Source organism: Mytilus trossulus, chromosome 5 (assembly GCF_036588685.1).
Source record: "Mytilus trossulus isolate FHL-02 chromosome 5, PNRI_Mtr1.1.1.hap1, whole genome shotgun sequence".
NCBI lineage: Eukaryota > Metazoa > Mollusca > Bivalvia > Mytilida > Mytilidae > Mytilus > Mytilus trossulus.
In genome coordinates, this window is record NC_086377.1 from 48149282 (window position 1) to 48221370 (window position 72089).

At 32.6% G+C, this 72089-nt stretch overlaps 2 protein-coding genes and 1 long non-coding RNA gene across 3 annotated transcripts; 1 reads left to right on the forward strand and 2 right to left on the reverse strand.

Annotated features, from left to right (window-relative positions):
- Positions 1 to 782: 782 nt before the first annotated feature.
- LOC134718900 (zinc finger BED domain-containing protein 4-like) lies at positions 783 to 3312 on the reverse strand. The gene is made up of 2 exons (XM_063581750.1): positions 3066 to 3312; positions 783 to 2571 (listed from the first exon to the last, which is right to left on the reverse strand). The coding sequence occupies exons 1-2, from the start codon at positions 3198 to 3200 to the stop codon at positions 874 to 876; spliced, it is 1833 nt and encodes a 610-aa protein (XP_063437820.1). The 5' UTR covers positions 3201 to 3312; the 3' UTR covers positions 783 to 873.
- Positions 3313 to 6269: 2957 nt separating this feature from the next.
- On the reverse strand, positions 6270 to 8408 carry LOC134718026 (uncharacterized). The gene has a single exon (XM_063580526.1). The coding sequence runs from the start codon at positions 8406 to 8408 to the stop codon at positions 6270 to 6272; it is 2139 nt and encodes a 712-aa protein (XP_063436596.1).
- An 8879-nt stretch (positions 8409 to 17287) lies between these two features.
- Positions 17288 to 18369, forward strand: LOC134719696 (uncharacterized). Its single transcript, XR_010107667.1, has 2 exons — positions 17288 to 17502; positions 18059 to 18369. It is a non-coding gene; the product is annotated as an uncharacterized LOC134719696 (long non-coding RNA).
- Positions 18370 to 72089: the final 53720 nt, after the last annotated feature.

Here is a 72089-nt window from a genome sequence, read left to right on the forward strand (position 1 = left end):
CAGCCAGGATCTAAATTTAGACGCTTTCTAGTGTTTGTTATATCCAGCAATCTTTCGAGGTAATCTCCTCAAGCAGTATGCTTGCTGTATGGTCTTAATGATTGTGTCAACCTCATCGACTCTCTTCCCAATGTAATATGGTTCTTTGCTGTTCTTTAAATGAAACCACAAACTCATAAGTTTCTTTAAGATGCCCAAAAGGATACAATGCATGTAATATTACACAGTTTACCATAATTACTTGAACATAGAATGCCCAGATCTACTTGTCATTGAAACAACAATTTCGTGGACTTTCAGGGGGAAAACGACTTAAACGTCTTGTCTTTTATTGGTTATACTTGCAAACAGCCATATAATTTCTTGAGAAACTTAATTGAAAAGGGAATATATAAAGTTCGTGTTATCCTAATACTGTTCATCATTAGAAAAATCACATTTGAGCAGGTTAATGTTATTCTTACACAAAATTCATAATAATAATGTTTTAAAATAATTTAGACACATGCATGATCACGGTTAATTCCTCGGTCTATCGACAATCTACCTGTAAAATAGTGTTGGTGTTAAAGCGTGTACTTGGTAATCAGGGATGGGGTCGATTACTTTGAAATGTAATCGATTACATTACAATTACTTTGCTTATTTTATGTAATCGATTACATTATGATTACACCCAATTTCAAATGTAATTGATTACATTAGATTACTTTTCTCCATTGTAATCATGATTACTTGTGATTACTTATGATAACATTGTATATTTTACTTAACATCAACAAACTAAATCTATAGAATTTTTTTAATATCATAAATATATACAAGTTAAGTAAAGTGATACTTGTACTGTTTGATAATGCAGCCATAAGTCCTTTATGCAATTGCAAATTTTTCATTGCATTTTATCATCATCAGCATTTGAAAGGTTGAATCACTAAGTCTGCATCTATCTGGCCTAAAGAATTTTCCAGCAACACTAAAAAGTCGTTCAACTGGAGCAGAAGTAGCAGGAATTGTGAGATAAGTCTTTGCAAGTTTTGTCAGTATTGGGTATATCTCAGTATGGTCATTCCAGTACTTTAATGGATCACATGCATCATCACATGGCTCAAGAAGGTATTGCGAAATTTCCATTTTAACAATATCACCTGAGATATGCTTTTTCCTCCCCTTTGTTGGTGTCATGAAACTGAACAATCCTGCGTCATCAGATTTGGACATCTTCCTTGGGGGAGAACTTTCATCACTGTAATTTTCACAATCAACTTTTTGCTTCCTTGCATATGTTAGAAGCTTCTCCTCCATTGCAACTGGATCTTTTGACCATCTTAGTTTGAACCTAGGATCCAATATTGCTGAAATCAGATATACATCTTCAGATTTAAAGCATGATAGTCGTTTTGTCATTGAGGACATCAGTGTTGAAACCATTTTGTTGTTGTATGTGGTAGACAGTTCTGCAAGTTTGTGTTCAAGTCCTAGTGTAACTGGAACAGCTAAACTTCCTGACACATTAATTTCCTTTTGTACCATTATTGTGGCATCCTCAAAAGGCTTAAGCACTAAGCATAGTTCTTGTAATAGTTTACGCTCATATCCAGTGAGTTTAATTGTATCTAGTTTATTGAACTTTTCTTCAGACACTTCAAGAACAGAGCGAATCATAGTTATTTGTGAATTCCACCGTGTTGCGTTGTCAGCTTGTAGCCTTTTCTCCCCTTCTAGGATGTCAGATGCATTTATGGACTTTCGCACATATCTTACAATATTTGATGCTTTACTGATAACTGTTTTTAAATGTGGACTAGCATCCTTTAATCCATCTCTTACCACCAGTTGTAGGGTATGAGCATAACATCTTCCATGTTTTGGTAAATCATCTTCAGGAAAGTCAATATTAATAGATTCCAATTCAGATTCGTCATTTTCATCTTCACTGTCTGATTTAGAATTTTTTTCCTCATTATTACATGTATATCCCGGGAGACTGAAGTCAAATGCTTTGGTCATGTTTGAAGCATTGTCAGTTATAATGTTTGTAATTTTGTCTGCAATATTGTAACAAGCAACTGCCTCTTCATATTCCTGGCGTATATTCTCAGCACAGTGTTTCCCCTTAAAACGTTTACAAGATACCATGATAGACTTCATGCACCAATCAAGTATGAAATGACCTGTGATTCCTAAGAATCCCTTCATCTGACGATTAGACCATAAATCGATAGTCAGACACACACTTTCTGCTGAGCGTAATTTTTCCTTTATATTTGATTGAATATTGCTTGCTTTCTGATGTAATAGTTTGGTAGAAAGATGTTTCCTGCTAGGAAGTTGATATTTTGGATTCAATGATTCGACAAAGGTCTTGAATTCAGGACTCTCTACAACTGAGAGTGGTGTTAAATTTCCAGCTACAAATGAAACCAAAGCATCTGTAATCTGCATTTGAGAAGCATCATTGGCAGAGTATTTTGAAACTGATGTAGATTTTGTAAAGTTGCTTATATTTGTTTGCGATATTTGTGTACCATCCTCAGATTTACTTTGAATGAAAATGTCTCTGTGCTTTCTCTGTAAAAGAAAACAAAAACATGGTTATTTATTTATTATTTATAGAAAGAATTAAACAGACAGTGACTAATTAATGATCAAGTACATTGTAGTCTTATTGTGTTTGACCTGAGGACATAATTGACATGTATACATGTTTTTACAGGTGTTAATCCCCATTTAAAATTTTATGACAATCAATAGGTGTAAGAAAAATGTGTTGTGTTAATTGCATTATTAAATAATGTTATGAATTGCTAATATTAATTGCATGCACAATTATATAACATATTTTAATATTGAACATTTAAAAAAAACATTTTGTGTAAACTAAAAATTGGAAGTATTTTCAAAGTTTATATAGATGTTTAAAGCAATGAAAACATAAAATATTGTAATATTTATAAAGTACAAATTGTAGACCTGATACCCTTGCTCTAAATTTTGGTCTCTCAAGAAATGATAATAATCATGATAATATTTCAACATTTCAATAATTATTTAAACTAACTTACCTTTAAATGTGTCACAAAGTTTGATGTTGTTTTGGCATTGCCAGAGATGTATGTTGGACAATATTTGCACTTTGCCTTCACAGTCCCAGAATTTGGTGCATGATCGGGAAACACAAAGTGTTTCAAAGCAGACATTTTATATAAATTTCAACATAACATCCAATTCAAAAATTAAAGATAAAAGCTTAGTTATAGACTTATAATATAAATAAAATCTTTCAACAAAGAAAATTTAAATATCCAATAAAAAGAGTAAAAATAACTAGTGAGTAGATTTCAATGCAAGAGTTAATACTAAGAAAATTCTAGTTTAAACCAGTGTGATCACTGAAGTATAGAAAATAAACATGTTTCACTTTTTTCTAATTAAATAGTTTAAATCTTAAATCAATCTCAAATCTTAACCATAGTTATACAAAACTTTTTCAAACAGTAATAAAGATCAATGACAATTGGACAATGTAAAACATTGTAAACCTAAGTTTAATGTGCAAGCATGATTTATTTTAAAAATAAATTATGTCTCTAAAATTTGTAATCATCAAGTAATCATATACATGTAATCTAAAAGTAATCATGATTACACCTGTTTTTTGCAATGTAATCGATTACATTCCGATTACTTGTAATCAGAAAATGAATGATTACTGATTACATGTGATTACATGACAAAATGTAATCGATTACAGCTGATTACGATTACTGATTACGATTACCCCATGTCTGACTTGGTTATTATAACAAAAAGTGCATGCTAATAAAACAGATAGGTAAATAAACTCATCCCAGATACCAGGACTTAATTTAGTATATATCTTTCGTTTGGCTGTATGAATATTTTGATATGAGCGTCACTGATGAGTCTTATGTAGACGAAACGCGCGTCTGGCGTACTAAATTATAATCCTGGTACCTTTGATAACTATTAACACCACTGGGTCGATGCCACTGCTGGTGGACGTTTCGTCCCCGAGGGTATCACCAGCCCAGTAGTCAGCACTTCGGTGTTGACATGAATATCAATAATGTGGTCATTTTTATAAATTTCCTGTATACAAAACTTTGAATTTTTCGAAACCTAAGGACTTTCTTATACCAGGCATAGATTACCTTAGCCGTATTTGGCACAACTTTTTGGAATTTTTGATCCCTAATGCTCTTCAACTTTGCACTTGTTTGGCTGTAAGAATATTTTGATATGAGCGTCACTGATGAGTCTTATGTAGACGAAACGCGCGTCTGGCGTACTAAATTATAATCCTGGTACCTTTGATAACTATTAACACCACTGGGTCGATGCCACTGCTGGTGGACGTTTCGTCCCCGAGGGTATCACTAGCCCAGTAGTCAGCACTTCGGTGTTGACATGAATATCAATAATGTGGTCATTTTTATAAATTTCCTGTATACAAAACTTTGAATTTTTCGAAACCTAAGGACTTTCTTATACCAGGCATAGATTACCTTAGCCGTATTTGGCACAACTTTTTGGAATTTTTGATCCCTAATGCTCTTCAACTTTGCACTTGTTTGGCTGTATGAATATTTTGATATGAGCGTCACTGATGAGTCTTATGTAGACGAAACGCGCGTCTGGCGTACTAAATTATAATCCTGGTACCTTTGATAACTATTAACACCACTGGGTCGATGCCACTGCTGGTGGACGTTTCGTCCCCGAGGGTATCACCAGCCCAGTAGTCAGCACTTCGGTGTTGACATGAATATCAATAATGTGGTCATTTTTATAAATTTCCTGTATACAAAACTTTGAATTTTTCGAAACCTAAGGACTTTCTTATACCAGGCATAGATTACCTTAGCCGTATTTGGCACAACTTTTTGGAATTTTTGATCCCTAATGCTCTTCAACTTTGTACTTGTTTGGCTGTATGAATATTTTGATATGAGCGTCACTGATGAGTCTTATGTAGACGAAACGCGCGTCTGGCGTACTAAATTATAATCCTGGTACCTTTGATAACTATTTCGTCCCTCTTTTACAATGGATAATTAACAATAGGAATCGAATATCATCCCATTTATCATAAATTTTGGTATTAAACTTCCCGTTTATAATATATTGATCAAGATAGAGGAAAGAGCAGTGGTCATTGTTAGTTATAGCTTTATTTAAAGTTAGTCCATCAGTTAAATTTCTTAACTATCCATACTGAAGTCGTCAATGGTGAGCGCCAATTTATCATCTATATATTTTAAAGTATCGTTATCTTTTATGTATAAGCTGTTGAAACATGGTTTGCATTCAGAGCCCCTCATTGTGTAACGTGTAACCAGGCGTTTATATCTTAAACGAACGTTCCAGTAAATACTTGGATCCAAGTTGTCCACAAACAATACGCAATACCAAAAACAATAACTATCTATGATATACACAATGAACCAAAATATATACACTAGCTCCTTGCCGATACAAAGTAACAACGGACAATTATATATATACAACTATAATACAATAAACCAGCCTGTCCTCAAGATGGGACGATGTGTCACTTAGAGACAGTATAGCTGGTACAGCTTGTCCTCCGAATGGGACAGTCTGTCAATACAAGACAGAGTGGTCTGGTACAACTTGTCCTCCGAGTGGGACAACCTGTCACTACCAGACAGTGCGGGCTGGAACAACTTGTCCTCCGAGTGGGACAACCTGTCACTACTAGACAGTGCGGGCTGGTACAGCCCGTCCTCCGAGTGGGACAGTCTGCCTTGTCACTCCGTTCAACTTGTACGTTTACTTTGTACCCGGTACAAGGTGTCCTTTTAATATTAAGGCTCTTACTAGCGCTTAATATACCAACGTACGCTTGTTGACCCGAGACGGCTCATCGACAGCCAACCGACAGCCTCGAGTGCCGTTTCTCACTCTCTTATATACCACAGCGCGACCATACTATTTCTGTGATAGGGGTGTTCTCTAAATGTTACCCTTACGGAGCATAGAGAGTCCTTTACGATCACCCCTATAACTTTCGACCCTGCCACTAATTTCCCCGCCAAACGTCTAAATCTGCGTAACTCTTTCTCGAGCGTAAACCATACATTGTTACACTAAGATTCTACTTGATTTATAACCATAACGACCAATAAACATTACATAACCCACGCCTCAATCTACATGCGTCCCGCATGATACATTCAAAATTACAAAATATAATTCAACAAAATTTATACACAATATGAATTTCACTTATTTACATTATCAGCCATACATGCTGGTCTCTTACTCTCGTGACGACCATAACCCTCCTCTAATCTTATTGAGACACGCTTCCTTTTCATTGGGCGTTTTCTCTTATAACACTTAGCACAACTAGCGACATATGCCCTAACGTCGGACTGTATACCAGGCCAATAGTAAGACTGACATATCTTCTCTCGAGTCGTACGCGTACCTAAGTGACCAGCATAGTCTGTGTCATGACAGTATTCTAATACTTGCTTGCGCTCCGACATTGGAATTACCGCTTGTAATTTCACAATGTTCCGTTCCCGATCGTCGTGACGTCTAACTACTACATCACGAAGGACTTCTAAACAACCAAACTGACTCCATAATGACCTTAGAGAATATCCCTTACTTGATACCTCATTGTACTGTGGCCTTTGACCTTCTGTCAGCCACCGCTTAACAAGTGTAAGGTCCGAGTCATTTGATTGCAACTCTATTAAAGTCAAGTCTTTACTTTTGTCTGGCATCTGACTTTTAACTGTATTCACCTGACTTTGTTCTCTCTTAGAACAATCAGAAACCGTTATTGACTGTCTGTCTGATGTTAACCGACATTGTTTTCTCTGAACATCAGCATTTCTATTTTGGGTACCTTGAACACCTAGGGGAACCTTAACGTTATCGATGTATAATATGTTAGCAGACACGTCAATCAGACACTTATTTTTCTTCATAAAGTCTAAACCTAGAATACCATCGACTTGTAGGTCAGTTACAACGGCATCTGTAGTAAACTTTTCTTTACCAAAATCCATTTTAAAACTACATTTACCTCGAAGGCTTAAATACTTATCACTGACGGACTTTATCTGTGACCTAGTTTTACTCAAATGTGGCCTACACAAGTCAGGAATTGAATCGTATACTTTTGTAGAAACTAACATTACTGTAGATCCAGTATCCACCACAAATTTGACTGGTACACCTTGAAGGTTTAACTCAACAAACATTCCTACATTCCCTGATGTTGAAACAACAACATCGCCTTCGTCATTGTTTGAAGACTTAATTTCAGACTTCAGTGTCTTGACTGTACCGTCCGTATATGTTCCGTTGTTATCTGTTTCCCGAGTACTTTGCTTCTGATTATTAGTGGGACAATTTCTTGCAAAGTGCCCTATTTCTCCACAACTAAAACAGGGACCACACCTTTTCCCTTTACTTTGTGTGTTATTTATCTTCCCCCTTTGTTGGAACTTTCTTTGGGACTTTAAATCTTGAATCTCTTTTGTTATGGCCAGTAAATTATTCTCAATCATCTGCATCCATATCGTCATTTGTCCCATAGAAACAGCCGTGTCAGGACTGGCAGGTGTGTCTGTCCGTTCGTCTCTAGTAGTCTGTCGTAAATGACCTATACTGTTCAGTCTTTTGCTCTCAGCCGTGTTATAGGCTTCAAGCTCAACTGCCAACCGTATAGCATCGTTAAGACCTTGTGGACGAGACTGTTTAATTCTCAATCTCATTTCAGAGTCTACTAATGCATCTATAAATTGTTCTTTGGCGAGCGTGTCCCTTAATTCTAACGGAGCAGTCGGGTATGCCAGATTAGAAAGTCTTCGAACTGACTGACCTAACCCCGGCAAAGTGTCACTTGCTTTTTGACGACATTCCTTAAATTGAACCCGGTGTAGTTCAGTTTGATTTGAAGGAGCGAAGCGTTCCTCAAGTGCATTTACTAGGTCTGAAAATATTTGTCTCTTTTCCTTTGGTAAATCAGCAAGGACTGCTTGAGCCTGGCCAATCAGTGACACGGCCAAGTACAAACCTTTCTGGTATTCAGACCACATATTTACTAGGGTACACATCTCAAAGTGTGCTAAGTAGTCGATCCAAGAAGTATTGCCATCATATTTTGATGGTTTGATTTTAACATCATTCGAATCAGAGCAAACAGTATGAGCAGTACTTTGATTTATTGTTAATTCCGGCTTAGGATGAACATACCGATCTTTATTTTCAACAACCATCAGACGTACACCCTGATCTTTAGGTGTAGATGATATAAAACCTTGTCCATGTTGTATTGTGCTTTCACTAAGCGACTGTATTTGCCTACTAATTTCAGCAATCTGATCGTCAATATTCAACATATTTATTGCTATACAGTGTAATCAAAATAAAACAATTTTTATTAAATAAATACACTCGTTTCAACTCAGCCGTGACTTACGACTTAACCTCACGGTTGATTCACTTAAATCTTTTAAGTAAACATTGATGTTAACTGACAATAAATTAAATAACGATCAATCAATCAAATAGTATTTGATAGACAACTTGAATCCCAACCGCTAGCCACCAAATATGTAACGTGTAACCAGGCGTTTATATCTTAAACGAACGTTCCAGTAAATACTTGGATCCAAGTTGTCCACAAACAATACGCAATACCAAAAACAATAACTATCTATGATATACACAATGAACCAAAATATATACACTAGCTCCTTGCCGATACAAAGTAACAACGGACAATTATATATATACAACTATAATACAATAAACCAGCCTGTCCTCAAGATGGGACGATGTGTCACTTAGAGACAGTATAGCTGGTACAGCTTGTCCTCCGAATGGGACAGTCTGTCAATACAAGACAGAGTGGTCTGGTACAACTTGTCCTCCGAGTGGGACAACCTGTCACTACCAGACAGTGCGGGCTGGAACAACTTGTCCTCCGAGTGGGACAACCTGTCACTACTAGACAGTGCGGGCTGGTACAGCCTGTCCTCCGAGTGGGACAGTCTGCCTTGTCACTCCGTTCAACTTGTACGTTTACTTTGTACCCGGTACAAGGTGTCCTTTTAATATTAAGGCTCTTACTAGCGCTTAATATACCAACGTACGCTTGTTGACCCGAGACGGCTCATCGACAGCCTCGAGTGCCGTTTCTCACTCTCTTATATACCACAGCGCGACCATACTATTTCTGTGATAGGGGTATTCTCTAAATGTTACCCTTACGGAGCATAGAGAGTCCTTTACGATCACCCCTATAACTTTCGACCCTGCCACTAATTTCCCCGCCAAACGTCTAAATCTGCGTAACTCTTTCTCGAGCGTAAACCATACATTGTTACACTAAGATTCTACTTGATTTATAACCATAACGACCAATAAACATTACAATTGTTGGTTTTTGTATATCCTAAGCTGTGGTATAATTGCTTCCGAAGAAACATGCATTTTCAATTTGAATCTCATTGGCACTTTTTAAATTACAACAATAAATGCTTATCATATTGGATACTTGCGTAGTTAAATAAAAAAACAGCTTTCAAACACAAAAACTAAACACGAAACAGGGAATTTGTATTATATGCATTACGTTCACGTAACTCACCTTTAACGTGATATCTCGGATTCGATCTGGACAGGTATTCCAACCGCAACTTCAACATCGATTTTCTTCAATTAATGATGAATTTATGGCCATTTTGAGTCTTAAACGAAAATAACAAATAAGAAAATAGATGTTTTAAATTTAAATTAACTCAAATATATTAAGACAAAATAGTAACAAGTTCAGAAAAACGCCAAATATCTCGATGAATTTAGGGGTAAATTTAGTTAAATTTATAAATGTACAGATAATCTACAGCATTTACTTTTTGTGAATTACGTTACCACAAATTCATAAAATAATCACATCGAATGTTTGTTTTAAAGTAGACTTTCTATTTTGTTTTCATCCTCGGGTAGTATTTTATACATTCTGACAGGTTTTCTGCCTACTGGAACTGGGTTTTTTGAAACTCACAAACGATGTCTTTTCAGGTATGCAGCAACTGGAATAAACATATTGATGTAAAATAAGGTATGCTTTTCTTGACTGATAAATTGCCTCTTTTTAAAATCCACTCCTGTAAAGTAATTTTACAAAAACTAAGTAAATTAAGTTTAATCATATCATACACACTTGCTATTTGCTTTAGCAGGAACCCATACTAAATGCAAAGGCGCATGTCTCTTCGGAGGCCCCATAGGTGGAAGCAATAGCTGCTTATATTGTGAGTAGTTCCTCACACAATGCTGCTGAACTGGTCTTTCAGTAGATGGCTTATCAAATGGAGGTGGAAAAGATCTTAAAAAAAGATTATGTTATAGTAGATAATAAGGTTAGTGAAAATAGTATGCATCTAATACTGGAATTTCAATTTTCTTCAAAGATGTATATTTTTAGTCAGTTGGTGCTAACTATACTGTTTCTTTTTTCTTCACCTGCATATATATTTGGTTGGTTCCAGATCTATGACAGATTTCAAATCTATGGCAATTATGACAACTGAAAAGCCATAAATACAAATCATAAATTTATGGCAGTCATTTTGTTTTCTCCAAATGTATGCCCTATTTTGGAGTGTGGGAAAAAGAGTAACTTTAGCATCACAGTTAAAACAAAAGCAGTTATACATTTCAGATGGCATGGCGTCATATTTTCCATATATTAGGAATCTGCTATAGATCTTGAACCCACCAGGAATCCAAGTCCATGATTTATATCAACTGTATATATATTTTCTGAATACATATCCTTTCTCTGTAACATCTAACATTTGTGATACACATGGTAATTGATTTCTTTTCAATCTTTCATTAACTTACACTAACAAAAGAGATAAAAATGAGCATTTTCATAGGTATTTCATTGTTTATTGTTTTATACTTGTACATGTATCCAATGTTAAATCTTGCTTCCATCCATGAATGGTTTCCTAATTGTTTCCATCATTTCCATTCGAAAGACATTTTCAATGTCATTTACATCAGTGATTGGACCTATAACCCCCATTGTTGCAGAGCTCACCAAAAGGTGAATATCTCCTTTGTACTCTTCCATAAAAAAAAAGTAACGGTATCAGAAATCAAAATTGAAATTTCTTTTACCTTGACATGGTTCCATTTATAATCGCCAGATTTAAGCTGATGTTACCTTTTTTTCTGCAAGATTGTTAACTGCTAACTATTTTTGTTCAGTAAATATTTTGTTCAGTAAATATAGTTCTTTTCCTGAATTTATGGTTTCTGTTTTTTGTTCTCTGCAAATTCAGCTTGTTGTTTATCTATTATTGGCCCTATATTTTGACCATCTGACATACTGAAACCAACAGAATAAACATATTTTGTAATTGGTACCAATTCATCCACCATACTGACTACTGCAGCTAGCTTCAGCATATTTGCCATCCAATGGACAAAGGAATAAAATCTTCATATCTAATTGATAAAATATAAACAAGAATGTGTCCACAGTACACGGATGCCCAACTCGCACTATCATTTTCTATGTTTACTGGACCATGAAATTGGAATAAATTCTCTAATTTGGCATTAAAATTAGAATGATCTTATCAAAGGGAATATATAAAAAAAGAAGATGTGGTATGATTGCCAATGAGACAACTATCCACAAAAGACCAAAAATGACACAAACATTAACAAATATAGGTCACCGTACGGCCTTTAACAATGAACAAAGCTCATACCGCATAGTCAGTTATAAAAGGCCTCGATAAGACAATGTAAAAACAATTCAAATGAGAAAACTAACGGCCTTATTTAAGTTAAAAAAATGAACAAAAAACAAATATGTATACTAAGTTTAAAGTTGATTGAACTTCAACTTCATGAAAAACTACCTTGACCAACCTGAAGTGTAACAGACGAACGGACGCACAGACCAGAAAACATAATGCCCCTTTACTATCGTAGGTGGGGCATAAAAAAGGTTATGTTACAAAATCCTCTAGTCTTTAAATGAATTGCATCGGTTAAATTCAAATGGAAAGATACACTGTTTAAACTGTTTCTCTCAATTTGTTTACTTTTGCTGTTAAGAAATCCACAAAACACCATCCTCAATAAGAAGCACTGATTCGGCAAATTGTTACTTGGGTTTTCACAATAGCATTTATAATCTTTTTCAAGGTATTTGAGCCAACTAACCCACATGAGTTTGTTCGTGTCGTTCTTGAAAATAAAAGAATTGAAATTTACCACCACAGTTGTTGTACATAATCACCGAACACTGCTCTCGTTTAGTGAGCTTCTCAATTGACACATCCCTATATGCCCCTTTCTAATAATGGGCACGACAATATATTGTTATTTCCATTCGAATCCTCAAACTTTGCTTTTTTACAAATTAAGCATTGAATTGTGTTTGCTGTAGTCTGTTTTATATCGTCCTTTTTTTAGTGCATACATATATTCTGATGTTCAGTAGTTGTCGTTTGCTGTCGTCTCTGTTTTATATCGTCCTTTTTTTAGTGCATAAATATATTCTGATGTTCAGTAGTTGTCGTTTGCTGGTGTGGTTCATAGGTGATTATTGTTTAGCATTACTTATACCGTTGTGGTTCCCAGTTGAATAATTTTGCACTAGTAATTTTGGGGGCCTTTCATTGCAAATTGTGACTTAGATGGAGAAGTGTCTCATTAGTTTGCAAGCCTCATCAATACAATTGGATAATGCCATCAACGAAAAAACATGATAAGATGGTACCCACGAATAAAAGTCCTTTCATAGCATCCAATAGTTTAGTACGGCAGACGCGCGTCTATAAGACTCATCAGTGACAATCAATTCAAAATATTTATACAGCCAAAAAAAGAACAAAGTTGAAGAGCATTGATGATTCAAAATTTCCAAAAAGTTGGGCCAAATACGGCTAAGGTAATCTATGCCTGGGATAATAAGTACAGTAAAAACCCAAACAATTTGAGTCTTTAAATTCATTCCAATTGAATTGGTTTAGAGATTTGTATTACTTTCAATTTGAAATTTCTCACTTTTGTGCAAAAATGTGTAGTGAAGACAAAACACTTCAACATGGAGAAACAACACAACTATAATTTATATCAACCGGTGAAATACCTTCATCTGTATGCATACTGTCATTAGAATTAAGATACATATGAAATTGAAAACCTCCCATAATAGTCTGTCTCTTCAAAAGTAAATATTAATATTTGATTTGTAGTTTATGGACGAAAATGTGTTAAAAGCTTTTTTTGTGAGACAAATTTCAAAGGAATCACAATGCAATATAAATTATCTATCTATCCTATTGTATAACGTTTACATATTATATAATAATTTCCATGGCAACTTCTTCGACTTCTCTCATTTATCACAACGAATTTCTTCCCCTTGCTTGATACCACGCTTGAAAAAAGGCAAAGTCTTGAGTACTAGTTAACCACAGTATGTTTCATTTTACAATTGCATTCTTCTGTACCTTCTGCGTCATGTACCAGACCTCCTAGCCTTTCACATACTGTATTTGAGGCATCAATCTTTGAACAAAACAAGCATTCTGTGATTATAGCATGGCAATACATAGTCCACTACCGGTTAAAAATTCATTGTACTGAAACAAAATTCTAGCTTTATCTTTAATTTGTCATGATTTAAACTAATATATTTGTAAATGTAATAAATAGCAAGTCAATATATTCATGCACGACAAAAAAAAGTTGAAAACTGATTATTTGAGTGAATTGAAAAATTCAAGAACAAAAAACCAAGTATGAGCGTACCACATACATCGGAATTTTACAATCATTTTATAAAACGACTTGTGTTTTCTGGGACCACCTGAAGGCGGGGCATAATTAAAAAACATTGAAGTGTAATTACCAGAAGATATGGAATAACCGTATTATTTCCTACTTTACTCTACATAGTTAGCATATAAAATGATTCTTTGTATGCTTGTGTCTATTCTCTAAAGCAGTTAAAGATTTTTGGATGTTTTTTATGTTATTTCTAATTACCTTCACTTGCAGAAATGCACTCCAGTGTTGCATACTGAAGTATCCTTTATTTCTAATGTTAATGATATTCATATCACAGCTATATTTACAAAAGCCAAACAACAGATGATTAAACAGAATGAAGGAAACGAATCTCAATATATATTTTGTTTCGTTGATTAAATACCAATCTCTTGTTCTGTATACAGCAATATCCAGTCAAAAGTTCATTTGAAGGGAGATTCAAATTGTTCTCAGTTAAACCAAAAACACATAAATGAGTAGAAAAGTACGAGATAGAATATCAGTCGGTTTGAAACAACAAATGTTCCTTCTCAGTTTTAAAATCCGGCAATATGTCAAGTTGTCTGATTTATCTGTATTCTTCAGTTTCTCACTTCAACACCATATATTTCCTAAATAGTAATAATCTTAGGGACAACATCAAAAGTTCAATGAAGGATAAAAAACTTAATTCACATAGTTTTTTCACTGACCCCCTACCCCCACTCAACTTAATTTGGGAAAAATTGATTGACCCATATGGATACATGTAAAAAATCAATGTAGGATAACCAAATCTCGCAGCAGTTCAACCCCCCACCCAAAACTATTGAATAAAGTTTTTTTATCCTTCATTGATCTTTTAACGTCGTCCCTTAATTATTGAATAAACCGATTAATAAAAGAAAGTTATACATTAAGTAAACACCTTGATGTCCTGTCAAAATATGGACCAAGTTAACAAACTAAAGACTTCAAATGGCTGAGTAGGAAAGGATGGTGATCTTGATGGTTTCTCTGTAATTACCTCTTTTGTTGCAGCTCTTTGTTTTAGAGCTGCACCTACCGTCTTACTACTATGTTTACCCTTGAACTCCTTATCCAATGTTTAAACCAATTTGTCAAATAATCGGACCTACACATAAGTTTACTTTCTTTTCAACAAACTGAATCGTCACCAGAATCGTATCAACTGACGTTCTTTCTCTCTCCCGATACATATATATATATATATATATTTATTTATCATTGTTCGTCAAATTAGTGAACAGCTTTTCTTTGTCACCATCTGAAATTGTTGAACTAGTATTCAATATTGCGCGTAGCCTTACTCTTGCCTAAAATGTATAATTACATTTTTCAGTTATAATATAGTTGACGGTTATTCGTGATGGTAAATATATATATAGAGAACCTCTGGTAATACAAGAATAAAATTGTAATGTCGTTAACTCCATATTTTGTATACTTTGATATGTATCTTGCAAATATGTCAGTTCCAAGTAGCGCAACACAACCTATATTATAGCATTCACATTGACGCATATGTCTAGGAATAGTTTTTTTCTTCGTAATTCCATAGTTCACTTTTACAAGTTGTGTATATTCAATAAATGATTATTTTGTAATTTGACAGGACATAAAGTCTGAAGTCATAAAACCATTATTATTAAAATGTGAAGTATTTTCTCCATACTTAAACAATTGCAGTATTCATAATCATAACAAACATTTTGAAATTATAGTTTTTGTCTAGCCTGCAACTTGAGTTGCAGAAAGCTCGACATACAGTAGAACAACCGGAAGCGCCTGAGTAAGGATTTCGCCGCTCAGTGATACGGTTCACTAGACGACGTTGTCAACACGTAATGGCGGCCATTATTTGACGTTGGATTTGGCATTCCATGCTGAAAAGTTGCATTAATGACATTCTTGGATGTTTAATCTGTATGCTAAACAACACAAAAGGTAAAGGTTTATTCCAGATATTTCAGTTAATTACCATCAAATAAGTCGGCTCCAAAAAATGATTTAAACGGCAAAAATAAAATGAAAAATTATATCAAACATGAAAATTGAAATCCAATATATATCATCATTTCATCATTTCCTTATAATAAACTAGTATTGAATCAACTATTTACTGGTGAATAACATTCGGATTTCGGTCTAAGGTATCCGCACTTGTCTCCGGAAATATTATATCCAAACAAGTTATCAACATCCGTTTTGTAAACTGGTCAAGGTGTTCTTCACGATCTCCATGGAAAATATTCACGCTTTCCCTTTTTGCTCAGATAATAGAACATTGTAAATCTCTATCTGCTGAAAATACTGACCAAAATGAATCAAATTCGAAAGCAGGTATGATAACTTTTCATGCCGATTGCAAGTTCTCGAAAAAGGGTGGGGGGGGGGGGGGGGTTACACAATGTAATTTTCAAGGCCCTTAAAATTGCAAAAATATAGGCTACTTAGGCACCACGAATTTTGATGAACGTCTCGGGTTCAACTCAAAAGTACACCCTATAGGCGGATAAAAGGGGGGGTGGGGGCTTGTCTCCCCCTTTTGAGAAAAATTTTGGTTGTTTATATAGGGAATCACTGAAGTGTGGCTGGAGCGGGCCCCCTATTATGTCGGTCAGGTGGCCCCCACTTATGAAAATTTATGGATTTGCTAACAAAAAAGTAGATAGCCATACATCCTCTAAATTCACATCTCATATTTTAAAAGAAATTTACACATTGAAATTAACCACTGAATCACCCACCCATTTCAGAGCTTATACATGTATCTCATGACCACGAATTATTACAAATTTGATATGCCGGTACAGATTGTTTATATCCGTTATGTTATATTATTCCTATAGGTTAGATAGTCATATATATTTATACAACTGATCATCATGATCATACCAATCATGCTACTTAGAAATAATAATCCATTGACAATATTAATTACTTTTAAAAAATGTACTGCAACTTGATTAATATCATAAAATTATCAAATAAATAGTGTTATGACAGTGGATTCAAATTAAAACTAGGTTGTGAGTGCCCTGAAAATGTAAAAAAAATCAGCTTGCATATATTTATGTACACTTTTATAATACATCTTTTCTTTGCCTGTAACTTTTGTATTGAGCAGAAATTTATAATAATAGATCTGTAGATATATAAAATTGAGAATGGAAATGGGTAATGTGTCAAAGAAACAGCAACCCAACACAACCAAAGAGCAGACAACAGTCGAAAGCCACCGATGGGTCTTCATTGGAGCAAGAAAATATGTTTTTTCTTGGTAATTTAATTGGCAAGTTTGTATTCATGTGTTGATAATAACAATGCAAAATTAATTAAATTTGGCTTTGAATAATTTAGTATTATAGATTTAGTAATTGTATGTACATTTGCTTTATATTAACAGGATCGAGAAAAATGTTCACTATGAATAAAAAATTCAATACAGAGGACTTTTATATATACATGTATCAACAAAAAACACTATCAGAATATGCACATATATACATCAAGAAAACAGTAATCAAATGGAATGTCAAAGACGAGTAATGTTGAAAGCAAAACTATTTTGTTTAAAATAGAAAACAATATGACTAGAATATATTAACATGATTAAAGGTAAGTAATCCAAATGTGTCTGTTCAGGGTAGCACCAGTTGGTTATTTTACAATGGCTATGATTTCAATCCCACAAATATGAAACAAAACATGATAGACAAATATGAATTAACACGATTTACATTTAACAGTCAGACAAGAAAATTGCCAATGGAATAAATTTTAAATGGAAGTTAAAATTTATAGTTTATAGGTCAAAAGAATCATACACAGACTTTAAGGCCAAATGGTATACTGTTTATAGTTTAAAGATTTTATAAAATATGTATTATCTATGCTGTTTAATATCAAGATAGTTTCATTTGGATTTAAAACCTAATTTCCAGAATGAAGGGTACAGTAATTTGAAACTCATTAATAAAGATTTAAAACAATATAAGGGAATTAACTCTTACATGCATATGATGTGCATCATATCCATGAGAATGTTAGATCACATATGGATAAAAAATGCCCATATAACAATGACATATAATATATTAAAATTATCATTTATCATTACTTTTCAATTGAATCAACAAACTTGATTTAATAACAAAATATTATTTTTTTTCAGTACACTGTCAGCATGGTCAGGAGAAAATTTTTACTGGAGGATGAAAATTTTGATACCTGGAATCAGCAATGTATATGAAAATGAAAATGAAAATAAGATATATTCATGTAAAGAATGGTAAACATGTGGTTCAATTGTTTATTAGCAGATATTTTTGTTGAACTTATGCAGGATTGAACAAATGAAACTTAAGCTGACTATGGGCTCAATGTGTAGTAAAAAGAGGATTTTGAAATATGCAAGATTCATCAACGTTAAAATGTGCACAAGTGAAATGTCACCATATTTAGTAAAAAAAATCAGATTATTGACTCAGTTTTGTTCATGAAAAAAAAAAGTTTCAAAGCAATATCACTGTTGTATAATTAATAAGATTCCTCATTTTTGTCGAGCCTGCAACTTTTGTTGCAGAAAGCTCTACAAAGGGATAGTGATCCGGCCGCTATGGAAGTGGGGTTAGGTAACTACTGAAAAGGTTTATATTTTAAAAGGTTGAAGACCTAGACGATTCATCCTTGGTATATAGATGCCTCATGTTAAGAAGTTTCTGTCAGTCACATGTCCAATGTCCTTGACCTCATTTTCATGGAACAGTGACTTTTTGAAAAGATAAGATTTTTTGTAATGTTAAATTCTCTCTCATTATAAGTAATAGGATACATTGTAACTATATTTGGTATGTCATACCTTGCAAGGTCCTCATGCCCGTCAGACAGTTTTCACCTGTCCTCATTTCATGGATCAATGAACAAGGTTAAGTTTTGGTGGTCAAGTATATATATCAGATACTACATTTATAAGCAATAGGTCTAGGATATTTGGTGTATGGAAGGACTAAGGTGTACATGTCCAACTTGCAGGTGTCATCTGACCTTGATCTTATTTTCTTCGTTCAGTGGTTATACATGTACATGTAGTTTAGTTTTTGTGTTTTGGTCTGTTTTTCTTATACTGTATACAATAGGTCTACTGTATTTGGTGTACGGAATGATTGTAAGGTGTTCATGTCTAGCTGGCAGGTGTCATCTAACCTTGACCTCATTTTCATGGTTCAGTGGTAAAAGTTAAGTTTTTGATTTTTGGTCTTTTTTTCTAATACTATATGCAATTGGTCAACTATATTTGGTGTATGGAAATATTTTATGATCTATATGTCAGTCACACAGGTTTTATTTGAACTTGACGTATTTCACAGTTCATTGCCCAATGTTGAGTTTTTGTTTTGTTTTGGTCTGTTTTCTTAAACTATGAGTCAACTATATTTGTTGTATGGAAGATTTGTTTTTTGTTTTTTTGTACATGACTGCCTGTAACAGTTCATTTGACCTCGACCTCATTTGCATGGTTCATTGGTCAATGTTTAGTTTACTTGGTTAATGTTAAGTTTGTGTGACAGTTGTAATAAAGCTTTATATTTAGGTCTATCAATATAATATCAATGATAGGTAAAGAAAAAGCGAGACATATCAAGCGTGTGCACTCTTGTATTGTATACTTCTGAAAAACGAATATATCATCCCCCTGGACTCAAGTGTTTCACTTTTATTTTGCATGCATGTAATTTAAAGAAATCTCACTTTTACCTTTTGGCTAATTAAAGTTTTACCATTCCAGAATTATTTGACTTTTTTCATGGTAAATAAGACTATTACCTTTTACACATGTGTTGTAAATCTCTATTAAAGAGTTGAATCACAAGGATGAATTTGATCAAATAAGCTCACTTTTGGATATTAATCACATATCGCAAACTTAAATAATCTATTAAATTGAAAATGGAAATGGGCAAGGTGTTAAAGAGACAACCCAATGAAAGAGCAGAAAACATGTCTGACAGAGCAGAACCAATTCGTGTGCTTAGATTGATTTCCTTCACTTTGCCCTATTATTGAGATTTAGTGAAAGAATTTTAATTATTTTATCTCTATCAATTTAGGGAGAGGGGAATCAGTATTTAACACTGCATTACTACATGTATTCATCCTACCACCAGTTACAAATGTATGATATAAACAACCCTGTGACTTAAAGGAGAAAAGAGATGCACAACATACAAATCATATTCCATATAGCTAGCTACATTGTATCATTTGAAATACTTCATTGATTTTTTTTAAAGTGGAACAATTTTTTGTAATAAGCTATTGACTATAGGCACTACAGTTCCCTTTCAGTTTGCCTACTTAAGGCTTGATTACAGTTCATATATGAAAATCAGAAGTTTGGGTATAATTGCCAATGAGACAACTACTCACCAGATACTAAAAGACTAAATATAGATCTCGGACAGCCTTCAACATTTATTTTAGCAGAACCAATAAAGTAGAGTAAGCTACATGTATATAAAAGACCCCTAAATAACATGACACAAAACGACCTGAAAAGGAATAGTCTGTGTGCAAAAGTGAAATATGTTTAAAAATAAAAGCATATGATGCAATGAATGCAGATAAGTAAATAGTCAATCCAGAAAAAAATCCTACTATAGGTCTCCAATGTTATGGTTTATGCGATTTATCAAAAAAAGTTGGTAACAAACTTTTACATACTTCATTCAAATAATTTACATTAAACAAAAGAACCAAAAAAATGATGAACAGATAGGCCTACTGTTGAATGGATATAAAAGTAAAGTACCTAGGACAGACAAGTACTAGTACAAACAGTTACACACGAGGATTCTCTTCGACTTCCCACCACCTGGAAAAGCAAATGGTCACCCCCTTAAGGCTTTTCCCCCATTGCATAGATACATGTATATTACTATACATATGTAATACTGATATAGTAATTATAAATAATCATTTTCCCAAGAAACTGCAGATTTGAAATATGTAAAGTCATGAGGTTTGTTTCCTGTTTTTGGAGAAAAAAATAGTTTGTTTTTGACCCTGAGAAAAAAAAATTGTTTGTTTCACCCTTACAATGTACAGATGGGTGCGGTCCTAACCTTGACAAAAGTTAACTTAGAGTTAACTTGTTGACTGCTTTCTAAGTTAACTTGGGAATTTTTAAGCAGTCAAGCAAGTTAACTTCGTCGTTGGTGGACCAGACCTACGGTCTGCTTTTTTAGGACTGCTGCAGACCTATCGACAAGTCTGCTCCAGACCAGACCTGTGGACAAGTCTGCTTTTGACCAGTCCTGAACAGGTCTGCCCCAGACCAGACCTGTGGACAAGTCTGCTTTTGACCAGTCCTGAGGACAGGTCTGCCTCAGACCAGACTTGTGGACAGGTCTGCTCCTGACCAGACCTGAGGACAGGTCTGCTTTTGACCAGACCTGTGGACATGTCTGCTATTGACCAGACATGAGGACAGGTCTGCTTATGACAGATTATCGTTATAAGAGTTTTCATATCAGAATTGCATGAGCTTTCATTAAAATATGTAAACAACATTCGCATTGTTTTTCCACAGATATCATTTATTATTTACTCGCTAGACTCTACTAGATATTATACAAATGGTCTCTTTTATTTTATTTTTTTATTTTTTTACTACTTTCAATTTATATACAAAAAGCACCAAGTACGTGTTTGACTAACATTTTGTCATTCTTCTATGAAATATTGTCCTAAAACTGTTATATCTCATCGTTTTTCTGAGGTAATTTCGGCCAATGGTATTGTCCCGTTTATCGCGCCATGTTACCTTAAAATATATATGACACTAAATTTCGAAATTTTGTATACACAAATTCTAGCAGTCTTTGTCGTTTAAATAATTTAAAGCAGACAATATTCTTTAAAAAAGTATAAGAATATATTATTTTTTTTCTAAATTGATTGATGAATTATTTCTACGTATAGTACTGTCTCATATAAGTCTCATTTTTAAACTTCAGAAAATCAACTCGTTTATAAACATTTGTATTTTGCTGTAACCACCATAGCGATGCAGATTTCCTTAACAGTTTTGATAGCTCCTCGTCTTTGACAAACATAACTAGTGGGTTTATTATTAATATGACTCATTCCGCCCTGCCCTGGCACAGCCCAACTTAATATTATACCCTCCCGAGCATGTCTAAATATATTATCTAAATAAACACTCTCATACTGTTGAGGTATATGTTCGGCAACTTCTAACGACACAATCCAGTCATAAAGAGGTATTCCATATTGTGCAATAGTTAGATCCATATATTGAACTCTCCCTTCACTCGTTTCCTCACAAAATGGCGCTCCGTCATATGCATCGTAGGATTTGACTTGTCCTAATTTGAGTGTTTCACGCTTGTAAATACCGGGTCCATCCCCAAAGCTACATACGTTTTTCCCTTCAAGGAATCGCGATAAACCCTTTACAAGTTTGAAATCGGTTTTATGTTCTCCAGTTGCTTCCAAACTTAAACGCCTGCACCATCCACCATTTTTGTTAACGTGTTGTCTCTCTCATTCTATTTGTCCTAGTTTTTTGCTCATATCATTTAATTGTCTAGATAGTTCGTTTCTCCTTTTGGTTACTTCTGATGTTATTCCATCATTGCTTCCGACGCACTGAGCATGTGTGGATCCATATACCTGATATTGATCACCAGACGTCTCTGGATTGACTATATAAATGACCAGTAGTATGGCCGTGAGAATCGTTATAAAGAGTGCCTTTGTTCGTTGCATAATTCTTCACTTAGATCACCCTATCTATCTATCTTCATATTTCCGCACTCAGTCACAACTTTGACTAGTACGTGCCGTTGCATGCGTGGCTTATTTACAATTAAAAATAAATAAATTTGCAGTAATATTACGTTACATTGCATTGGTGCTTAGAAAAATAAATAAAGTAAAAATATAACAGTGATTTAATTATTTTTTTTGTGGATTGTTATCCTATGTATATTTCTTGTTAAAACTATGTACATGTTAAATATTTTTTAGAATATTTGTGAAAGAGCAGATATAGAAATCTGCTCTTTGAAGCCGTCGACTGTTGTACAAAGGATTGCTGATGTAGGAAGTAGGTTCCATTGTACTATTGTATGTGGATAAAATGAAAACTTGTATGAATCTTTATTTGTTTGAATTTGTTTAAAGTGGTTTGTATGTTTATATCTTGTTCTACTGTCTGATTTAACAAGAAGATCTTTAGGGTAAATTGCTATGTGTTGGTGTATGATCTTATAGAATACCACTAGTCTTGTTTGTATACGTCTCAGTTCTAATGTAGGCCATTGTAGGTGATCAAGCATGTTTGAGACAGAGCTGGTATTGTGATATTTATTACATGTGTAGCGAGCAGCTCTGCGTTGGACCATGTCAATTTGGTTGATTTGACTTTTGGTGTGAGGGTCCCAGACGCAAGAACTGTACTCAAGCTTAGGTCTAACTAATGACATGTATGCCCTTTCTTTGATTTTTTGGAATGAAACTTTAAGGTTACGTTTGAGAAAATTCAGTTGTCTGTTTGCATTAGCTGTTACGTTATTGATGTGTTTATTCCATTTTAGATCAGATTGGATGGTTATGCCTAAATATTTTGTAGCTGTTTCAGTTTTGAGGATGTGACCATGCAGGATGTAGTTATGGTTGACTGGTTTCTTTTTTTGTGTAATTCTTAGTATGGAACATTTGTCTGGATGGAATGACATTAACCAGTCTTTTTCCCATTGTGCCGCTGAATTTAAATCCTGTTGTAGTTTGGCAGCATCATCTGTGTTTTTGATGTTTCTATAGATGATGCTGTCATCGGCAAATAATCTTAAGGTGCTGTGATGTAAATATTCTGGGAAATCGTTTATGTAAATGAGGAATAAAATTGGGCCAAGGACAGTGCCTTGTGGCACCCCAGATGTTACCCCAATTTTTTCTGATTGTTCTCCATCTAGCATGACTGTTTGTGTACGGTTGTGTAAAAAGTCACCAATCCATTCCAAGGTATTATTGTCTTGCCGTAGTATTTTAATTTGTAAAGTAATCTTTTGTGAGGGACTTTGTCAAAAGCTTTGGCAAAGTCCATCACAACGACATCAGTTTGTATGTTAATATTGTTGTCTCTTGCAAGGTCCTGAATGAAAGATAATAGTTGTGTCTCACAAGAGCGTTTTGATTGGAAGCCATGTTGTAAATCATATAAAATATTGTTTTTTTCAAGATGTTCCATTACTTGACTAGCTATGATATGCTCCATTATTTGGCAAAGTATACATGTTAGTGAAATTGGCCTGTAATTTATGGCATTGTTTTTGTCGCCTTTTTTGAATGCATGACAGACATTTGCATGTTTCCAGTCTGTAGGTATTTTATGAGTGTTGATAGATTTTTGAAAGATGAGTGTGATGATAGGACTGAGATGATCTTTCATTTCCTTTAATACCTTCCCACATAGTTCATCAGGGCCTGTGGCTTTATTCGGATTAATGTTGTGAAGAAGTTTGTTGACGCCCTTTTCTGATATTTTAATTTCATTCATTTATGGATGTGATGATAAGTGTTTTACTGGTATTGGATCTGCAGATGATTCAGCAGAGAATGCCTTTTGAAATTGCTGGTTGAGGATATTTGCCTTATCTTTGGTGTTTGTTACGAGCAATCCATCCTTTTTTAGTGCAGCTACACCTGAATTATCATTTCTCATGCTCTTGATATATGAGAACAAGTTTTTGGTGTGTGCTTTTTGTTGGTGGTTCCAAGTTCATCAATTGGGAGGTCTAGGATCATGTTTTCAATATAATGCCAATAGGCTGAACGCATATCTGCCTGCAATGTTTTTTTCATGTGTCTGTATCTAATTTGCAGATGATGATTTATTTTTTATTTTTTGTGCAGACGTTTAGTTTTATTTATTTTGATTCTTAGTTGGTCTGTGATCCAAGGCAATTTCATTGTATGTGTTATTTGTTTTTGTGGTATGTTAGTACTGATTGTCTTTATAAGGTCTTCTTTGAATGTTTGCCAAAGTTCATTGGTGTTACTTGTATTGTATATAGTTTTAATCTTTCCTTCTAGTACTTGTATGTCTGATTGAATGTTTTCCTAGTTTGCTTTTTTGAATTGGCAAATTTGTCTTGCTGGTTTTTTGTTCCTTTTCAGTGATATTGAACATTCAGTGAATACGATGTCATGATCTGCATTACCAATAGGTGGCATTAATTCCAGTTTATTTTTTATGTTTGGTGCATTTGTTAAGATAAGATCGAGTATTCTTTCACCTCTTGTTGGTTTGTCTACTATTTGCTCCAGGGAGTGGTCATTTATTATGTCAATTAAAATTTGGTGTTGTTTGTTATCTGGCTTTCCAGGAATTACTGATGGTATTTGCCAGTCTATATGACCAAGGTTGAAATCCTCCCTTAGATTATAGTAGCTTTTGAGTTCCCATTTGTACGGCTTAGAGATGTATTAAGTTCTTCAAGTGAAGAACCTGTGTCTGAAGGTGGTCTGTAGTAGCAACCAAGAATTAATTTTCTGGAGTTGGCTATATTTAATTCAGCCCATACATTTTCACAGTTTGTTTGAAGTTCTGAGATTTCATCAGATATGATGTCTTTTGATATGGCAATTAGGACACCACCATGCATGACTTTGATTTTTTTATTTGGTGGACGATCTTTCCTGTATACATTGTAGTCTGATATTGGAAAGTAATCATATGAGGATTCTTCAATACCACCAATACTAACACGTGTTACAACACTAGTGCATCCACTATGCTCTCTTTTATTTGAGATACATGTATTCTTATATAGTTTTTTTTTATTAGAAGGCGGAAAGAAAGGTTATCCAACGCATCGGAACAATATTCTTATATCACGGGATACCGGCAACATTGTCTACGTTACTTCGTTCCCCGTTGTTTACCTGTCCCTTCCTAAATTTTACTTTATGCATAAATTTATACTTGCCTGGATATTTCATTGATATTCAACTTGTTTGCATTGGATTTACTATTCTGTTTCCCGCAGAATATTCTAACAGAAATTGTACAGTGTCCCTTCCTAAATTTTACTTTATGCATAAATTTAATTTATACTTGCATGGATATTTCATTGATATTCAACTTGTTTGCATTGGATTTACTATTCTGTTTCCCGCAGAATATTCTAACAGAAATTGTACAGTGTCCGTAAGCATACGGTATGGTAAAACTTTCAACAATCTCGTCAAATTCGTCAGATTTATCGAGAGATTTGTCATTGCCGATATTTATATGGGACGTCCTAAAATTATACTCAATGCGCACTTTAATGAAATAGTTGCCACTTGACGTTTAACTCTAAACAAAATCAATCAACCGACATAATAGATTCCAAGAAGAGAACCTCGTATACTATTTTTTGTTAAATCATTGTAAATAGTACAAATGAATTCAGACATGTCAGTGTTTATACTTTGATGATGTGGCATAATAGTTTTGTTTTACACGTACACCATCATGAACTCCTATATATGATGTGACTGTTATTATGAATAAAGAGATGAAATTCTGACATTCTCAATTTATTTAGAATATTTTTTGCATTGATAGTTTTCCAATATTATTGATTATGTGTACATTTGTGTTACGGTCCTCCTAAAATTAAATGTGAACAAGAGCGCCAGGAGAAGACATTAAGGCGCTCGGTACAATGGTATGCGGGTATATAGATTTGCAAATAAAAGTGCACATATGATCAGTTTTGGTCAAATAGTTTTGTTTTTCCAAGTCAGCATGAGGTATTAAAACTACTGAAATTTTGTTACGTATCAATATTTTGAATAAAAGGAGGACACGCTGGTATCCTAAATTTATGCGAACAAAAATTTGTTGTTATTAAATTGCAATATTGCTGTCCATTGTCATGATTATATTATACAGTGATTCCTGACATAAAAAATCTGTCTGATTAATACTATCCAGGTACTTCATGGTGTACATGGTGTATATAGATTTACAAATTAAAATGCACATATGGTCAGTTTTGGTAATGCGGTCAAATAATTTTGTTGTACAAGTCAGCTGGAGGTATCAAAACTACTGAAATTTTGTTTCATATATATCAATATTTTGAATAAACAATGATAAAATGAGGACATGCTGGTATCTTAAATTTATGCGAATCAAAATTTTTTGTTATTATATTGCAATATTGCTGTCCATTGTCATGATTGTATTATACATTTAATCCTGACATAAAAAATTTGGCTGATTTACTATGCGGGTATATAGATTTTCAAATTAAAGTGAAAATATGGTCAGTTTTGGTAATAATAATAATAATAATAATTCTTTATTTAAAGAGGGTTACACAGTTAGCTATAAAGCTAATCTTCCCTGAGGCCCTCATGAAATACAATGAAATAATACAAACAATTACAAAATATCAAACAGACACACATACATGAATAATGAAATAAAAAATTGTCATGAAGTATACAATTTTCACAACAGGTAAACATTACAAATTCACATATGACATATATTTATAGTAATAACATCAACAATAACAAGTTTGAGTAAGTGTGTGAAAATAATTATGCATATAAAAAACACAGCTTCTTAATGTTCCAACCAGTAATTTTTTAAATCTTTTTTGAATGAGCTTAATTTTTGTACTTGATGTTGATTTTTTCAGGGATATTGGTAAATTATTCCATAAAATAGATCCTGAATATATAAAAGATTTTTTATAAAGCTCTGTTTTGGCTTTTGGAATTTGTAAATTTTTGCAAGAGGCATTTCTCAAACAATATTGCTTTATTTCTGGCATTTCTTTAAATTTTTCGGTGAGATATACAGGGGCTTCATTTTTAAGGCATTTCTGCATCAAAACTGATTTGTGGTATGAGATTCTGTTCTCTACTGTCATCCATTCAAGCTGTTTAAACAGTGGAGCTGATGATGAAAGTGGATCAGCATCTAAAATAATTCTTGCAGCCCTTTTCTGCAATTTTATTATTCTGACTAGCTCATTTTTAGCACAACCACTCCAAATAATACAACAATAATCTATCAGTGGGAGAATATACCCATTATAAAATAATTTTCTTAGATCAATATTTAGAAATTTCTTGATTTTAGAGAGTAAAAAAAGTCTAGATGAAATTGATGAACATAAGTAATTAATATGGCCTGTCCAGGACAGATTAGAGTCAATTCTAACACCTAAAAGTTTTTCAATTGACGATTTTTTAAGAATATTATTTTCAATAGTTAGTACTGGTTCTGCTTGATTTAAACGCAGCCTTTGTCTTGTACCTATAACCATACATTTCGTCTTTTCCGAATTTATGAACATGCTATTTTCATGACACCATTTTTCAACACATTGGAGATCATCCTGTACTTTTAATTGCATATCAGCAATAGTCTTTCCTGATGTATGCATAGTTGTGTCATCAGCATACAGGTCTGTATGGCAGTTTTTGATGTGTAATGGAAGGTCATTTATAAACAAAACAAACAAAATTGGACCAAGTATTGAGCCCTGTGGAACACCAAAATTTATAAACTTTTTTTCAGAAAACTGATTATTTATATGTACTTGCTGTGTTCTTTCACTCAAATATGATTTAAAAAAATCAACAGTATCTTCATGGAAGCCATAAATTAGAAGTTTTTTACATAGAATTTCATGATCAACAACATCAAAAGCTTTCTTAAAATCCAAGAGGACTGCCAAATTGATATTTCCATTATTCATTTCATGTAGCCATTTATCAATAATATTAATGAGGGCAGTTTGACATGAATGGTTGGGTCTAAAACCAGACTGAGAAGGGTGTAAAATATCAAACTTTGTCAAATATTTATACAGATGTTTAGATACATGTCTCTCTATTAATTTTGATAATGTTGGCAAAACAGATATTGGTCTATAATTGCTAGCTACATTTTTGTCACCTGATTTGAAAATTGGAGCTACTTTGGCATTTTTTAAAACAGATGGATAAATACCAGTATCAATCATTCGATTAAAAATGTATGTTAAGGAAGATGCTATGAAAGGAGCACTCAGTTTTAAAATCTTTGGACCTATATTGTCAGAACCACAAGATGTCTTAACATCTAGTTTAGTTATTTAGTTTGGTGGATGCGGTCAAATAATTTTGTTGTACAAGTCAGCAGGAGGTATCAAAACTACTGAAATTTTGTTACGTATCAATATTTTGAATAAAATGAGGACATGCTGGAATTCTAAATTGATGTGAACAAAAATTTGTTGTTATTATATTGCAATATTGCTGTCCATTGTCATGATTGTATTATACATTGAAACCTGACATTAAAAATAAGGCTGATTTACTATGCTTGTATATCATGTATATAGATTTACAATTTAAAGTTCACATATGGTCAGTTTTGGTGGATGCGGTCAAATAATTTTGTTGTACAAGTCAGCAGGAGGTATCAAAACTACTGAAATTTTGTTACGTATCAATATTTTGAATAAAATGAGGACATGCTGGTATCCTAAATTTATGTGAACAAAAATTTGTTGTTATTATATTGCAATATTGCTGTCCATTGTCATGATTGTATTATACATTGAATCCTGACATTAAAAATAAGGCTGATTTACTATGCTGGTATATAGATTTATAATTTAAAGTTCACATATGGTCAGTTTTGGTAATGTGGTCAAATAATTTTGTTGTACAAGTCAGCTGGAGGTATCAAAACTACTGAAATTTTTTTACATATCAATACTTTGAATAAAATGAGGACATGTTGGTATCCTAAATTTATGCAAACAAAAATTTGTTGTTATTATATTGCAATATTGCTGTCCATTGTCATGATTGTATATACATTGAATCCTGACACTAAAAATAAGGCTGATTTACCATGCTGGTATATAGATTTATAATTTAAAGTTCACATATGGTCAGTTTTGGTGGATGTGGTCAAATAATTTTGTTGTACAAGTCAGCTGGAGGTATCAAAACTACTGAAATTTTGTTACATATCAATATTTTGAATATAAAATGAGGACATGCTGGTATCCTTAATTTATGTGAACAAAAATTTGTTGTTATTATATTGCAATATTGCTGTCCATTGTCATGATTGTATATACATTGAATCCTGACATTAAAAATAAGGCTGATTTACTATGCTTGTATATCATGTATATAGATTTACAATTTAAAGTTCACATATGGTCAGTTTTGGTGGATGCGGTCAAATAATTTTGTTGTACAAGTCAGCAGGAGGTATCAAAACTACTGAAATTTTGTTACGTATCAATTTTTTGAATAAAAAGAGGACATGCTGGCACCCTTAATTTAGGTGAACAAAAAATTGTTGTTATTATATTGCAATATTGCTGTTCATTGTCATGATTGAATTATACATTGAATCCTGACATTAAAAATAAGGCTGATTTATTTTGCTGGTATATGGATTTATAATTTAAAGTTCACATATGGTCAGTTTTGGTAATGTGGTCAAATAATTTTGTTGTACAAGTGAGCTGGAGGTATCAAAACTACTGAAATTTTGTTACATATCAATATTTTGAATAAAATGAGGACATGCTGGCATCCTAAATTTATGCGAACCAAAATTTTTTGTTATTATATTGCAATTTTGCTGTCCATTGTCATGATTGTATAATACAATGATTCCTGACATAACAAATATGGCTGATTAATACTGTGCGGGTATGTCATGGTGTATATAGATTTACAAATTAAAGTGCACATATGATCGGTTTTGGTAATGCGGTCAAAAAAGTTTGTTGTACAAGTCAGCTGGAGGTATCAAAACTACTGAAATTTTGTTACGTATCAATACTTTGAATAAAATGAGGACATGTTGGTATCCTAAATTTATGCAAACAAAAATTTGTTGTTATTATATTGCAATATTGCTGTCCATTGTCATGATTGTATTATACATTGAATCCTGACATTAAAAATAAGGCTGATTTACTATGCTGGTATATAGATTTATAATTTAAAGTTCACATATGGTCAGTTTTGGTAATGTGGTCAAATAATTTTGTTGTACAAGTCAGCTGGAGGTATCAAAACTACTGAAATTTTGTTACGTATCAATATTTTGAATAAAATGAGGACATGCTGGTATCCTTAAAATTTATGCAAACCAAATTTTTTGGTTACTATATTGCAATTTTGCTGTCCATTGTCATGATTGTATAATACAATGATTCCTGACATAACAAATATGGCTGATTAATACTGTGCGGGTATGTCATGGTGTATATAGATTTACAAATTAAAGTGCACATATGATCAGTTTTGGTAATGCGGTCAAAAAAGTTTGTTGTACAAGTCAGCTGGAGGTATCAAAACTACTGAAATTTTGTTACGTATCAATACTTTGAATAAAATGAGGACATGTTGGTATCCTAAATTTATGCAAACAAAAATTTGTTGTTATTATATTGTAATATTGCTGTCCATTGTCATGATTGTATATACATTGAATCCTGACACTAAAAATAAGGCTGATTTATTATGCTGGTATATAGATTTATAATTTAAAGTTCACATATGGTCAGTTTTGGTAATGTGGTCAAATAATTTTGTTGTACAAGTCAGCTGGAGGTATCAAAACTACGGAAATTTTGTTACGTATCAATATTTTGAATAAAATGAGGACATGTTGGTTTCCTAAATTTATGCAAACAAAAATTTGTTGTTATTATATTGCAATATTGCTGTCCATTGTCATGATTGTATATACATTGAATCCTGACACTAAAAATAAGGCTGATTTATTATGCTGGTATATAGATTTATAATTTAAAGTTCACATATGGTCAGTTTTGGTGGATGTGGTCAAATAATTTTGTTGTACAAGTCAGCTGGAGGTATCAAAACTACTGAAATTTTGTTACGTATCAATATTTTGAATAAAATGAGGACATGCTGGTATCCTAAATTTATGTGAACAAAAATTTGTTGTTATTATATTGCAATATTGCTGTCCATTGTCATGATTGTATATACATTGAATCCTGACATTAAAAATAAGGCTGATTTACTATGCTTGTATATCATGTATATAGATTTACAATTTAAAGTTCACATATGGTCAGTTTTGGTGGATGCGGTCAAATAAATTTGTTGTACAAGTCAGCAGGAGGTATCAAAACTACTGAAATTTTGTTACGTATCAATTTTTTGAATAAAAAGAGGACATGCTGGCACCCTTAATTTAGGCGAACAAAAAATTGTTGTTATTATATTGCAATATTGCTGTCCATTGTCATGATTGTATTATACATTGAAACCTGACATTAAAAATAAGGCTGATTTACTATGCTTGTATATCATGTATATAGATTTATAATTTAAAGTTCACATATGGTCAGTTTTGGTGGATGCGGTCAAATAATTTTGTTGTACAAGTCAGCAGGAGGTATCAAAACTACTGAAATTTTGTTACGTATCAATGTTTTGAATAAAATGAGGACTTGCTGGTATCCTAAATTTATGTGAACAAAAATTTGTTGTTATTATATTGCAATATTGCTGTCCATTGTCATGATTGTATTATACATTGAATCCTGACATTAAAAATAAGGCTGATTTACTATGCTGGTATATAGATTTATAATTTAAAGTTCACATATGGTCAGTTTTGGTAATGTGGTCAAAAAAGTTTGTTGTACAAGTCAGCTGGAGATATCAAAACTACTGAAATTTTGTTACATATCAATACTTTGAATAAAATGAGGACATGTTGGTATCCTAAATTTATGCAAACAAAAATTTGTTGTTATTATATTGCAATATTGCTGTCCATTGTCATGATTGTATTATACATTGAATCCTGACACTAAAAATAAGGCTGATTTACCATGCTGGTATATAGATTTATAATTTAAAGTTCACATATGGTCAGTTTTGGTGGATGTGGTCATATAATTTTGTTGTACAAGTCAGCTGGAGGTATCAAAACTACTGAAATTTTGTTACATATCAATATTTTGAATATAAAATGAGGACATGCTGGTATCCTTAATTTATGTGAACAAAAATTTGTTGTTATTATATTGCAATATTGCTGTCCATTGTCATGATTGTATTATACATTGAATCCTGACACTAAAAATAAGGCTGATTTACCATGCTGGTATATAGATTTACAATTTAAAGTTCACATATGGTCAGTTTTGGTGGATGCGGTCAAATAATTTTGTTGTACAAGTCAGCAGGAGGTATCAAAACTACTGAAATTTTGTTACGTATCAATTTTTTGAATAAAAAGAGGACATGCTGGCACCCTTAATTTAGGCGAACAAAAAATTGTTGTTATTATATTGCAATATTGCTGTTCATTGTCATGATTGAATTATACATTGAATCCTGACATTAAAAATAAAGCTGATTTATTTTGCTGGTATATAGATTTATAATTTAAAGTTCACATATGGTCAGTTTTGGTAATGTTGTCAAATAATTTTGTTGTACAAGTCAGCTGGAGGTATCAAAACTACTGAAATTTTGTTATGTATCAATATTTTGAATAAAATGAGGACATGCTAGCATCCTAAATTTATGTGAACCAAAATTTTTTGTTATTATATTGCAATTTTGCTGTCCATTGTCATGATTGTATAATACAATGATTCCTGACATAACAAATATGGCTGATTAATACTGTGCGGGTATGTCATGGTGTATATAGATTTACAAATTAAAGTGCACATATGATCAGTTTTGGTAATGCGGTCAAAAAAGTTTGTTGTACAAGTCAGCTGGAGGTATCAAAACTACTGAAATTTTGTTACGTATCAATACTTTGAATAAAATGAGGACATGTTGGTATCCTAAATTTATGCAAACAAAAATTTGTTGTTATTATATTGCAATATTGCTGTCCATTGTCATGATTGTATTATACATTGAATCCTGACATTAAAAATAAGGCTGATTTACTATGCTGGTATATAGATTGATAATTTAAAGTTCACATATGGTCAGTTTTGGTAATGTGGTCAAATAATTTTGTTGTACAAGTCAGCTGGAGGTATCAAAACTACTGAAATTTTGTTACGTATCAATATTTTGAATAAAATGAGGACATGCTGGTATCCTTAAAATTTATGCAAACCAAATTTCTTGTTATTATATTGCAATTTTGCTGTCCATTGTCATGATTGTATAATACAATGATTCCTGACATAACAAATATGGCTGATTAATACTGTGCGGGTATGTCATGGTGTATATAGAATTACAAATTAAAGTGCACATATGATCAGTTTTGGTAATGCGGTCAAAAAAGTTTGTTGTACAAGTCAGCTGGAGGTATCAAAACTACTGAAATTTTGTTACGTATCAATACTTTGAATAAAATGAGGACATGTTGGTATCCTAAATTTATGCAAACAAAAATTTGTTGTTATTATATTGTAATATTGCTGTTTATTGTCATGATTGTATTATACATTGAATCCTGACACTAAAAATAAGTCTGATTTATTATGCTGGTATATAGATTTATAATTTAAAGTTCACATATGGTCAGTTTTGGTAATGTGGTCAAATAATTTTGTTGTACAAGTCAGCTGGAGGTATCAAAACTACTGAAATTTTGTTACATATCAATATTTTGAATATAAAATGAGGACATGCTGGTATCCTTAATTTATGTGAACAAAAATTTGTTGTTATTATATTGCAATATTGCTGTCCATTGTCATGATTGTATATACATTGAATTCTGACATTAAAAATAAGGCTGATTTACTATGCTTGTATATCATGTATATAAATTTACAATTTAAAGTTCACATATGGTCAGTTTTGGTGGATGCGGTCAAATAATTTTGTTGTACAAGTCAGCAGGAGGTATCAAAACTACTGAAATTTTGTTACGTATCAATTTTTTGAATAAAAAGAGGACATGCTGGCACCCTTAATTTAGGCGAACAAAAAATTGTTGTTATTATATTGCAATATTGCTGTTCATTGTCATGATTGAATTATACATTGAATCCTGACATTAAAAATAAGGCTGATTTATTTTGCTGGTATATAGATTTATAATTTAAAGTTCACATATGGTCAGTTTTGGTAATGTTGTCAAATAATTTTGTTGTACAAGTCAGCTGGAGGTATCAAAACTACTGAAATTTTGTTATGTATCAATATTTTGAATAAAATGAGGACATGCTAGCATCCTCAATTTATGTGAACCAAAATTTTTTGTTATTATATTGCAATTTTGCTGTCCATTGTCATGATTGTATAATACAATGATTCCTGACATAACAAATATGGCTGATTAATACTGTGCGGGTATGTCATGGTGTATATAGATTTACAAATTAAAGTGCACATATGATCAGTTTTGGTAATGCGGTCAAAAAAGTTTGTTGTACAAGTCAGCTGGAGGTATCAAAACTACTGAAATTTTGTTACGTATCAATACTTTGAATAAAATGAGGACATGTTGGTATCCTAAATTTATGCAAACAAAAATTTGTTGTTATTATATTGCAATATTGCTGTCCATTGTCATGATTGTATTATACATTGAATCCTGACATTAAAAATAAGGCTGATTTACTATGCTGGTATATAGATTGATAATTTAAAGTTCACATATGGTCAGTTTTGGTAATGTGGTCAAATAATTTTGTTGTACAAGTCAGCTGGAGGTATCAAAACTACTGAAATTTTGTTACGTATCAATATTTTGAATAAAATGAGGACATGCTGGTATCCTTAAAATTTATGCAAACCAAATTTTTTTGTTATTATATTGCAATTTTGCTGTCCATTGTCATGATTGTATAATACAATGATTCCTGACATAACAAATATGGCTGATTAATACTGTGCGGGTATGTCATGGTGTATATAGATTTACAAATTAAAGTGCACATATGATCAGTTTTGGTAATGCGGTCAAAAAAGTTTGTTGTACAAGTCAGCTGGAGGTATCAAAACTACTGAAATTTTGTTACGTATCAATACTTTGAATAAAATGAGGACATGTTGGTATCCTAAATTTATGCAAACAAAAATTTGTTGTTATTATATTGTAATATTGCTGTTTATTGTCATGATTGTATTATACATTGAATCCTGTCACTAAAAATAAGGCTGATTTATTATGCTGGTATATAAATTTATAATTTAAAGTTCACATATGGTCAGTTTTGGTAATGTGGTCAAATAATTTTGTTGTACAAGTCAGCTGGAGGTATCAAAACTACTGAAATTTTGTTACGTATCAATATTTTGAATAAAATGAGGACATGCTGGTATCCTTAAAATTTATGCAAACCAAATTTTTTTGTTATTATATTGCAATTTTGCTGTCCATTGTCATGATTGTATAATACAATGATTCCTGACATAACAAATATGGCTGATTAATACTGTGCGGGTATGTCATGGTGTATATAGATTTACAAATTAAAGTGCACATATGATCAGTTTTGGTAATGCGGTCAAAAAAGTTTGTTGTACAAGTCAGCTGGAGGTATCAAAACTACTGAAATTTTGTTACGTATCAATACTTTGAATAAAATGAGGACATGTTGGTATTTCTAAATTTATGCAAACAAAAATTTGTTGTTATTATATTGCAATATTGCTGTCCATTGTCATGATTGTATTATACATTGAATCCTGACACTAAAAATAAGGCTGATTTACTATGCTGGTATATAGATTTATAATTTAAAGTTCACATATGGTCAGTTTTGGTGGATGTGGTCAATTAATTTTGTTGTACAAGTCAGCTGGAGGTATCAAAACTACTGAAATTTTGTTACATATCAATATTTTGAATATAAAATGAGGACATGCTGGTATCCTTAATTTATGTGAACAAAAATTTGTTGTTATTATATTGCAATATTGCTGTCCATTGTCATGATTGTATATACATTGAATTCTGACATTAAAAATAAGGCTGATTTACTATGCTTGTATATCATGTATATAAATTTACAATTTAAAGTTCACATATGGTCAGTTTTGGTGGATGCGGTCAAATAATTTTGTTGTACAAGTCAGCAGGAGGTATCAAAACTACTGAAATTTTGTTACGTATCAATTTTTTGAATAAAAAGAGGACATGCTGGCACCCTTAATTTAGGCGAACAAAAAATTGTTGTTATTATATTGCAATATTGCTGTTCATTGTCATGATTGAATTATACATTGAATCCTGACATTAAAAATAAGGCTGATTTATTTTGCTGGTATATAGATTTATAATTTAAAGTTCACATATGGTCAGTTTTGGTAATGTTGTCAAATAATTTTGTTGTACAAGTCAGCTGGAGGTATCAAAACTACTGAAATTTTGTTATGTATCAATATTTTGAATAAAATGAGGACATGCTAGCATCCTCAATTTATGTGAACCAAAATTTTTTGTTATTATATTGCAATTTTGCTGTCCATTGTCATGATTGTATAATACAATGATTCCTGACATAACAAATATGGCTGATTAATACTGTGCGGGTATGTCATGGTGTATATAGATTTACAAATTAAAGTGCACATATGATCAGTTTTGGTAATGCGGTCAAAAAAGTTGTTTGTTGTACAAGTCAGCTGGAGGTATCAAAACTACTGAAATTTTGTTACGTATCAATACTTTGAATAAAATGAGGACATGTTGGTATTTCTAAATTTATGCAAACAAAAATTTGTTGTTATTATATTGCAATATTGCTGTCCATTGTCATGATTGTATTATACATTGAATCCTGACATTAAAAATAAGGCTGATTTATTTTGCTGGTATATAGATTTATAATTTAAAGTTCACATATGGTCAGTTTTGGTAATGTTGTCAAATAATTTTGTTGTACAAGTCAGCTGGAGGTATCAAAACTACTGAAATTTTGTTATGTATCAATATTTTGAATAAAATGAGGACATGCTAGCATCCTAAATTTATGTGAACCAAAATTTTTTGTTATTATATTGCAATTTTGCTGTCCATTGTCATGATTGTATAATACAATGATTCCTGACATAACAAATATGGCTGATTAATACTGTGCGGGTATGTCATGGTGTATATAGATTTACAAATTAAAGTGCACATATGATCAGTTTTGGTAATGCGGTCAAAAAAGTTTGTTGTACAAGTCAGCTGGAGGTATCAAAACTACTGAAATTTTGTTACGTATCAATACTTTGAATAAAATGAGGACATGTTGGTATCCTAAATTTATGCAAACAAAAATTTGTTGTTATTATATTGCAATATTGCTGTCCATTGTCATGATTGTATTATACATTGAATCCTGACATTAAAAATAAGGCTGATTTACTATGCTGGTATATAGATTGATAATTTAAAGTTCACATATGGTCAGTTTTGGTAATGTGGTCAAATAATTTTGTTGTACAAGTCAGCTGGAGGTATCAAAACTACTGAAATTTTGTTACGTATCAATATTTTGAATAAAATGAGGACATGCTGGTATCCTTAAAATTTATGCAAACCAAATTTCTTGTTATTATATTGCAATTTTGCTGTCCATTGTCATGATTGTATAATACAATGATTCCTGACATAACAAATATGGCTGATTAATACTGTGCGGGTATGTCATGGTGTATATAGATTTACAAATTAAAGTGCACATATGATCAGTTTTGGTAATGCGGTCAAAAAAGTTTGTTGTACAAGTCAGCTGGAGGTATCAAAACTACTGAAATTTTGTTACGTATCAATACTTTGAATAAAATGAGGACATGTTGGTATCCTAAATTTATGCAAACAAAAATTTGTTGTTATTATATTGTAATATTGCTGTTTATTGTCATGATTGTATTATACATTGAATCCTGACACTAAAAATAAGTCTGATTTATTATGCTGGTATATAGATTTATAATTTAAAGTTCACATATGGTCAGTTTTGGTAATGTGGTCAAATAATTTTGTTGTACAAGTCAGCTGGAGGTATCAAAACTACTGAAATTTTGTTACATATCAATATTTTGAATATAAAATGAGGACATGCTGGTATCCTTAATTTATGTGAACAAAAATTTGTTGTTATTATATTGCAATATTGCTGTCCATTGTCATGATTGTATATACATTGAATTCTGACATTAAAAATAAGGCTGATTTACTATGCTTGTATATCATGTATATAAATTTACAATTTAAAGTTCACATATGGTCAGTTTTGGTGGATGCGGTCAAATAATTTTGTTGTACAAGTCAGCAGGAGGTATCAAAACTACTGAAATTTTGTTACGTATCAATTTTTTGAATAAAAAGAGGACATGCTGGCACCCTTAATTTAGGCGAACAAAAAATTGTTGTTATTATATTGCAATATTGCTGTTCATTGTCATGATTGAATTATACATTGAATCCTGACATTAAAAATAAGGCTGATTTATTTTGCTGGTATATAGATTTATAATTTAAAGTTCACATATGGTCAGTTTTGGTAATGTTGTCAAATAATTTTGTTGTACAAGTCAGCTGGAGGTATCAAAACTACTGAAATTTTGTTATGTATCAATATTTTGAATAAAATGAGGACATGCTAGCATCCTCAATTTATGTGAACCAAAATTTTTTGTTATTATATTGCAATTTTGCTGTCCATTGTCATGATTGTATAATACAATGATTCCTGACATAACAAATATGGCTGATTAATACTGTGCGGGTATGTCATGGTGTATATAGATTTACAAATTAAAGTGCACATATGATCAGTTTTGGTAATGCGGTCAAAAAAGTTTGTTGTACAAGTCAGCTGGAGGTATCAAAACTACTGAAATTTTGTTACGTATCAATACTTTGAATAAAATGAGGACATGTTGGTATCCTAAATTTATGCAAACAAAAATTTGTTGTTATTATATTGCAATATTGCTGTCCATTGTCATGATTGTATTATACATTGAATCCTGACATTAAAAATAAGGCTGATTTACTATGCTGGTATATAGATTGATAATTTAAAGTTCACATATGGTCAGTTTTGGTAATGTGGTCAAATAATTTTGTTGTACAAGTCAGCTGGAGGTATCAAAACTACTGAAATTTTGTTACGTATCAATATTTTGAATAAAATGAGGACATGCTGGTATCCTTAAAATTTATGCAAACCAAATTTTTTTGTTATTATATTGCAATTTTGCTGTCCATTGTCATGATTGTATAATACAATGATTCCTGACATAACAAATATGGCTGATTAATACTGTGCGGGTATGTCATGGTGTATATAGATTTACAAATTAAAGTGCACATATGATCAGTTTTGGTAATGCGGTCAAAAAAGTTTGTTGTACAAGTCAGCTGGAGGTATCAAAACTACTGAAATTTTGTTACGTATCAATACTTTGAATAAAATGAGGACATGTTGGTATCCTAAATTTATGCAAACAAAAATTTGTTGTTATTATATTGTAATATTGCTGTTTATTGTCATGATTGTATTATACATTGAATCCTGTCACTAAAAATAAGGCTGATTTATTATGCTGGTATATAGATTTATAATTTAAAGTTCACATATGGTCAGTTTTGGTAATGTGGTCAAATAATTTTGTTGTACAAGTCAGCTGGAGGTATCAAAACTACTGAAATTTTGTTACGTATCAATATTTTGAATAAAATGAGGACATGCTGGTATCCTTAAAATTTATGCAAACCAAATTTTTTTGTTATTATATTGCAATTTTGCTGTCCATTGTCATGATTGTATAATACAATGATTCCTGACATAACAAATATGGCTGATTAATACTGTGCGGGTATGTCATGGTGTATATAGATTTACAATATGATCAGTTTTGGTAATGCGGTCAAAAAAGTTTGTTGTACAAGTCAGCTGGAGGTATCAAAACTACTGAAATTTTGTTACGTATCAATACTTTGAATAAAATGAGGACATGTTGGTATTTCTAAATTTATGCAAACAAAAATTTGTTGTTATTATATTGCAATATTGCTGTCCATTGTCATGATTGTATTATACATTGAATCCTGACACTAAAAATAAGGCTGATTTACTATGCTGGTATATAGATTTATAATTTAAAGTTCACATATGGTCAGTTTTGGTGGATGTGGTCAATTAATTTTGTTGTACAAGTCAGCTGGAGGTATCAAAACTACTGAAATTTTGTTACATATCAATATTTTGAATATAAAATGAGGACATGCTGGTATCCTTAATTTATGTGAACAAAAATTTGTTGTTATTATATTGCAATATTGCTGTCCATTGTCATGATTGTATATACATTGAATTCTGACATTAAAAATAAGGCTGATTTACTATGCTTGTATATCATGTATATAAATTTACAATTTAAAGTTCACATATGGTCAGTTTTGGTGGATGCGGTCAAATAATTTTGTTGTACAAGTCAGCAGGAGGTATCAAAACTACTGAAATTTTGTTATGTATCAATATTTTGAATAAAATGAGGACATGCTAGCATCCTCAATTTATGTGAACCAAAATTTTTTGTTATTATATTGCAATTTTGCTGTCCATTGTCATGATTGTATAATACAATGATTCCTGACATAACAAATATGGCTGATTAATACTGTGCGGGTATGTCATGGTGTATATAGATTTACAAATTAAAGTGCACATATGATCAGTTTTGGTAATGCGGTCAAAAAAGTTGTTTGTTGTACAAGTCAGCTGGAGGTATCAAAACTACTGAAATTTTGTTACGTATCAATACTTTGAATAAAATGAGGACATGTTGGTATTTCTAAATTTATGCAAACAAAAATTTGTTGTTATTATATTGCAATATTGCTGTCCATTGTCATGATTGTATTATACATTGAATCCTGACATTAAAAATAAGGCTGATTTATTTTGCTGGTATATAGATTTATAATTTAAAGTTCACATATGGTCAGTTTTGGTAATGTTGTCAAATAATTTTGTTGTACAAGTCAGCTGGAGGTATCAAAACTACTGAAATTTTGTTATGTATCAATATTTTGAATAAAATGAGGACATGCTAGCATCCTCAATTTATGTGAACCAAAATTTTTTGTTATTATATTGCAATTTTGCTGTCCATTGTCATGATTGTATAATACAATGATTCCTGACATAACAAATATGGCTGATTAATACTGTGCGGGTATGTCATGGTGTATATAGATTTACAAATTAAAGTGCACATATGATCAGTTTTGGTAATGCGGTCAAAAAAGTTGTTTGTTGTACAAGTCAGCTGGAGGTATCAAAACTACTGAAATTTTGTTACGTATCAATACTTTGAATAAAATGAGGACATGTTGGTATTTCTAAATTTATGCAAACAAAAATTTGTTGTTATTATATTGCAATATTGCTGTCCATTGTCATGATTGTATTATACATTGAATCCTGACATTAAAAATAAGGCTGATTTACTATGCTGGTATATAGATTGATAATTTAAAGTTCACATATGGTCAGTTTTGGTAATGTGGTCAAATAATTTTGTTGTACAAGTCAGCTGGAGGTATCAAAACTACTGAAATTTTGTTACGTATCAATATTTTGAATAAAATGAGGACATGCTGGTATCCTTAAAATTTATGCAAACCAAATTTTTTTGTTATTATATTGCAATTTTGCTGTCCATTGTCATGATTGTATAATACAATGATTCCTGACATAACAAATATGGCTGATTAATACTGTGCGGGTATGTCATGGTGTATATAGATTTACAAATTAAAGTGCACATATGATCAGTTTTGGTAATGCGGTCAAAAAAGTTTGTTGTACAAGTCAGCTGGAGGTATCAAAACTACTGAAATTTTGTTACGTATCAATACTTTGAATAAAATGAGGACATGTTGGTATCCTAAATTTATGCAAACAAAAATTTGTTGTTATTATATTGTAATATTGCTGTTTATTGTCATGATTGTATTATACATTGAATCCTGACACTAAAAATAAGGCTGATTTATTATGCTGGTATATAGATTTATAATTTAAAGTTCACATATGGTCAGTTTTGGTAATGTGGTCAAATAATTTTGTTGTACAAGTCAGCTGGAGGTATCAAAACTACTGAAATTTTGTTACGTATCAATATTTTGAATAAAATGAGGACATGCTGGTATCCTTAAAATTTATGCAAACCAAATTTTTTTGTTATTATATTGCAATTTTGCTGTCCATTGTCATGATTGTATAATACAATGATTCCTGACATAACAAATATGGCTGATTAATACTGTGCGGGTATGTCATGGTGTATATAGATTTACAAATTAAAGTGCACATATGATCAGTTTTGGTAATGCGGTCAAAAAAGTTTGTTGTACAAGTCAGCTGGAGGTATCAAAACTACTGAAATTTTGTTACGTATCAATACTTTGAATAAAATGAGGACATGTTGGTATTTCTAAATTTATGCAAACAAAAATTTGTTGTTATTATATTGCAATATTGCTGTCCATTGTCATGATTGTATTATACATTGAATCCTGACACTAAAAATAAGGCTGATTTACTATGCTGGTATATAGATTTATAATTTAAAGTTCACATATGGTCAGTTTTGGTGGATGTGGTCAATTAATTTTGTTGTACAAGTCAGCTGGAGGTATCAAAACTACTGAAATTTTGTTACATATCAATATTTTGAATATAAAATGAGGACATGCTGGTATCCTTAATTTATGTGAACAAAAATTTGTTGTTATTATATTGCAATATTGCTGTCCATTGTCATGATTGTATATACATTGAATTCTGACATTAAAAATAAGGCTGATTTACTATGCTTGTATATCATGTATATAAATTTACAATTTAAAGTTCACATATGGTCAGTTTTGGTGGATGCGGTCAAATAATTTTGTTGTACAAGTCAGCAGGAGGTATCAAAACTACTGAAATTTTGTTACGTATCAATTTTTTGAATAAAAAGAGGACATGCTGGCACCCTTAATTTAGGCGAACAAAAAATTGTTGTTATTATATTGCAATATTGCTGTTCATTGTCATGATTGAATTATACATTGAATCCTGACATTAAAAATAAGGCTGATTTATTTTGCTGGTATATAGATTTATAATTTAAAGTTCACATATGGTCAGTTTTGGTAATGTTGTCAAATAATTTTGTTGTACAAGTCAGCTGGAGGTATCAAAACTACTGAAATTTTGTTATGTATCAATATTTTGAATAAAATGAGGACATGCTAGCATCCTAAATTTATGTGAACCAAAATTTTTTGTTATTATATTGCAATTTTGCTGTCCATTGTCATGATTGTATAATACAATGATTCCTGACATAACAAATATGGCTGATTAATACTGTGCGGGTATGTCATGGTGTATATAGATTTACAAATTAAAGTGCACATATGATCAGTTTTGGTAATGCGGTCAAAAAAGTTTGTTGTACAAGTCAGCTGGAGGTATCAAAACTACTGAAATTTTGTTACGTATCAATACTTTGAATAAAATGAGGACATGTTGGTATCCTAAATTTATGCAAACAAAAATTTGTTGTTATTATATTGCAATATTGCTGTCCATTGTCATGATTGTATTATACATTGAATCCTGACATTAAAAATAAGGCTGATTTACTATGCTGGTATATAGATTGATAATTTAAAGTTCACATATGGTCAGTTTTGGTAATGTGGTCAAATAATTTTGTTGTACAAGTCAGCTGGAGGTATCAAAACTACTGAAATTTTGTTACGTATCAATATTTTGAATAAAATGAGGACATGCTGGTATCCTTAAAATTTATGCAAACCAAATTTTTTTGTTATTATATTGCAATTTTGCTGTCCATTGTCATGATTGTATAATACAATGATTCCTGACATAACAAATATGGCTGATTAATACTGTGCGGGTATGTCATGGTGTATATAGATTTACAAATTAAAGTGCACATATGATCAGTTTTGGTAATGCGGTCAAAAAAGTTTGTTGTACAAGTCAGCTGGAGGTATCAAAACTACTGAAATTTTGTTACGTATCAATACTTTGAATAAAATGAGGACATGTTGGTATCCTAAATTTATGCAAACAAAAATTTGTTGTTATTATATTGTAATATTGCTGTTTATTGTCATGATTGTATTATACATTGAATCCTGACACTAAAAATAAGGCTGATTTATTATGCTGGTATATAGATTTATAATTTAAAGTTCACATATGGTCAGTTTTGGTAATGTGGTCAAATAATTTTGTTGTACAAGTCAGCTGGAGGTATCAAAACTACTGAAATTTTGTTACGTATCAATATTTTGAATAAAATGAGGACATGCTGGTATCCTTAAAATTTATGCAAACCAAATTTTTTTGTTATTATATTGCAATTTTGCTGTCCATTGTCATGATTGTATAATACAATGATTCCTGACATAACAAATATGGCTGATTAATACTGTGCGGGTATGTCATGGTGTATATAGATTTACAAATTAAAGTGCACATATGATCAGTTTTGGTAATGCGGTCAAAAAAGTTTGTTGTACAAGTCAGCTGGAGGTATCAAAACTACTGAAATTTTGTTACGTATCAATACTTTGAATAAAATGAGGACATGTTGGTATTTCTAAATTTATGCAAACAAAAATTTGTTGTTATTATATTGCAATATTGCTGTCCATTGTCATGATTGTATTATACATTGAATCCTGACACTAAAAATAAGGCTGATTTACTATGCTGGTATATAGATTTATAATTTAAAGTTCACATATGGTCAGTTTTGGTGGATGTGGTCAATTAATTTTGTTGTACAAGTCAGCTGGAGGTATCAAAACTACTGAAATTTTGTTACGTATCAATATTTTGAATAAAATGAGGACATGCTGGTATCCTAAATTTATGTGAACAAAAATTTGTTGTTATTATATTGCAGTATTGCTGTCCATTGTCATGATTGTATATACATTGAATCCTGACATTAAAAATAAGGCTGATTTACTATGCTTGTATATCATGTATATAGATTTACAATTTAAAGTTCACATATGGTCAGTTTTTGTGGATGCGGTCAAATAATTTTGTTGTACAAGTCAGCAGGAGGTATCAAAACTACTGAAATTTTGTTACGTATCAATTTTTTGAATAAAAAGAGGACATGCTGGCACCCTTAATTTAGGCGAACAAAAAATTGTTGTTATTATATTGCAATATTGCTGTCCATTGTCATGATTGTATTATACATTGAATCCTGACATTAAAAATAAGGCTGATTTACTATGCTGGTATATAGATTTATAATTTAAAGTTCACATATGGTCAGTTTTGGTAATGTGGTCAAATAATTTTGTTGTACAAGTCAGCTGGAGGTATCAAAACTACTGAAATTTTGTTACATATCAATATTTTGAATAAAATGAGGACATGCTGGCATCCTAAATTTATGCGAACCAAAATTTTTTGTTATTATATTGCAATTTTGCTGTCCATTGTCATGATTGTATAATACAATGATTCCTGACATAACAAATATGGCTGATTAATACTGTGCGGGTATGTCATGGTGTATATAGATTTACAAATTAAAGTGCACATATGATCGGTTTTGGTAATGCGGTCAAAAACGTTTGTTGTACAAGTCAGCTGGAGGTATCAAAACTACTGAAATTTTGTTACGTATCAATACTTTGAATAAAATGAGGAAATGTTGGTATCCTAAATTTATGCAAACAAAAATTTGTTGTTATTATATTGCAATATTGCTGTCCATTGTCATGATTGTATTATACATTGAATCCTGACATTAAAAATAAGGCTGATTTACTATGCTGGTATATAGATTTATAATTTAAAGTGCACATATGATCAGTTTTGGTAATGCGGTCAAAAAAGTTTGTTGTACAAGTCAGCTGGAGGTATCAAAACTACTGAAATTTTGTTACGTATCAATACTTTGAATAAAATGAGGACATGTTGGTATCCTAAATTTATGCAAACAAAAATTTGTTGTTATTATATTGCAATATTGCTGTCCATTGTCATGATTGTATTATACATTGAATCCTGACATTAAAAATAAGGCTGATTTACTATGCTGGTATATAGATTGATAATTTAAAGTTCACATATGGTCAGTTTTGGTAATGTGGTCAAATAATTTTGTTGTACAAGTCAGCTGGAGGTATCAAAACTACTGAAATTTTGTTACGTATCAATATTTTGAATAAAATGAGGACATGCTGGTATCCTTAAAATTTATGCAAACCAAATTTTTTTGTTATTATATTGCAATTTTGCTGTCCATTGTCATGATTGTATAATACAATGATTCCTGACATAACAAATATGGCTGATTAATACTGTGCGGGTATGTCATGGTGTATATAGATTTACAAATTAAAGTGCACATATGATCAGTTTTGGTAATGCGGTCAAAAAAGTTTGTTGTACAAGTCAGCTGGAGGTATCAAAACTACTGAAATTTTGTTACGTATCAATACTTTGAATAAAATGAGGACATGTTGGTATTTCTAAATTTATGCAAACAAAAATTTGTTGTTATTATATTGCAATATTGCTGTCCATTGTCATGATTGTATTATACATTGAATCCTGACACTAAAAATAAGGCTGATTTACTATGCTGGTATATAGATTTATAATTTAAAGTTCACATATGGTCAGTTTTGGTGGATGTGGTCAATTAATTTTGTTGTACAAGTCAGCTGGAGGTATCAAAACTATTGAAATTTTGTTACGTATCAATACTTTGAATAAAATGAGGACATGTTGGTATCCTAAATTTATGCAAACAAAAATTTGTTGTTATTATATTGCAATATTGCTGTCCATTGTCATGATTGTATTATACATTGAATCCTGACATTAAAAATAAGGCTGATTTACTATGCTGGTATATAGATTTATAATTTAAAGTGCAAATATGATCAGTTTTGGTAATGCGGTCAAAAAAGTTTGTTGTACAAGTCAGCTGGAGGTATCAAAACTACTGAAATTTTGTTACGTATCAATACTTTGAATAAAAAGAGGACATGTTGGTATCCTAAATTTATGCAAACAAAAATTTGTTGTTATTATATTGCAATATTGCTGTCCATTGTCATGATTGTATTATACATTGAATCCTGACATTAAAAATAAGGCTGATTTACTATGCTGGTATATAGATTGATAATTTAAAGTTCACATATGGTCAGTTTTGGAAATGTGGTCAAATAATTTTGTTGTACAAGTCAGCTGGAGGTATCAAAACTACTGAAATTTTGTTACGTATCAATATTTTGAATAAAATGAGGACATGCTGGTATCCTTAAAATTTATGCAAACCAAATTTTTTTGTTATTATATTGCAATTTTGCTGTCCATTGTCATGATTGTATAATACAATGATTCCTGACATAACAAATATGGCTGATTAATACTGTGCGGGTATGTCATGGTGTATATAGATTTACAAATTAAAGTGCACATATGATCAGTTTTGGTAATGCGGTCAAAAAAGTTTGTTGTACAAGTCAGCTGGAGGTATCAAAACTACTGAAATTTTGTTACGTATCAATACTTTGAATAAAATGAGGACATGTTGGTATCCTAAATTTATGCAAACAAAAATTTGTTGTTATTATATTGCAATATTGCTGTCCATTGTCATGATTGTATTATACATTGAATCCTGACATTAAAAATAAGGCTGATTTACTATGCTGGTATATAGATTGATAATTTAAAGTTCACATATGGTCAGTTTTGGAAATGTGGTCAAATAATTTTGTTGTACAAGTCAGCTGGAGGTATCAAAACTACTGAAATTTTGTTACGTATCAATATTTTGAATAAAATGAGGACATGCTGGTATCCTTAAAATTTATGCAAACCAAATTTTTTTGTTATTATATTGCAATTTTGCTGTCCATTGTCATGATTGTATAATACAATGATTCCTGACATAACAAATATGGCTGATTAATACTGTGCGGGTATGTCATGGTGTATATAGATTTACAAATTAAAGTGCACATATGATCAGTTTTGGTAATGCGGTCAAAAAAGTTTGTTGTACAAGTCAGCTGGAGGTATCAAAACTACTGAAATTTTGTTACGTATCAATACTTTGAATAAAATGAGGACATGTTGGTATTTCTAAATTGATGCAAACAAAAATTTGTTGTTATTATATTGCAATATTGCTGTCCATTGTCATGATTGTATTATACATTGAATCCTGACACTAAAAATAAGGCTAATTTACTATGCTGGTATATAGATTTATAATTTAAAGTTCACATATGGTCAGTTTTGGTGGATGTGGTCAATTAATTTTGTTGTACAAGTCAGCTGGAGGTATCAAAACTACTGAAATTTTGTTACGTATCAATATTTTGAATAAAATGAGGACATGCTGGTATCCTAAATTTATGTGAACAAAAATGTGTTGTTATTATATTGCAGTATTGCTGTCCATTGTCATGATTGTATATACATTGAATCCTGACATTAAAAATAAGGCTGATTTACTATGCTTGTATATCATGTATATAGATTTACAATTTAAAGTTCACATATGGTCAGTTTTTGTGGATGCGGTCAAATAATTTTGTTGTACAAGTCAGCAGGAGGTATCAAAACTACTGAAATTTTGTTACGTATCAATTTTTTGAATAAAAAGAGGACATGCTGGCACCCTTAATTTAGGCGAACAAAAAATTGTTGTTATTATATTGCAATATTGCTGTCCATTGTCATGATTGTATTATACATTGAATCCTGACATTAAAAATAAGGCTGATTTACTATGCTGGTATATAGATTTATAATTTAAAGTTCACATATGGTCAGTTTTGGTAATGTGGTCAAATAATTTTGTTGTACAAGTCAGCTGGAGGTATCAAAACTACTGAAATTTTGTTACATATCAATATTTTGAATAAAATGAGGACATGCTGGCACCCTTAATTTAGGCGAACAAAAAATTGTTGTTATTATATTGCAATTTTGCTGTCCATTGTCATGATTGTATAATACAATGATTCCTGACATAACAAATATGGCTGATTAATACTGTGCGGGTATGTCATGGTGTATATAGATTTACAAATTAAAGTGCACATATGATCGGTTTTGGTAATGCGGTCAAAAAAGTTTGTTGTACAAGTCAGCTGGAGGTATCAAAACTACTGAAATTTTGTTACGTATCAATACTTTGAATAAAATGAGGACATGTTGGTATCCTAAATTTATGCAAACAAAAATTTGTTGTTATTATATTGCAATATTGCTGTCCATTGTCATGATTGTATTATACATTGAATCCTGACATTAAAAATAAGGCTGATTTACTATGCTGGTATATAGATTTATAATTTAAAGTTCACATATGGTCAGTTTTGGTAATGTGGTCAAATAATTTTGTTGTACAAGTCAGCTGGAGGTATCAAAACTACTGAAATTTTGTTACGTATCAATATTTTGAATAAAATGAGGACATGCTGGTATCCTTAAAATTTATGCAAACCAAATTTTTTGGTTACTATATTGCAATTTTGCTGTCCATTGTCCAGCATGATGCAAAAAAATGCGGCCACTGAAAATACTCTGTCTATGAGGAATTGCAATGCCAGTACTAAGCAGAGTCAACAACAGAATCTGACAAAATAGAAAATAATATTCAACGAACTAATTTGCCGAATTAGCCTAGTGACACAATGTCTAACTCAGCTAACAATGCTTCCAAACCTACAACACAGTGATACCTCTGATCCCTGCACACAAGCACAAACTTCAGCTCTTACCTATGCACAACCAACAGGTAACCTAAAGTCATTTTCACCCTCACACTAACCCTTTTTTAATTACAACTTTAATATGCATACAATTTTCCTTCATATAGTAATCTTTCTTTTGACTACACAAGTAATTCCACTCTTTACCGACCAGTTCCAGAATATACATCGAAACCATGCCCTGCAAAGACCAAGTACAACATTGTTTTTAAAAATACAGCCTCGTGAAAACCGCGTACAGAAACTGATGACACTACAAGAAGACGTTGGGATAAAAATACCGCAAATGAAACTCATATATAAGACCTTGCATTCGCAATTATCTCTCCTGAATCATCAATGTCATCTGAGGAATGTGATGCTTAATAGTATAATTTAGAGCGAAGAAACAAGAAGAGAAGAAAGCATAGAGAGATAACCAGATGCTCCGCAGAGGTTGAACCCTGAACGGTTGGGGCAAGTATGGACACAACATTCAAACTGGATTCAGCTCTAAATTTGGATTCTGATTAAATAGTTGACACAGCATAGGTTTCTGACACAGATTGAATGTGGTCTCATGAACTATTTTGTGTTGTCTTTGAGTAATGCACTAAGCTGTTGAATATTAATGAAAAAAAATTCACATATCCCTTTCCCCTATTCCAAAACAATATAACCAGTTTTGATGTGATGGTTTTGGAAAACAGATTAGAAGAATTTAGTTTGTTTGCTACATTTTCTGCACATGTGAAAGGTTTCATCGATACATTGAAACGTACCAAGCTCAAAGTTTCTAACAACCAACACTTTTGGATTTATTGATATGTAAATTATTATATAATTAAAGGCAACAGTAGTATATCGCTGTTCAAAACTCATAATCCATGGACAAAAAACAAAATCGGGCTAACAAACTAAAACCGAGGGAAACGCATTAAATATAAGAGGAGAACAACGACATAAAAACCAAATAAAACACACAATTAAGCCTTTTCAATTTTGCTTACCTTATAAACATTAAGGAAGATATAATAAGCAATCGTTTTATAAACTGATTTCAAAATATTGCAAGCAGACTTCATATTAAAATAAAAATAAGAAAAATCTTTTCATAGTAATTTTTTTCCACTGTAGATATATTTAATTTGTTTTTTTTTATAATTTTTAAATGTTGAAGATACTTGATAATGAATGAAGAAGCCTCTGACCAGCACAATAGACCAGAGATAGTTGTGCAGCACTGTTTGCATTTGTGGATAGTTTCTGAGAATTCGACACTGGATGAAATCGAGCAGGTTGCCTTTATACGGTTTTTGGTAAAGAGTTTTAACGAGGTTAACACAACCCTTTGATATAAAGTTTTCTTGGAAAATGAGTGGAACGTCATCTTGTTAATGTATGGATTGGAGCTGGCCAGGGACAATCTAAAAACGGCACAAGAACGCCTCAAAAGGGATTACGATCTCAAGGTGGTAGTCAAAAGGTTTAAAGTGGGGGATCTAGTGTATCAATTGGATACGGCCACCATCAAGGGAAAATGTCGAAAACTGACACCATCCTGGAAGGGCCCCGGGGTGGTGGTGGAAAGTCTCACTCCATACCTTTACAGGGTCAAAATTAAAACAGCAATGGTGGTGGCCCGTCGTGTCCGGATTAAGTTGTGTAAGGATAGCGAAGTCCCAAATTGGTGTAAAAAACTACAAGCCCAAGTAATAAGTAGAAATTGGAAGGAAATAGAGGAGTTGGAACCCAAGGGAAAAAAGGGTAAACACATTTATTGTTCATTCCGGGGACTAGATGATGGGGGTCTCATGATTAGATGTGACGAGTGCAGGGAATGGTTCCATGGATGATGTGTGGACATCACTCCTGGGGAGGCTGACAGAATGGACGCCTATCAGTGTCCTGGATGTTCGGTCTCCACAGGAGTGCACGTGTCTAGGATCTCCCTGCACTCTAAGGTAAATCTATTTCAGATGAACAATAACCAGAACAAGCCGGACAAGTCAGGAGATGAAAGCCAGCCATCATCTCCAGTGCAGTCCTCCGTCACAGAGGTGACGGATGAACTGGTGGTTTGAGTGTCAGAGGAGGAGCTGAGGCAGCTAGACCCTGAGGTCCTCCCCTGGGGCTGTGTTAGAGGTAGGTGGGGGTCTGAAGGGGGCGAGGTGAAGACCAAGAAGAAGAGGAAGAAGTCAAAGCCAAATAGAAGGAGTATAGCTGCCAAGGACAAGGCCAAGGCCATGAAAGCGGCCTCACCTCAGGGGATGGCTCAGGGTCAGGAGGTGTGTCGGGGCCAGTCTGGCTCCCCAGCTTCCTGTGAGGTGGCAACACCTCACTATGGAGTGCAGGGTGAATCAGTTGTCCAGTGTCTGGCTGTGAAGCCCGGGGACCAGGCCTGGAAGGGCACATTCTCGCGGAGCACGTTGCCGAGGTGTTCCGGGACCTGGGAGTTTCCGACCCAGGGTTAGCCCGGGTGCGCCTCAAACATGAGTCGATTTTATATAAATGTATATAATAATCACATTTAATTTCATGAATATTAATAAAATAAAAAAAGTATTGTCACTTTTTATCGTAATTAATATAAGAGATTTTTCACACAGAAAACCAACTAGGGTGTGGAATATGCACAAAAACCTATAAGTCAAGAGATGCTCTACGACGACACGAGAGAACAGTGCATCAGGTAATTATATGGTACAAAATCTTTAAGCAGTATCAAACATGAGTCGATTTTATATAATTGTATATTATAATCACATTTAATTTCATGAATATTAATAAAATAAAAAAAAGTATTGTCACTTTTAATCGTAATTAATATAAATATTATATTTATAATTGTCCCCTAAAAATGTGATCATATATTTTAAATGCTTTGTTTTAATATTTGTATGCAGTTTGGAAGTCAAGCTTCACAGGTGTTATGAAAAAGCTTGTAGTAACCGATTACGAACAATTATATCTATTGGTGAAAAGGCTTGGTCGCGAATCCAGCAACTACGCAATTAACATCATCAATCCTTCGAAAGGTTTAACGAAATTATGGTCACGACTAGACGGGAGATACGGTTGACCAGAGCTCTCTCAAGACACGAGTTTCATCATTTCCGAAACTTTCTAACACAGCCAATGTAAAACTGTACGAGCTGGCAGATCTTTTATCAGAAATTCTTTACGTATAATCACAACCTGAATACAATACGCTGTTAGCCTATTTTTATTCTTCTGATGGCGTTAAACCTATCGTGGAAAAGCGCCCGTATTCTATACCAGAGAAATGGACCAACCGAGCAGCTCGCTCCAAATTGGAGAATTCTGTCGCATATCCTTCCTTTGAGTACTTTGTTGATTTTATATCAAAAATAAGCCGCATTTGAAACGATCCCAGCTTCAACCGTTCCATTGGATCTCCTCATACTGTAAATGACAAATTTATTTTCCATTACCTATTGAAAAATAAGTGCATCGATCAGTATGTAACTAATAAATTTAAATCGGTCCAGTTATTGTCAAACGCTACCTCACCTACACATGCGCCGCCGAACGAAGGTCATGCTAGGTATATTTTCTGCAATTTCAAACACTTACAGGATATATCTCTAACAATTTCCTTATTTGTTTATCATGTTAATATATTTGACGAAATTATTTAAGCAAGTTAAAGGACATGAAGTGACTATTATATTTTCTTACGTCACTCAGGTATTGGAAAATAAATTTGTCGTTAAAAGTATTGTGGTAGCGACGGTAGACTTAAATCGTATGCATATAGTTTTATTTAAAGATGAACCTTAAAGATTGTACCTTCAATGGTGTTACGTGTTTGACCATGCCTTTGGTCAAATCGTATGTAATCGTCTAATTGAAATATTACAGATAAAATTATATTATTCTTTTCTTTCTTAGGTAAAATCAGCATAATTGCACCTCTCCATACCATAAACGACAAATATTTTATTTTACCTGTGTGACGTACAAAATTTAATTGTCTTTCTTGTATAACGAGACAAGTTTCGCAAATATATAAGCGCGTATTACTAATTGGAATTCTTTATGGTATTTGCAATTATTAACTTCCGATTTGAGAAAGTATTTTAATTAGAATTTAAATCATAAATTGAAAAATGTATGTAATGTTAGTGTAAATTAAGCTCGTATTTTGTCTGTTTATAAATTTCAACTCCCTCAGGCAAAGTTGGCTTAGACTAATTTGGCTATTTTTTTATTTTTTTTAAATGTAGCTCTTCGACGATTTTCGGTACTTATACATCTTCGGATTTCAAACGTTTGGCTTTGAGCGTTCCTGAATAAGGTAAATCCAGAAATGCGCTTCGGACGCAATAAATTATAATACGTGTTGTTTTCCATTTTTATACGACCGCAAAATTTGAAATTTTTTTCGTTGTATATTGCTATCACGTTGGGGTCGTCGTCTGCGTCGTCCGAATACTTTTAGTTTTCGCACTCTAACTTTAGTTAAAGTGAATAGAAATCAATGACATTTTAACACAAGGTTTATGACCACAAAAGGATGGTTGGGATTGATTTTGGGAGTTTTGGTTCTATCAGTTTGGGAATTAGGAGCCAAAAAAGGGCCCCAATAAGCATTTTCTTAGTTTTCGCACAGTAACTTTAGTTTAAGTAAATAGAAATCTATGAAATTTTGACACAAGGATTATGACCACAAAAGGATGGTTGGGATTGATTTTGGGAGTTTTGGATCTATCAGTTTAGGAATTAGGGGCCAAAAAGGGCCAAATTAAGCATTATTCTTGGTTTTTGCACAATAACTTTAGTTTAAGTAAATAGAAATCTATGAAATTTAAACACTAGGTTAATGACCACAAAAGGAAAGTTGGTATTGATTTGGGGAGTTGAGATCCCAACAGTTAAGGAGTTTGGGACCATAAAGGGGCCCAAATAAACATTTTTCTTGGTCTTTACATTATAACTTAAGTACAAGTGAATAGAAATCTATGAAATTTAAACACAAGGTTTATGACCATAAAAAGAAGGTTGGTATTGATTTTGGGAGTTTTGGTCCCAACAGTTTAGGAATTTGGGGCCCAAAGGGTCCAAAATTAAACATTGTTTGATTTCATAAAAAATTGAATAATTGGGGTTCTTTGATGTTCCGAATTTAACTGTGTATGTAAATTCTTAATTTTTGGTCCCGTTTTCAAATGGGTTTACATTAAGGTCCAAAGAGTCCAAACTTGAACTTTGTTTGATTTTGACAAAAAAAGGAATCCTTGGGATTCGTTGATATGCTGAATCTAAAAATGTACTTAGATTTTTGATTATTGGCCCAGTTTTCAAGTTGGTCCTAATTTGGGTCCAAACTTAAACTTTGTTTGATATCATCAAAAATTGAATAAATGGGGTTCTTTGATATTCCAAATCTAACTGTGTATGAAGATTCTTAATTTTTGGTCCAGTTTTCAAATTGGTTTACATTAAGGTCCAAAGGGTCCGAATCATAATGTGACATAAACCTTGTTGTGTCAACTTTTTAATCACAATCCACATTTAAAGCTGTATCAAACTTAACAGTTGTGTCCATACTTGTCCCATCTGTTCAGGGTTCTACATCTGCGGTCGTATAATGCTGCGCCCTGCGAAGCAACTGGTTTTGTATGTTATTATATATATAACAACAAAATTGGTACCGTTGATTTTATTACTACCACTAGGTCGATGCCTCTGCTGGTGGACTAGTCCCCGAGGGTATCACCAGCCCAGTAGCCAGTACTTCGGTACTGGCATGACAATACGGGTTTTTTTGTGTCATTAAAATTTGTTGTTACAAAATATTAGAAATTATTATAAATTAGGGAATGTATCTCCCTCATGCAAAGCTCTGATTCCTTTCACGAATTTGGCTACTAGTATTCTTTTTGGACCTTTTGGATTATAGCTCTTCATCTTTTATATATGCTTTGGATTTCAAATATTTTGACCACGAGCATCACTGAAGAGACATGTAATGTCGAAATGCGCATCTGGTGCAACAAAATTGGTACCGTTGATTTTATTAAGTACTTAAAATATCTTGTTCAGTTAAGGTGCCGAAGTAAATATAGATCCAGCGGTTTGATCATTCAACAACCTTGGCTTTCGAACAAGGTTTAATTTATACTCTACATTTTCCACTTCAGAAAATGCCTGAATCAAATACATATATTTGCCAGTTGTTATCCGTTCGTTTGATTTGTTTCAGCTTTTGAATTTGCAATTTGATTATGTACTCTGGTTTCGAATATTCACCGAAGTTCAGTATAATTGTGATTTCACTTTTTTTGCAGTGAAATTAGTTGGAACAAATGCTGATACTCATATGGCACTTGTTCATTCGATATTGAGTCAGGCTTAATTTAGCACCCCAACCAGTCCCAATAAAAGTGGATACTGACCTGAGGTTATAGGGTATCGGCTAAGATGTAATGAAAAGTGGCAGCATTTGGTTAAAGATGTTGTCGTAAATTGCATTTATATTTATCTTTTACCAATATGAAGTGTTTGCTTCCATATTTAACCGACACTGTAGTACAACAGATCTGGGTTCAGCACTTGTTTCAGTAGTCCTCATCATTGTCATTGGTATCACGAGTAACGCTATGTCTATGAAAGGAAAAGGAGGGAGCCCAAAACGTGATCCTGTGCCTAATCCTGTACCATCCACAAATGAATTTTCTGATAAAAAAAGAATATTTTATGTAACACGATAAATTAATGTCATTTAGATTTTTGATAATTGGTCCACATTAATGTCTCAAGGATCCAAAATTGAACTTTATTTGATTTCATCAAAAAATAAATTGCTGAATCTAACCATTTCTTAAGATATTGGTAATTGGACCATAAAAGTTAAATGTATAATTTAAATTTTCTAAGTTTAAATTCTTGTACCACATTCATTCTGTGTCAGAAAACTATGTTGTGGCAACAATTTAGGTAGTTTGATACGCTCTTTCTCAACTTTATCAATTCTTATGCATTTCATTTGAATTGAACAATAGCGATTAAAACTATTGCTTGCTTCTCATGTCTACTTACATTTGCAACATTTTCTGTCATTGCAACATCTGCCATTATTTTTCCATCCTGACCCAAAAGTGTAAAACCTTTTCTTCCTCATGTAACGTTTGAAGCCTGCCATGTTCCAGATGTTTCGTCAGTCGATACTAAAACGGTTTGTCACTCGATTTAAGTCGCCGTTCTCCCACCATAAGAATCTCAGGAAGTCTCGGTCAGATTCAGATACAGAGAATTGATGAAACTTTTTTTTCAACGTCGCACGTAGTTGCAATAGGGTGTGTTCTAAACCGACATAGGACTTTATTTAAATTTAGCGCCAGAAAAGTTTACATAAGACGGTCCCTCATTAACTATCAAAAATTACATACCTTAAAGGTCAACAAGGACACTGGAGTGTTTGTACTGGAGTGTTTGTTCGGCCCAAGTAGACTGATAAAGTCTGGAGAGTTTGAGGGTGACTTGATACAAGCCGGCTCAATGCAGCAACTCCTAGATGTAGTAAACACTCCAGAATTGATACTTTTTAAAACAAGGGGATCACACACCGTGAAAAACAACAAGTTTATAACGTAAGTGAGGAGTTAAACACCGAGAACTTCGAATTAACTTTGAACCCAAGGACAGCATTGGCTAAAGTTGCCCACTAGATTTAATGACTAGAAAATGCCGTATGTCCATCTACTTTTCATTGTGCTTCAGAAGTAGGGAAGACATTTGATTAAATATACTTAAAGCAAAGAAGCAAAAGTCTAAAAGGTTAGTTTCCTAAATGAAATAATCTTTTGTATACATGTATATAAATTTGTAGCAAATTCCTATCTGGGGAAATAAAAGTTTTACTCTATAAAATTGCCTGGTCAATACATTCCCCCCGCTAAAGATCAATATTACGGGTAAAATTGATCCGACTAAATATTAATAAAAGGCACTTAGTAGATAAAACTTTCTAAAATTTGAAGTTTAAAAGTTAAATTAAATTCATAAGCTATAAATCGAGAACATTCAACGGTTGTAAACGCATATATATAAACACAATAATTTAATGTTCATTCAACGAAATGATAAATCATGAGAAGTTTCTTTCCATAATCCCTTCAGCCTCCAAACGCTCGGTTAGACGATGAACTGGTGAGGCCCTAGCTTCTTCTTCACGTTTCTTGCTAGCCTCACGTTTTCCCCGATTAATAATTTAAGCGTTCTCCTCTGCAGTTCCTAACCTGGGCAGCATTGCTCCACGTGTTTCAATGTAACCGACACTATTGTGTTCAAATACTTATGGACATTATCCTCTCCAACATAATGTTTAAACGAAATTTGTCGGAAGCACATGGGTTTTATCCCAAACATCTTGCGGCACTTTCCAAATTAAAATATTTGACGATTTGGTTGGTGAAGATACTGCCAGTGAGTGTGCAGCTCTCTCAGTGTGTTGTACATGTTTAGAGAACAGCACCTCCTCACTGGAAAGTATTTACCCAACGGATTAAAGATGGGTGTGGCAGGGCGGATGACGAGATGGTGGAACTGTTGCAGTTCCTGCTCGTCTGTCCTTAACTGTACATTATCACCACGCATTCTAGAATATAAATATTAGAAAAAGAATTACATTTCTTCAATACCCTACAAATACATATTTAGTATTATTACATACATATTTATATATGCACTAATCTAACACAAACTTAATATCATTCAATCACTATCATTTTCAAACACAAATCAGATAATCTTTTGATCACTTACAGTATAACAATAATGATTAATAGTGTTTGATTATACAAAGTTACATGTAAGTTTATTCCAGAAACTGAATCCTTCAATGCAATTAAAGTAATGGAAATTATCTGTATACCCTTAATAGTAATATATCAATACAATTATATTAATAATATAAACATGATAAAAGAGTCAATGTGTATATGTTTATAAGGTCCATCATTGCAGTTTTGAGAGGAATGTCTCTTAATGGCTTTCGATTGTTAGAGATGCCGATATCCTCAAAAAACATTTTCTTCATACAAAGAGCACGAGCCAACTACAGAGGTAGTCCACACCTTTTACAACCACACAGACCTCTCCGAGAACACCAAATTCCACTATGCCTCTGCCCATATACCATTCTTCTTTTCTTTAAGTTTTGTAACAAAAGAAAATTGCATCTTGATCCAGAACTAACTTTGTACAGCAACCCAATTAAAATGGTTGATGAAACCAAATTTCTTGGTTTACTTTTCGATAAAAAGTTAACCTTTCTACCCCATATCAAAATGTTAAAAGCGAGACGTTTAAAAGCTTTAGATATTTTAAAAGTTGTCGGCAGCACTGACTGGGGTGCTGATCGCAACATTTTACTCAATTTATATAGTAGATCTCTTGTTAGATCTAAACTAGATTATGGCTCTGCAAGGAAGTCCTACATACAGATTCTCGATGCTGTGCATCATCAAGGTTTGCGTCTCTGTCTTGGCGCATTTAAAACCTCACCAGTTGAGAGTCTGTATTTAGAGGCTGATGAGCACTCACTCACCGACAGACGTTTGAAGCTTGGACTTCAATATGCTGTCAAACTAAAAGCCCATTCAGATAATCCTGCCTGTGTTTTTAATCCGATTTATGAAGAAATTTTTGCAAAACATGAAAATAAAATTCCTCCGTTAGGTTTACGTTTAAAACCACATTTAGCTTCTTTTGATTTAAAATCTGTTGCTCAAGTTCAAACTTGCAAATGTCCTCCATGGGAACTTCCCAAACCAAAAATGATATTTGATCTCCGTGAACACAATAAAAATAAAACAAATCCTCTTTTAATTCAGCAACACTATGCTGAAATTAAAGCCGATTATCTAGATTTTTCAACTGTCTATACTGATGGATCAAAAGATGGTGATAGAGTTGCATCTGCTGCTGTCTTCAGGGACAGAGCTGCAACCCTCCGTTTGCCATCTGATGCATCCATCTTTACTGCTGAAGCAGAAGCAATAATTTTGGCTTTGAAATGTATTGCTTCATCAGATAAATCCAAATTTATTGTTCGGATTCACTTTCATGTTTACAAGCTGTACGAAATACAAAAATTAAAAACCCAACAATCCTGAAAATTTTATATGTAATGAGGAATTTAAAAATTCTTCTGAAAGAAATAATATTTCTATGGGTTCCGAGTCATGTTGGAATCCTTGGAAATACAGCTGTAGACCTTGAGGCAAAGATTGCCCTGGGTGACCCTCTATCGAACTGTGATATACCATATACTGATTTTAAATCTAATATTAGGTAATGTGTTTTTAATATATTGAAAAATAAATGGAGTAAAAAAGATGATAATAAATTGCATGAAATTAAACCTAATTTAGGCAAACCTTTTAATAATATTATGTGCAGAAAAGATCAGTGTGTTATTACTAGATGCCGTATTGGTCATACAAGAATAACACACGAGTATCTTTTAAAAAATGAAGATGAACCACAATGTGTTTCTTGCAACTGCAAGTATACTATTAAACATGTTTTAATTAATTGTATTGACTTTGCTGATATTCGTAAGAAGCATTTCAATGTCAATAATATGTATGATTTATTTAATAATGTTCCATTTACAAATATTGTTGCTTTTTTAAAAGAAATTGGAATTTATTATATTTAAATCGATTCTAATTTTTATCACGTTATTTTACTGTTGATTTTTATTTGTATATACTCAACTTGCTTTAGTCAAGAATTTTAGTATATTGAAGGACTTTTTGTCTTATTTTAAAAATATGCTTTAAATTGTAAAAATATTCGAATTAGCTCTCGCCGCGATATAGCCTTTTTGTGCTAATGCGGCGTAAAGCAGCCAACAATCAATCAATCAATCAACTTCACGTTTTCCAGTTTTCCATCTGAATAAAGATGATTAATAACTGGGGCATACGTGGCCTATTGATTAAAATTAAGTTAATATTTTATTTATTTACAAACGGTGCAAAGAACAGATGTAGTGATTAAAACGATGAACAGAAGATGAAGTTTTTAAATAATGGTGGAGAGAACAGCATATGTAAGCTGCTCTCTGAAAGAGTCGACTGTCTGTGTATTTACTACTGAGGTTGGAAGAAGATTCCATTGAGTTATTGTGTATGGGAAAATGAAAATCTGTACTAGTCTTTTGATGTATAACTGTGTCTAAGGTTTGAGAATGGTGTTTTCTGGTTCTGGAGTCTGATGGAATGAGAATTGTGCTAGATGGTATAGCAACCAGATGATGTGTGATCTTGTACAGCATAACCAGTCGTGCACGCAGTCTGCGTTGTGTTGAAATAGGCCAGTTTAGTGTGTTCAGCATGTTTGATACACTACTAGTACTATGATACTTGTTGCAGGCATACCGATCAGCTCGCCTTTGGACCATCTCTTATCTTTGAAATAGATTCTGAAGTGTGGGGGGGGGGGGGGGGGGGGGGGTCCAAAACCGAACAAGAGTATTCGAGTTTGGGACGAACAAGTGCTTGGTATGCCTGGCTCTTAATGTTTTGATTAGATGTTTTCATTTGAGATATTGTCATTTATGTGTTTGTCCCATTTAAGGTTTAATTGTAATGTGATGCCCAAGTACTTAGCAGATGTAACAGTTTCTAGAATATGATTATGAAGAGTGTAATTATGTTGTAAAGGTTGACGTTTAGTGGTTACAGAGAGAACATTACACTTGTCTGGGTGGAAAGCCATCAGCCAGTCCTCTTCCGCTTTTGCAGCTGCGTCAAGATCAGCTTGCAGTTTAAGGCAGTCACTCTGGGATTTAACTGGCATGTATATGATTCTTTCATCAGCAAATAGTCTTAGTTTGCTATGTGTAAGGTAGTCTGGAAGATATACACCAAGAATAAGACTGGACCTAAGACAGTACCTTGAGGAACCCAAAGAGGTGACTGAGACTGTGCTAGATGATCTTCCATTCAGAACAACTGTCTGGGTTCGATCGGAGAGAAGTGCAGAAATCCAATTTAAAGTGTTTCCATTAATGCCAAAATCGTGTAATTTGTGTAGTAAGTGACGATGAGGAACTTTATCCCTACCATTTGAAGGAAGTTTGTGTCGAAGCTGAAAAAAACTGCTCCGCGACGTTTATGGGGTTGGGGACATCATTCGCAGATGCATAGCAATGATCTTCTTGTCATCTGTTGCACTTCTTTCACTTCTCCGATCTACTAGACGCTGTAAAACCTTCCGTAACCGTAGGCTTTGTGGTATTTATGTTTCTGTAAAGAGGTGGTTAAAGCTGAATTCGATGTAATGATGTTATTGTTTTGATTACTGATTTTATACGTTATCTGTGGATAATATTCTCGTATAAACAGATTGCTTATTAAGATAAAGACCTTGAGTGGAATTATGGTGTTGTGTGTCTCTCTTGTTTTGTTTGTAAATCTATTTATTTTATGATATTATCAGAACACATCTTTGTTTTTTCTGGAGTGGTAACCTTTTATTAAAAATGACCGTCTTCACATCTGTGGTTTTATGAGTATATTAGATAGATAAATCGTACATGTATTTTAGTATTTTTCCAATTCCTGTTATAGACACAGGTTCCTGTTCTGCTTGATCATCTTAAAGATCCTGCTCATTGTTTAGCAATGGTTTCAGCTCTTGGTCTTCTGGTAAGATCCGTGTTAAAAGAATAAGAGCATACATGATTATAGATAGTCTATATGGTCTTGATTAGTATACTGTAGGGCATCATGGTTATATAGACTTGATATTAAGATATATGTTCAAGATTTTGTCTATATTGATAGTCAATCTACATTTAAATAGATATGTAGGATATATATTTTCATGTATTTTAACTTAGTGTCAGATGAGGCATGTGGTTGCTATATTCTTTTTTAATACACTATGTGTTATATTTATATTTGCCATGGTATTTACCTGAAGTGTTGCTGATGCATTTTTATTTGTGATTGCTGGAACGGGTTTGTTTTTGTTGTCAGTCACCATAAAATTGCGAACAGTTACACAATTACCCTTTGCTACCACTGTCTCTGCCAGGTCAAGCCATAAGCAGACTTCAATATCGCATTTAAGGTCCCTCAATTTTAATTTCTTGAAGGGCAATTCTTTTCCAGTAGCTCTGATTCTTTTCTTTTCTACAGTTGATGCCTGTAAAATTACATATACTATATATCTGTGTCTAAATATGCATGTAAAGCTAATATGTTTGAACATGAAAGGCACAACTAGCATTGTTTTTTGTATCTTTTGACCCGTCAGTGAATACTCTTAAATGGTGTTTATATCGAGTTTCTATCATAATATTGGCTTCACTTTTAATCAGATGTGGTAAATCCTTTTTAGAAATGAAATCTTTTAAATACATGTTTACTATAGGTACTGTAAAATGCCATGAGGGATTTGACTTTCTCTATATATGACTACGTTATTTTCTGAGAAACTTAATTCCTTTTAGAGTCTCTTTTGCAATTAATGTAAATGGTTTACGTTTAATATTTCTACTATAAAACTCAAAAGTAGCTGTATTTGGAATTGACTTTTTAGTTGAATGGTTGATTTCGAATGTAGAAATATTTTCATATGATTTTGCGATTAAAGCTTTTCTTCTGATTTTGTGAGGGTCTCCCATTTCCACCTGACATGCATTTAACCATGGAATCTGTACATAAACGTAAAGATTGTGTTTGTATCTTATCTAGTTTTTTTCTTAATAGATGTATTGTATACCTCACAACCATAGTCAATTTTTTATCTGATTAAAGCAATATATTTGTTTCTTAGAGTATAACTTCTTTAACAACAGCTATCTTCTTCATGCACATTCCCGTTTGTGGTAAGTAGGTTCTTAATTGTAAGTAGTATTTGATCTCGTAGGTAATTCCACGCTTTACATTCTATAAGCAAATGTGCTAATGTCTCTTCTTTACAGTCACAGGCTATACAATGATCTTCAGTTCCTTCTTTGTTTATGTTATATCTTGAAGGTTGTAATATATACGTTGCAGTTAATAATTCGATCTTGATTGGTACGCTCTTGCTGTCTCTTGGAGATTGGTGCTTGATTCGCAAGATTGAATGTATTTTTCCTGGCATTAATACAGTATATCACTGTTAAGTTTTTCTCCATGATTTTTAGACCCACGCAAAACGTAAAGGAGCAGCTCAAGTCTGTTTGAGAAAAAGTCCTCTGTAAAAACCGGCTTCTGATCTTGCTGCATTCTCCGTTATACTACTATTGGTACCCGCTTCTGTTGCTTGACTAAATTGTGTCAATTTAATTAACTCTTTATGTTTTCGAGTTGCCAAATGCTTCAAATAATTACTCTTGTTTTTCTGAGGAAAACTCGCAAGAAACACGGTCATAAATTATGTTAGATGCCATCTTTCCATGTGGTAGTGTTTGCAACAAACAGTTATACTTGGCTTTTTTTTTAAACGTCTACAGAACCTGTGTTTATGAGGGTCGTTTGGGGTAGCTTGTACATGAGCGAAGGTGAATTGAGAGTAATTTGACGATAAAAGAGAAATAAAAAAACGAATTGTTCTTTTTTTATTTAATTTATACACACACGCAGTTACAGGTGAAATAAAAATTGCATGACAAAAAAAAACCTTTACTACCCTCGTTCAACAAATACAATTCCATAAGTTAGATGATTGATTTTAACGTTACCTTTACACAGCTCTATGAAAAGTTTTAAATATCTACCATGCGAATATGCAAAAAAAAAAAAAAAATGACAAATGAGGAAAAAAAATTACAACATTTGCATATCAAAACAATAAGTAATTCTGTATTGCATTTCACTATATAACTATTTTAATGTACAGTCAGGGATGCAACTCTATAGGGTTATTACAGAAAATAACTTGCATGTGTTATTACAGATACTTTCACGATAACAAAAGAAACTGTTGCAAAATCATTGTTAATTTTCATTTTGGAATATGTAAACTACACAAGTGTTTTTCACACATACATGTTGGTGTGCATATATTTATTGATTTTCTGCCAGTTACAGCTCAAAGGTGGTGGTGAATCCGATTTTGGAGGGGGAACACAAATCGCCCAGGTAGTGAATAGATTTAAAGCCACATAACTTTTCTCTAATCTGCACAAGAAAATTTCCAATCAGCATTGACAAAATAATAGGGGGTGGGAGATCTGGGTACGCGGGGCGATTTGGGGTACCCTGACGTTATGTAAATATATATATATATATATATAAATATAAATGTTGTTGGTTGGTTTTTTTTTGTAACAAGTCTCATAACAAGTGTACACTGGATAGGCAACTGCTCACTTAATATCTGTACCGATACAATGTGTTAAATGTCTTCCTTTTTTACACCATAACCCATGGTGGCGCTCCTACTAGAGGAGGCAGATACAGAAACATACATACACTAAGTGAAACAATGTAGGTGTTTAGTAATAAAGAATTATGTTAAACTTACCACAAAGTCCAGACTTGCAATGCCATGAACAGGTATCACGTGCACTATTAACAACAACTGAGGTGGTGTAGACACGACTTCATGATATACAATAGAGCATTTACAATATCCTCGGACCTGAATTATTGGTACATGTTCTTCAAACTGACAAACTTCCAGGTCTTCATCTTGAAGACATAGACACGACGGAACTATGTCTCTAGAACAACATCTTCTTGCAGGTTTCTCCCCCGTAATACCCGCTAACAAACACATAGAAATAAAAATCACAAAAGTTTCATCCATCGTGTTCCGTCGGTTATGCGGGAAATAAATTGTCACGTGATCAAGTGACAGAGTACTTAGTATGTCAATTCGTACCCAAATTGTGTTCGTCCTCTATTATGATATTGTGAATCGATACGTTCATAATTATGAAATTCAAACATGTAATGTATAAAAGGGAGAGAAGGAAACCGTAATAACATTTTCTTTTTCTCGAAATTTTTTTTTTTTTTATTTGTGACGCTTTTGTTGTTTGTTAACAAACAAAAATAAACCAATCCTTAATTTAGATTTTTTTTTGTTAACTTTGTAGACGGTTTTTTTCTTCTTTCTTTTGGATACGGTGTTTAAACAAAATACAAAAGAAACTTTAATGGTGAATGCCAATCCTGTGAAATCATATACAAAAGACACTTTGATGGTGAATGCCAATCCTGTGAAATCATAAAGTAAATATAAAACTTATCGTAGCATATATTAACCCCCTATAAAACAGCAAGATAACGTATATATATTACATAAAAAATACATAAGATGGATCTAGATGAATTGGACACGATATACCAAATGTGTAAGATAAGGACATGAAAAAAAAACCCAGTATTTTTTTTCGAATGAGGGAAAAAAAATGTGCGATGGGGAAATAACATTTAATATATATGGTAAAACCTCAAATTCATCTATCTAATGTGTTAAGCTGTCAGTGTAAAGAGTACAAATGCTCGGATCAGTGTGGATGTCAATGTTTGACTTTTGGTTGTGCCAGCTTAATTGGTCATCAGTTATGCCAGTTTATAACGTTATATGGGGGGATTCTCCATTTATGTTCTTTTGTGTAAGGTCATGTTGGCAGAGGTGCAAAACAAGTTATAAGAAAGTCGTTAGATTGCAAATATCAAAAACCTGCACAAAATCAAGATATTTCTGCTGGAAGAGTGTCATATTAAAAAAACAAAATAATTTGACCTTTAAGTCAAAGGTGAAGGTGATATATAGCTGCAAGCCATGTTCACAAAAATAATTTATTATAACACACATGATATTGAGAATAGTTGAATGTTGTAAACAAATCTGTCAAAATGGCTTTCAAAACTCTAAAAAGTCAAAAAAAAAATGACCTTCAGGTAAAAGGTCAAGGTCATAATATTAAGAAAAGTAAGAACATTAGGGTCCTGATATTATGCAACCATGTATGCATTTAACTACCATAAATTGAAACAATTTTAGGAAAAAAAACCCTGCTTTCAGTGTGATTTTTATTTTTTTTGGACATTTTTTATTTTAACCTTTGACCTTTTAAAATCCCCCCAAAAAAAATAATGAAAAATTTCTGTGATAAGGTTGATTATTCGTGATATATAGGTGTTTCAGATGTACAGGTCTGGCTTTTTTTCAAATTTTAATCTAAAAAATGAAAAATTTAGGTATTGTTACCTTTTATCAAAATTCCTTTAAAGTGTTACCTCAAACGACCTAGTTATATATGATTATGTTTACACAAATCCAAATTTGATGTTCAAATTTAATTAAGGGAAGTATACCGTCTGTAAAAAAATATATATCTAATAATTGCATCTTCTGCAAGATTTATAATTCTTTTCTTTAAATTGGAGCATTTTCAGAAGAAATTTTGAGCAATTTGTTACTGTTGTTAGGCAAATATCAATAAGCGGAATTCCCTAGCAACCGTTGCTTTCCAGCTTTTTTCTTTGATTTTTTTTCTTTTCGGTTATCTAAGGAGCATTCTCTGAAAAATTTATAAAATTCCCACTACCTTGGTATATCACCTTTTGTCTGGTATTTACATGGACTGCTACTTAAATTTTCAACATTTTTGACTAGCACAACCTTTCAACCTGATAAAAATGGTTTTAAATTAAGATATTCAAATTCAGAGATGAAATATCAACCTGAAACTTGCTGGGGGTTAGATGAATTCTCGTTCGTATTGTAATACGAGGAAGGTAAAGTTGTGAAAATCACTGAAAACACAATTGGTCGCTTAAAAAATTCTGAAATACTAATAATTTAACAAAACGGGTCAGACCCCCAGCACTTTTTAATCATTGTGAGGTATAGTCTACACGCTGTTAAAATTTGGAAGGTATAGGTTGAGCGTAAAAGGTTGTGCTACCGCCAAATATTGGCAGTGGTTTTCGTCCTTTGAATTTGATGATACGTCTGCCCATTCAGGATCTCAGGGCCGTATATCAGTTTAATTCTGTAGAAAATAACTTCATCTTTCTAAATCACCAAAAATTTTCTACTTCGGTCATCTAGATTGCACAAAAAAACATTTGCTTTTCACACCCCTTTTTTCCATTTTTTTGCAAAATGGCGTCCTTAATGTAGCTGCGAATTTTTCCGCTTTTTTGATAATTCATTGAGATGTTACCTTAAATCCACCATATTTTATAACTATTTGCATTAAATGTTCACCTAACCTACCATCGGTGAATTGTTTTTTTTTGCATATTTTACAGTAATTTTGACAATTGTTTTTTAATAATTGTTTTTCATGTTACCTTAAATCGGTCATTTGATCACGATAATTTTGTGATATAAAATGTCAATTGTAAAAGAAGTAAACTTGAACCAACCATATACATTATGAAATTGCCACATTTTTCAGTAAATTTTACAACTTGTTTCCATTCTTTGTAGCAGCTGGTCACAATATATATGCCAAATCGGCTTACGTTTATTTGTCAATGATGCAAAGACTAGAAATTAATCACCCAGAAGTCTATAGACATTTCAAAGCAGGGCACCATGTACTTAAGAGGACAAACCGTTTTTGGAGTTGTCTTTCCACAGATCTGACAAAAGAACAAAAATTGATGAGGAGTGTCAAATCTTCTGGAGAGCTAACCAGGGGCAGAGGAATGGGGGGGGGGGGGGGGGGAATCACAACGAGCACAATGGATATTATCTATGCCAGCTTTTGCATACTACAACATGCAAGAAATCACTGGTGTTCGATATTGTACTAATGATCAGCACAAAGAAGCTACTCGTGCAAGGAAAGAACGAGACAGGGTGGAAACTCTTGCAATTTTTGAGTACCTTACTGAAAGAAATCCTTTTGCAAATGATGTTTCACTTATAAATATTGAAACAGGTGTTGAGGCAGAGCCCGATGTTTACGTTGATAATGATGAAAGTACTGGAAATAAAACGTTAGAACTGACGAAAGGCCAAAAAACTTTAAGAAGTCAAACCAAGCAATGACATTGGCAGCAAAACCCAAGTCGAAGTCAGATTTTCTAAATACTGATATAGATCAACAACTGTTCCACCGCCTGACCACAGCAGCAAATGGTCTCTTTGAAAACACTTCAACAGCACTAAACAGACCATATGGATCTTCGTTACCACAGACTCCAAAACCAAGCCCTGGCCGGGCGAAAAAAAAACCTTGATATGTTAACTGTCTCAAATCAATTTGTTTCTCACGGCAGGCTCTGGGTGATCTTAAGATATTCGTTTTTTTGTGATTTTACTTTTTACGAATTGACCAATCCCCTTCATTCATTTCAAGTTTATTTTCGCCCTTTTCATCCCATATTCTCGTCAAATTTTAAGAAACAATATGGAACGGTGAGTTCATTGACATGAAAAATGTGTAAACACAATGGACATAATTATAGAGGATACTTAACAAAACACTCCGACTTGCAGATCCATTATAGACTTTAACCTGTAGTTATAGTTGATGTGTAAAAATAGCATTTTCATGCCTTATACATCACTAGAACACACCCGCGAAATCGCGGGCATACAGAGCTTGTAAACTGTTGTAGGATGAATTTTTATAAAAGACATTATGACTGAAGAAATTCATATAAGGTATTAAAAGCCCTTTCTCTTTTTCCAAAGTCCGTTATATGTTTCCTTTCTGTTAAACTCAATTATTTTTCGTGTGTCTGTCTTTATACCACAATTATTCTTCATCTTTACTACAATCTGAGACTACTATAACACATGTGTTATAGTAGTCTCAGCTACAATGCATTTTTTGGTCAAAGTCAAATTAAATTAAAATTTTGCACCGCTTCAAACATGAAATAAATGAAACTGCTTATAGACCATTATTATTCAAATAAAAAGTGCCGTTCTATGACAACCCATCAGTGCTTTTCCTTTGAGAGCCATATCAACATGGCCATGGTATGATTTGAATCTCGTATAAATGATTTAGGCTCATTGAGAGCTGGTCTGAGGGGACCTGATCCCGAAATTCCGGGCTAAAAAACATGAAATCCCGAGGTGCGAATTTAACGAAATTCATATCCCGACATCCCGAAATTTAAAAAATAATCTTGCATCCCGTAAAGATCAATCCCGAGCTTAAAACATAGTTGGGGTAATTGTAATTGTAATCGTTAATCAGCAGTAATTGATTACAATTCTTGACGTAATCATTGTAATCATTAATCAGCCAAAAATCTGATTACATGTAATTTAATTTAATCAATTACTTTTCAAAATACCCTGTAATCCTGATTACTTTATGATTACATTCTGATTACAATGAAAAAAATCTTTCACTTTGTTTATGGTCAATAAAGGAAACTTTTTGTTATTCTTATTCAATTTATATTGAACATTTTAAGACAGTTTGGTTTCCTTCATTTTTTATAAAACATGACATTTGGTTTGTATACTTCAGTAAAAAATAAACTGTTACAGTATTGAAAAGTCACCAATAGCCTAAGAAGAGACATACATTCTGGCCTTAGTAAAAGATATAGTACCTATATTCACAATTTAAAGATGTACATATATATATATTTGATAATAACTGTTATAGTCAAGTAATACTTTTCTTTAATCCTTAATTATAATCTTTTGTTAATGTTGTGATTTTTGTCAACTTTGAATTGACAGGTAGGAAACCAATTAAGGTTTGTTTTTATTGCAATTACCAACTGAATATAGCTGTAGGACAATATATATATATGGTAAAAGATAAATCAGACAAGTGATAACTTATCCAATTAGCACAAAATTAATTAAAAGTTGGACAAATATCTTGTTTAAAATAAGCAAATTTTTGTATGTACATGTATTTGGACTGGACATGTAAAATGCAATGATTTTTAGCACTTGTATTTTGTTTACAATTTGATTAAACTGGTACACTTTCATCCATATTTTAACTCCCATAAACTACCTTGAAAAAGTCTAGAATATGTCAGAAGACAAACAGCAAATGCTTTTTATAAAGCTATATTCAATGAAGTCAAAATAATTTAGAGATTAATGATGATAAAGTGCAATGGGTCATAACCAGTGACACAATGTTCATGTATGTATGAAGTGAACTTTTGAGGTTTATTAAATAGATGAAGTTTGAAGTTCTCATTTTATAATATAGCAAACACAATGCTTTCGAAAAAATGCTATAGTTATATATTAAACGTTTATTCATTCACATCATGCAAAATGTTTTTTTTTTTTTAATTCATTGTAATCAGATGTAATCATGATTACTTTGCCAATGTAATCATTAATTTAATCAGACACTTTCAGAAATGATGTAATCATTAATTTAATTTAATCATACAAATGACTAAGTAATTGTAATTTAATCAATTACATTGAAAGTAATCGGACCCATCTCTGACTTAAAAAC

Bases quoted from the DNA above. Each gene is read 5' to 3' on its own strand.
- LOC134718026 (XM_063580526.1), bottom strand. From the start codon at position 8,408: ATGTTGAATATTGACGATCAGATTGCTGAAATTAGTAGGCAAATACAG.
- LOC134718900 (XM_063581750.1), bottom strand. From the start codon at position 3,200: ATGTCTGCTTTGAAACACTTTGTGTTTCCCGATCATGCACCAAATTCT. The intron at 2,572-3,065 runs GTAAGTTAGTTT...TTTCTTTTACAG, and splicing joins ACTTTGTGACACATTTAAAG to AGAAAGCACAGAGACATTTT.